The sequence below is a fragment of the Vombatus ursinus genome, unplaced genomic scaffold, assembly GCF_900497805.2.
Source record: "Vombatus ursinus unplaced genomic scaffold, bare-nosed wombat genome assembly UNPS02014807.1, whole genome shotgun sequence".
NCBI classification, from domain to species: Eukaryota; Metazoa; Chordata; class Mammalia; order Diprotodontia; family Vombatidae; genus Vombatus; species Vombatus ursinus.
In genome coordinates this window covers 13375445-13447533 of record NW_020954585.1, presented here as the reverse complement: position 1 = coordinate 13447533, position 72089 = coordinate 13375445, and positions in this window count along the sequence as shown.

Here is a 72089-nt window from a genome sequence, read left to right as displayed (position 1 = left end):
TTCTTCCCTTCTGCTGCCTCACACCTACTCCTGAAATACCTATTCTTGCCAACAGACTAGAGAAATCATTATTATATCATTGTTCACCCATGGACTGGATAGAAGCATATAACATTTTGTTCTGTACCATTTTATTATTTAAGGATATTTCATTTTAACTTTATAGGTCAATATTTTTTTCTTAAAAATAATATTTAAGTACTTAATTGATTTTACTTATTCTTTCCTTTATATTTTTATTTATTTATTTACTATTATTATTTAATTGTATTTTTTGTCTGCTGTTTTTTCAAGTCTAATATTTTACTAAACTCTTTTTCTTTCCCACCTCCCCACCACAAATCATAACTACCCTTAGGAATAACTAAAATGCCTGTGGTTTATTGAAAATCCACCTTTTTTGCTCAAGTTTTCAGGGTATGCCATTTTGGATTACAGCTTGGGGTAGAAAAACTATCTATTTGGTAGAAAAGTTTTTGTCTGTTTGCTTGTTTTCCTCTAAAAGTCAGGGAAGCTGTTCTTGAGACTTTATTGGTCCCATTGAGTTAAAACTCAAGTTATTGATAGAGCTTCCCATTAGAATGTCACCCTTTCACATAGGCTGGGTGAGTTTCTCTAAAAGACAGGGACACTCTCCCAGAGACTTTATTATGTACTTCCTACATTAAAAATTAGTGAATCCTATACAAATGACAGGTAATACAACTTTAAACTACTTTCAATTTGGTTTAAATTTTCTTTTTCATGTGTTTTAATAAAAAACTGAGCCTATAAAAATTTTGTCATCTCTTCAAATACCCATCACATCAATGAGTGATGCAAATAGCTTCTGAAAGATAGATTCTTGGTAAAAGAAAGGATGAAATATTTGGGTATTCTTGAAGGCATGACTTAGAAAGATTGATAATGATTTCCAGGAACAAGAGTTATTAGGTTCAAAGAGTCAGTGGCATGTTATCAAAAGGGATAAGCAACAATAAAAAAAAACAATAGAATTGCAACATCACACATCCTTCCCCCACCTCAGCCAATGGTTACAAAATACTTGTCAAATGCCTTAATACCACTGAGACCTCACAATCCTTGTAATAAATTATAAGAGTTCATACTTTTCAGAAAGTCTATAAAATTGGATGGGAATAAATAGCATCTTTGTTTTTACTTATCTCCAACCTCTAAAATTTAGCATTTCCTTAATTATGAAGATAAAAATGAATATCATTCTAAGAGATGCATAGACATCATCAAACAATCAACAGAGTGTCTATGGACACAATGAAAGTTAAAGAATCTGAAAAGAGGTAATGCATAGGAGATGGAGAGAAAAAAAAACAAACACTTCTTCACAAGAAGAAATTACACATTAACATAATTGCAACAGAAAGCAAGATGAGATGGAAGCAAAGGAACAGGGAGAATTAATTATTAGACTCCTGACTGGGCTACGGAAGGGAAGGGGAAAAATTAAGCAAACTAAAGAGAGGAGGAAGAATAATAAAAGTAAACTCAAAGAGTTTGAGATTGGACAAGGTTCAAATTAAAATCACTATATTATCAGACTCTACTGGATATCCAGTGAACATATGAAAATCAGCATGTCTAAAACCTAATTCATTTTATTTCCCCTAAATTCTCCTTCCTTCCCTATTACTATACTGGGCAACATCATCCTCCCAGTCTCCCAGGTTCACAAGCTTGACATGATCCTAGATTCTTCATTATCTTTAACTCACATATCCAATCTGTTGCCATGGCCTGTTGATTTCACTTTGGCAACATTCTTCCAATATACCCCTTTCTCTCCTCTGACACTGCCAACACTTTGATTCTGAAACTTATTTAAAATCTGGACTATTTGAATAACCTTCTGTTGGGTATGACTGATTCAAATCACCAACCACTCTAATACATCTTCCATTCAGTCATCAGAGTGATTTTCCTAAAGCATAGATCTGACCATGTCATTCCTCTAATCAGTGGTTGGTTGCTATTCTTTGTGCTTGAAGTGGTCCAAAATGACATCACTATATCAGGGTTAAAGTACAGTGTGTTTGACTGACTGATCAGACCAAATATAAGTTCAGAAGGCTCTACCACAGGTCAGCGACAAGTAGTTCATGCGGACATTTGGAGTCAATGTCTCTAAATTTACTCAATTCATGTTTCTTTGGAGTGATTGCAATTCTGCTTTGCTCATAGGTCAAAGTGCCTTCTTTGATGTGGGCCTGCCATGCTGGGCATTCCTCTGTCAGTGTCTCCCATGTCTCATAGTCAATTCCAAAGTTCTTCAGATCTTGAGACTGTCCTTCTATCACTTCTTATGACTTCATGTGAGCTTTTGCTTTTTGTGAGTTCTCTATTAAATAGACTTTTAGGCAAACACATTTGATTAACAGGGACAGCCCATTCGAGTTGTGCTTTCTACAATAGAGTTTGAATGTTGGACAGTCCAGCTTGAGGAAATATCTTCATGACCAGTATTTTATCTTGCCACTTGATCTTCAGAATCTTAAGACAATTCAATGGAAGCAATTGAGTTCCTTGGTATAGTTCTGGTATATTGTCTGGATTTCACAGGCATGCAACAATGCAGTCAGCACAATGGTTCTGCAGACCTTCAGTTTGGTAAGCAACCTAATAACTCGTCTCTCCCACACTTTTCTTTGGAGCCTCCCAAACACTGAGAAAGCTCTGGCAATGGATGCATCAACTTCATCATCTATGTGTTCATCCCTGGAACTTATCCATAGCATTAAAAATTTCTCTATTTGCTGTAACCAATGGCTCTATCTATGGATGGTGTGGTGCTGGCTGGTGAAAAACTTCTGTTATTTTTGGTGTTGTCAGGCCAAAATTTTCACAAGTGTCAGAGAAGTGATCCATACTCTGTTGCGTCTCAACCTCAGAAGTTGCATTGAGTGCACTATCATCTGTGAACAAAAAGCCATGTGCCAACACTCCTTGCATTTTAGTCTTGGCTTTTAGTCTTTCCAAGTTAAATAATTTACCATCAGTGTGACTGCTGACCTTGATGTGATATTCCTCCTCATTGAGTGTATCACCAAAGATTGCTAAAAACATCATGAAAAAGAAGCATGGGAGCAAGAACATGACCCTGCTTCACTCCATTGGTGACTAAGAAAGCACGAGTATTATCCATTACCCAGAACCCATGCAAGCATGCCATCAAGAAACTGGCATATAATACTGATGAACTTCTCTGGGCAGCCAAAATTCACCATGATTTTCCACAAACCCTCATGACTGACAGTATCAAAGGCCTTGGTCAGATCAATGAACATTATGTACAGACTTCTGTTCTGCCCATGGCATTTCTCCTGGAGTCGTTGGGCAGCAAATACCATATAGACTGTTCCTCAGTCCTTTCTAAAGTCACACTAGCTCTAGGATAGATAACCATCTTCCAGGTGAAGGATCAGTCTATTAAGAAAGACTCTGGAATGAATCTTGCTGGCAATGACTAAGAGAGAGACCCCACTGTGATTGTCACAGGGCAACCTATTTCCCTTTCCTTTATAGGGATGACAATGGAGGTTTTCTTGAACTCCTAAGGGACAACCTCCTCTTGTCATACAACCCAGAATATTTCTGTCAGCTTTTGTATGAGCAATGGATCTCTGCCATGTAAATCATCACCACGTACTTTGCCACATGAGAGGAGCCTAATGTTATTCAAAACCTCTTCTTATTTGGACATTTGGTTAGAGAGAGATTGACTTTAGTTGAGCTATGTAGTGAATGACTTCAGCATTGACTGATGATGGTCTGCTGAGAACTCTAGGGAAGTGTTCAGCCCATAAGATAATTTGGTTATCACTAATCAATGTAGCTCCATCAGTACTGAGTAGTTGAGATGCACTAAAGGTGTTTGTCTCATAAATCACCTTTGAGGCATCATAAAAGTGCTTTGGATTGTTACTCTCAGTGTAAAATTGAATTTCATCTAAGCTTAACTTGTATTTTACTTTTGATAGAGTTAAACTCTGCCTTCTTAGAGATGGACAGACTCTCTCGAAGGTAAACCCTGTGGAGTTCTCATTTTTCCTTTAGAAGCTCCTGAATTTCCCCACCATTTTTGTCAAACCAATATTGATTTGTGAGTGTGCTCTGGCACAGATGAGTAAATGTGTTGCTGTACACCAAATCTCCGAAAACTGCTTACTCCTTTTCTCCTCCACTGTTGCCAACCATGTGTTGGCTCAACTTTACCTCTGTTAGCAACAAACTGTTAATGTGTGGAGAAGCACTCCAATCTGTTGACATTAACTCTTCTGGAAGTTGTCTTCCCTTGGGGCCACTGCTTTTTTCACATTTATCTATTTTATTTTTAATTTAAGAATAAAAGAAGCATTTCCATAACTTAATATAATAAAAAAGATGATTACACATGAAACTGCAAATCTATTATGTACCACTTGCTATTTCTTTTAAATAAATAATAAGTTGAGTACAAATTTTAGCTTGGAGAGGATGTCTATTATCAATACACCACTCTGTACCATACATCCCCTTTGTCATTCTAACATCCTCTCTGTCTCTTCTCCTTGAAATGACATCATTTATTAAATGCCAATGTTTGCTGAGATGGTGCATCCATGAAGTTTTATTGTATTTAGGTAAATGGAAGACAGTGTTGGTAATGAGAAGGTCGTGAAAGTCAAAACTCTTCAGTAGTAAATGACTGTTACTATTGCTTTTTCCAACTCTGTTCCTCCCAGATTCCCTGCCATGTCTGGTAGTCTGTGCCTACTCCAGCATTAAAGTCACCCAGAATCACAAGTTTATCCTGTTTTGTCATATTGATGTTGAGGATCTCTAGGTTTTATAAAAAAATTTTTTTTACCTCATCAGGGTTTATCATGGTGGGAGCATATACACTTATGATGGTGGCATGGTGCTTTCCTGCAAGTGGCAATTGCATTGTCATGAGTCTACCATTCACTCCTATTGAGAGGAATGAAAACTTGCTGAGTAGATTAGTTTTGATTGAGAAACCTATGGCAGTTTCACAATGCTCTCCACCACAGTGGCCATTCCATAAAAATGAGTATCTAGCTCCAATTTCAACTTAGCCTTCATTTGTCAGCCTTGTTTTACTCAGGGCTTCTATTTGGATGAGATACTCTTTCATAAGAATAGCTGTTCATCTTTCAGGTCTACTGAATTTCATGTTGTCCATAAGGGTGTGCACATTGCATCTATTCATGGTGAGTGGAATCACCTTCACTTTTTGTACATTTGTCTTTTATTTATTTATTTACATATTTATTTATGTATTTGTTCATTCATTCATTCATTCATTCATTCATCATCCGTCATCCATCCATTCATCCATCCATCCACCCATCCATCCATCTGTCTGTCTCTTTATCTATCTATTTATCTGTCTATCTATCCATTTTTGTTTTGACTGCTGTGGCAAACAGGCTAGGGTGGGTTAAGCAGACAACTTTTTTTTTTAAATTAATATATTTATTTTTAGTTTTCAAAATTCACTTACACAAGATTTTGTGTTCCAAATTTTCACCCTATCTTGTCCCTCCTTCAGCCCCAAGATGGCATGCATTCTTAATACCAGTTTCCCTAATCTGCCCTCCCTTCCATCTCTCCTCCCCTTTTCTTATCCTCTACCCCTTCAATTTTCCTGTAGGGCAGGATAGATTTATATACCCCATTGTCTGTATATCTTATTTTCCAGTTGTATGTAAAAACAATTTTTTAACATTCGTTTCTAAAACTTTGGACTCCAAATTTTCTCCCTTCTTCCCTCCCCACCCACCCTCATTGAGAAGGTAAGCAACTTGATACAAGTTATACATGTGTAGTAATGCAAAACACTTCCACAGTAGTCATGTTGTGAAAAACTAAGTATATTTTCCTTCATCCTTTCCCACCCTCCATGTATTCTGTTCTCTTTTTTGACCCTGCCCCTTCTCAGAAATGTTTGCTTCTGATTACTCCCTCACCCAATCTGTCCTTCCCTCTATCATCCCTCTGCTCTCTGATCCCCTTTCTCCCCTATTTTCCTGTAGGGTAAGATAAATTTCCATACCCAATTGAGTATGTATGTCATTCCCTCCTTAAGCCAAATCTGATGACAATAAGATACACTCATTCCGTCTCACCTTACCCCACTTCCCTTCCACTGTAAAAGCCTTTTCTTGTCTGTATTATGTGAGATAATTTACCCCAGTCTACCTCTCCCTTTCTCCTTCTCCCAGTATAATCCTCTCTCACCCCTTAATTTTATTCTCCACATATCACCCATTCATCTTCAACTCACCCTGTGCCATCTATCTATCTATCTACCTACCTATCTATCTATCTATCTATCTATCTATCTATCTATCTATCTACATATAATTTCTTCCCTCCAACTACTCTACCACTGATAAACATCTCATGAGTTACAAACATCATCTTTCCATTCAGGAATATAAACATCTCAACCTTAATAAATCCCTTGTTACTTGTCTTTCCTGTTTACCTCTTCATGTTTCTCTTGAGCCTTGTTTTTGAAAGTCAAATTTTATATTCAACTCTGGTCTTTTCATCAAGAATGTTTGAAAGTCCTCTATTTCACTGAATGTCTATTTTTTCCCCTGAAGGCTTATACTCAGTTTTGCTGGGTAGGTGATTCTTCATTGTAATCCTATCTCCTTTGACCTCCAAAATATGATATTCCAAGCCTTGTAGTTCCTTAATGTAGAAGCTGCTAAATCTTGAGGTATCCTGATTGTGTTTCCACAATACTTGAATTTTTTTCTGTCTACTTGCAATATGTTTTCCTTGACCTGGAAACTCCAGAATTTGGCTACAATATTCTTAGGAATTTTCATTTGGAGATCTCTTTCAGGAGGTGATTGATGGATTCTTTCAATTTCTATTTTGCCCTCTGGTTCTAAAACATCAGGTCAGTTTTTCTTGATAATTTCTTGAAAGATGATGTATAGGCTCTTTTTTTGATCATGGCTTTCAGATAGTCCAATAATTTTTAAATTATCTCTCCTTGATCTATTTTCCACATCAGTTGTTTTTCCAAAGAGATATTTCACAATGTTTGCTATTTTTCATTCTTTTGGATTTGTTTTACAATGCCTTGATTTCTCATAAAGTTATTAGCTTCCAATTGCTCCATTCCAATTTTTAAGGATGTATTTTCTTCAGTGAGCTTTTGGACTTCCTTTTCCATTTGACCAGTTTTGCTTTTTAAGGCATTCTTCTCCTCACTGGCTTTTTGGACCTCTTTTGCCATTTGGGTTAGGCTATTGTTTAAGGTATTATTTCCTTCAGAATTTTTTTGTGTCTCCTTTAGCAAGCTGTTGACTTGTTTTTCATGATTTTCTTGCATCACTCTCATTTCTCTTCCCACTTTTTCCTTTACTCCTCTTACTTGCTTCTCAAACTCCTTTTTGAGCTCTTCCATGGCCTGTAACTGATTCATCTTTTTCTTAGAGGCTTTGGATGTAGGAGCTTTGACTTTGTTGTCTTCTGGTTTTACATTTTCATCTTCTTTGTTACCAAAGAAAGATTCTATAGTCTGATTTTTTTTGCACAGTTTGCTCACGATCCCAGTCAATTACTTGAGTTTTAAACTCTTTGTTAATATAGGGGTATGTTTCCAGTGTATAGAATGTACTGTTCCTAGTTTTGGGGATTTTTTGCAGCTGTTTTCAGACATACTTCTAGTGACCTGTAAGTTTTCAGTTCTTCCAAGGTGGTATGATAAGGGGTGAGATGTTTACTCCTATCCTGGCCTGTGCCCTGGTCTATGAGTGACCACAAGCACCCTTTTCTGCCTGGGAACTGTAAGGAGGATTTCCTCTCCCCCACCAGTACAAGCTCCACCATGCCAGCACTCCTTCTCGCCCCAGGACCATCAACCAGAACTGTGACCCAGATCCAAGCATGGGCAAAGGAAGAGAATCTTGCACAAGCAGAGAGATCCCTGCAATCCCTCTCTGATCAACCACTTGAGTCCCCCTCAGTGTATGGGCTGGAAGCTCAAGAGGCAGCCACAGCCCTGGGACCAAGTTCTGGGACTGGGGCTGGGACCATGCTTCTCTCTCACTGCAGTTACAGACTTTTCCTGCTGACCTTCTAAGTTTTCTTTGGCATTCATGGGCTGAGAAGTCTGGAAACCTCCACAGCTACCCATTATTCAGTCTCCTGAGGCCTGCTCCAGGTTTGTTGAGGTCTGTTTTTCCTGCGTGCCCACCCCAAACTGTGCTCTTTTCCTTGCCTGGCACGGTAGACCTTTCTGATCAACCATCCATGTTGTCTTGGGCTGGGAATTTGTTTCCCTCTGTCTTTTTGTGGGTTCTGCTGCTTTAGAATTTGTTTAGAGCCATTTTTTACAGGTATTTTGAGGCATTTGGGGGAGAGCTCAAATTAGTCACTGCTTTTCTCTGCCATCTTGGCTCTGCCCCCAAGCGGACAACTTTTAAGGCATTTTTTCTAGCCCATTTCTCATGCTAGATGGTGAGCAGTATGGTCTTTAAAAATGGCTACTGAGACACCCAAAGGGCTGCCAAATCCAACTGTTGCTTCAGTCCAATGAGGCCACCTGTGTGAATGGTTGTGACTACAGGTCCCAGTATATGTGCACCTGCTTCTTCATAACTTCCCTGTCACAATAGGACTTTGAGGTAGATAAAACTGGTAAAATGGTATAGGTGATATCTTTTGATTCCCACATAAATTGGATTTAAGTGAGGCAGAGTTGAGGAAAGTCATTGGCCTCCTTGGAGTCCAGTGGAAAGACAAAATTAAAGACAACTGTCAGTGGCTCAAGATGCAGTGGATGACCTTGGTATCTTTTATGTTTGACCAAGCTCTAAGTGTTCCACAGTGCCTGCCTCAGCACCTTCATGACCATTGGAACAAATTGTTGTCATCCACTCATTCTGCTGGGGGACTTTTTCACATGCTTGGGGCAGACACCCCCCCCCCTTACTCATCAACAGATTTTAGTCCCTTTGTTTACTCTCAACCTGGCTTAGCACTTCTACTGAAATGTTTTACTGGGCTATCATCACTGCACATGCTACAATTTCTTGGATCCACAGGTGAGAGTTGGGTGGCAGGTGGACACCAGAGGTTGAAAGTAGCCCTGAAAATGGCTTGCAGCCCTGACTCCAGAAAAACTACTCTTCCCTGAACACTTGTACACCCCTCTCTACTCAATATATTTGAATGAATCCCTATTGTATCCAGAATCAAATACAAAATCCTCTCTTTGACAATAAAAAACCCTTCATAACTAAGACCCCTCCTTATGTTTCCAATCTTCTTATGCCTTCCTCCTCCCCTCCCCCTCCCATATACTCACAATCCAGTTACATTGGTTTCTTTATTGTTCCATGAACAAAACACTCCGTCTCTCAACTCCAGGAATTTTCTTTGCATGTCCTAATACCTGGAATGTTCTCCCTCCTCAATTTAGTCTATTGGCTTCCACGGTATTTTTTAAACTGACAAGTAAAATCCCATCTTCTACATGAGACTCTTTCTAGCCCCTTTTAAGTCTAGTTTCCTTCTCTTATTTACTTTTTATTTGTCCCATATGTCAATTATTAACATGTACTTATTTGCTATTGTCTTCTTCATTAGATTGTAAAGTTTTTGATAATGGGAACTACCTTTTTACTCTTTTTGTATCCTGGGCTTTAGTACTACAGTCATATAGTAGGCACTCAATACATGTTTATTGATTAACTATAATCAACACAAAACATAATTACTAAGTATTGAATTAAATAAGAGGTACATATTAATATAAATAGACAGGAGGTGCCACACAAGGGCAAACAAACCACCACCACCATCTCGACCTCCCCTTAGACCCTGATTGGGATAAAATGGGACCCTGACCTCAAAAACTTTGAGAGTAGTAGTGACCCTCCCCACCCTGCTTCAAGAATGAGTTTGGAAGCCATCACTGAGGGAAGCAACCATTCTGGAGAACTTTCTTTGCCCACTTTCTTTTATACCAATAATTACTGATCAAACGTCACCATTACACTGGTAAGCCCAAGAGTCCTGACAGTAGCAGTAACTTTACCCCAGACCACTAGATTTGCCTCTAAACCAACCACTGTAGCTATTACCATGGGAAGCAATTACTATGGCAATCGTTCCTTCCAGTACTGGAGCCCCTGTCTTCTCAAATACCAAAGACTCAGATAATAAAGTCCTTTCTACTATCAAATGGTTCTACATCAGTGATGGATATGATCATCAATATAAATCACACTAAAATGTGTATTAATATCTGTTTTGCTACTATACCCTAAGAACAATTATCTTCCCCTTTTAAAAAAATAATATCTGAATTCTATTTTTGTTATCTTCCCCAACAGAATTTGAGCTCCTTTTGAGCAATGGAACAGCTATTATTTTTTCTATCTGTATCCCCAACACTTAGCACAGTGCTTTATACATAGTGAGGGCTTAATAAGGGCCTTTTAATTCATTCATTCATCTTGCATAGATACACATATTTATACACATGTATATATGTACATGTATTGTGTATATGTAGATGCCTAGGTAATATATTATGATTGCTTTCCATACCATTTTGTTTGGTATTTTGTGGATTTTGGCTAAGTCCTAGTACTATACTTCTATTGCTTTAATATTTAATATGTTGGCAGCAAAGCTTTCAGAACACCAAGTAAAACAAATTGTAAGTAAATTCACATCAGTAGTGAAAGTATTCTATACTTTGAGATATATTCTATAAAGGTTCTTAATGTAAATGAGTTCATCCTTCTCTATTCCCCTTAATTTTTAAATGCTGCTATCAAGGCAGTGACATAAGTACTGTAGTCTGAATGGTTTTAAGAATAATATAGCAGCTTTATCCAAGTCATTGCCTAATTATTATATTAAATAATATGTATGTCTGTATATATACACACATATGTCTTTCTGTGTGTGCATGCACACACATACATGCCCCTCTCTTAGTAGCATTCTTTAAAAATTAAGGGGAAAAGAGGAATAGGTATAGATGAGCTCAGCTATAGTAAATAACTTTGTAGACATTTAATGTATATATACACACATCACATATATGTGCATAAATATGCAGCATCTGTGTATATTATATAATCATGGTTGAGTCCTTTTATACCTAGCAAATAATTATACTGTTTCTTTCTTTTGCTGATTTCATGTTGGATAAAGATGTGCTTTTCTTAGAGATATTGTCATAAAAACTTGGTGGTCTAGAAGTATCTGATTGAAAGAAGAGAAATATTACTCACAGCTCTGCAGGTTCCTGTACATGTTTGAATTTAAAGGACTTATTTAAAGAAGTTCTGGCCATAAGAAACTAACTGGATCAGGACACAGTACACTCTGGAACAGTATTGGGCCAGTTGATAGTAAAGGAAAGTAATGGCATGCAACATTACTTATCTGATGACTATGAGCTGAGGACCATGTGATTTAAGGATAAAAACAACTCTTTATTCATTCCTTAGCTGCCAGACAAAACCATTTGAATTTTGGAAACTTCATATTTTTTATAGAAAACTGAGGCAAATATAGAAAAATAAGAGCCATTCACCAATTGAAAAATGGTCAAAGACTATGAAAAATCAATTTTCAGAAGAAGAAACCAAGGTATCAATAAATGCTCTAAATTACTATTGACTATAGAAATATGAATTAAAATAACTCTGAGGTACTGCCTTACACTTATCAGATTGGCTGATGTGACAGAAAAGGATGGCAAGGATGTGGAAAAATAAGGACACTAATGCATTGTTGGTAGAGTTTGGAACTGGTCAAACTATTATAAAGAAAAAATTTGAATTATGCTCAGAGAGCTATCAAACTCTGCATACTTGTTGACCTAGCAATACTCCTACTAGGGCTATATCCCAAAGAGATCAAAGAAAATAGAATAGGACCTCTATGTATAAAAAATATTTATAGCAGTTCTTTTTGTGGTGGTAAAGAATTGTCTTTGCATTGACCAGTCAGGGAATATTGTGTAAGTCTCCCACTGACAAAAAGAGGGAAATTTAGAAAACCAAATGATCCTGATTCCATTTGTTAATTGATTCTATTCTGTATCACCCCCAATATTTTGTAAAATTGCCCAGGCTATGTTTCTTTGTCTCTGAACTTGGTTTAGAAATTCAGCTGGCCTGCAATGAGCTAAGTTCAGAAATCCAGTTCCCCCACTAATCACCAAATGCTCTTGACTCTTTTTCACTTCCCTTGGGGTATGGTGGAAGAACATTGTAACAATTGTGGTAATTTTTTTATTGATTATATAATTTCCTTACTTGTGCTTGTATTGCTGTTGTGGATTATGCTCTCAATGTAATTCATTGGTCAGCTCTTCTGTTTCCTCTATGTTAACGAAACCACCAGGGCACCACTCAGAGAACTTTGCAGAAGAGGGAGCCAGAATCTGAGAATGTTACTTATGACTCTACAGTTAATGTAAACTACCTTGTGTAAATGTAAATAGCAAAAGAAACTCCAACTATCCCAAGGGAAAAAAAAAACTTGCACGTGACCCCGGGCCATCCCTGGCACTATTCCTTCTTCATTCTGTTTTTATATAATATCTGACCTGACCTAAGGGTGGGGTGGGGATCCAATGCTCTGTCCTGCTGCCACCCAAGATGGTTGGTCTTATGAGTTAGTCTTATGTTAAACTCCCCTAATAAGCTCTAATAAATCTCCACCTATATCCCCATGCTGCAGTGAACTACCCTTCTTTCCCTAGTATCTCTGTATTATTTCAGAGGATTTCCCACCCTATAACTGACATAATCAAGGCAGAGAAGATCTTGTATCCTTACAATTGGTGTAGTTGGCAGGATCTGCATCTTTACAGGGTTTGACCTGCTTTGGTAGAGTCAGTTCCTCATTGGGAATTCCCTATATCAATGAAATCATAGGTCCATTCACTAGCCCTATATTATAATATATGTGGTCTTATTATCTATGTTTATATATAAATATCAACTTAAATTTAGATAGATGAATAGATGATAGATAGATGCACATATATAGCCACATATGTTTAAAATATTTATTACCGTTTGGTCATATTCATCTCTTCATTACAGCCTCTTGACAAAGATGCTGAAGGAGTTTTTCATTTCCTTCTCCAGTGGATTAAAGTAAACAAAAATTAATCAACTTGATTCCAGGGTCTCACAGGTAGTAACTATCTGAGGCCAGATTTGAACTCAAGAAGAAAAATCATCTTAACTCTAGGACCAGCACTCCACCCACAGTATACCAATGCTAAAACAGAAACAAAATATCTACATATTTAAAAGACACAATGCTAAAGATATTAAATGTATCTGATTTCTTAGTCCCTAGGCAACCTATCAGTCACTTAATAAGCATCTATTAAGCACTTAGTATGTTCCAGGCACTGCACTAATCTCTGGTTATACAAAAAAGTTGGCAAAAGATAGTTCCTGCCATAAAGGAGCTTACAATCAACAATGAACAAAATATTCACTCTGCTAAAATGTAATCCAAAAGTTATAATTCTTCATAAAAGAGACCCTTAATTAAATAGCTAAAATATCAGAATCGCTTTCTGTTCCTGTTACATAGGTTAGGAATCTGAATGCAAGAACAATATGGTAAAATTCAAGAGAAATTATGGTATATGAAATAATTTTGTGCCATAAGATACAATGAAGGGAATGGTGTCAGAAAAATTTGGGAAGACTTGTAGGAACTTACCTAATGAAGTGAGCAGAACTAGAAGAAAAAATTTTTTATGATAAAAACTGTGAAACAAAACAAAACAAAAAGTCAAGGTGTAAGAACTCTGATCAACACAAAGACAATTGCAAAGGGCAGATGATGAAGCATGTTATCCACCTCCTGACAGAGAAATGATGGACTCAGAATATAAGAATACCTATTTTTGGACACTCTGAATGCTGTAATTAGTTTTGCTTGACCATGCATATTTGTTAAAACAAATTTTTTTGGTTTCTTTTTTTTTTTTAGTAGAAGAGGAGTAAGAGTAATCTTTTGAAAAAATAATTTTAAAAAATAAATTTTAAGAGAAAGTATATTCTCTGTAGTTATTTAATCCATTTTTAAAATAACTACATTGGGTTTAGATTATTTATATACACTTTGGATAGACAATTCAACTCTGAATATCCAAATCAGAATTAGTTCTCAACTCTATTATTTGATAATTGTGGTACACTACAGCTTTTGCTCAGTCTTAGTCACTGTCTGGGTAGAGGGAACAAGTTGAACCTCTCTTTTTATAACATAGAGGATTCTCCAAGCTTTGTCAATGCTGCATTTCTTGCAATTTGATCAATATTTCTGTGACATCTGCCTTTTCTAATTGTGACACCATGCAGTACAGCTCTGAACTTCAGAAAACATATTCATTTATCATCTTCTGACAGCAGATAGTTCAATACAAATCAATGCGGATACAATCATAATATTCCAGGATGTCAGCACTAGAAAGGTCTTTGAGAGCATCTAAGACAACCCAGTCATTTTACAGAGAAGGATACTGTAGCCACAGAGTTTAAGTGACTTTTCCAAATTCAAACAGAGGCCAAGATGACAATAGAACACTGATCTAGTCCAAGGTTTGGATCTTCTGCTGCTTATTCTAGGGGTTCTTCCCTCACCCTGTATTTCACATAGCACAAAAATTTGTCCAGTAAGCTCATCAACAGCAGACTTTTACCCCAAGAAATATCTATATTGTTTTGTTACTGAGAAAAGGAACAGATAAAATAATTTTTAACATTCACAACCGACTTATTACTCTTTACCAAATGACTGTATTTAGTACCAAGTAATATATTCTCTCAGACTGATGATCTGATATCTGGTAACATTTTCTCAGACCGATGGTTTTAGTGATCTTCTTTCAAAACCTTCTTATTCTTATATTTTTCAACTGATATGAATTAAATAACATACATATGGTATATTTTTATTATTATAGAATAACAGAATTTGAAAGTTGGGACATCAGAAGCCACTTAGCCCAATCAATATACAAATGAAATTCACATGTGAAAATTAATTTTCTATCTTCTTATTGAACACCTTCAAGGAAGTAGAACTTACCTCCTATCAAAGCAGCTCATATCACTTTTAGAGACCCATAATTATTAAGACTTTTTTTCCTGAAATTATACCAAATTTGCCTTTTTGCATCCACTCCCTGTTATGACTTTTCAAGTAAAAACAGATAAATTGAATCCCTCTACCAAATATCAATGCTTTAAATACTTGAAAGAGAAATGTGTTTCCCCTGAGATGTCTCTTCTCCAGGGTAAACATATAGTTATTCCAAATGATTCTTATGATGTGAGTTCAAGGTCCTTATTAGAATAATCAGTTTCCTTCTTAAACTTTGATACGGGGATTTGATCATAGTGCTGTAGATGCGGTCTGACCACAGCAGAATATAATGGGACTAATATCTTTCTATTCCTGAAGATTATGGTCATATAAAATAAATATAACACTTCCAAAAATAGTTACAATAACAAATTTGAGAATAAACATATGATGTATATATACATACATCTCTCTCTTTCTGTGTGTATATATGTGTATATCTATATTGCCCACATTTACAATTTCAAAAGGAAACACTAACAGAACAGCTGTAGATTATAAAAGAATTTTTGCTGAAGGTGATATTTTAGCTGAGTTTGAAGAAGCCAGGAAATAAGGAAGAAGGACATTCCAGACATGGAGGACAGCCAGTGAAAAGCACAGAGCTAGGAAACGAAGTGTCATGTTTCGGAAATAGCAAGAAAAACTTTCGTTGGATCATAGAACACATGTAAAGGACTAAAACATAAGAATACTGGAGAGTTAAGAATGGTTCAGGTTGTGAAGGCCTTTAAAAGTCAGAGATATTAACTTTTAATTTGGAAGTATTAGGGAGACACTGGAATTAATTGAGTAGGAAGGTGACATGTGTTACTTTGTGAGAATTTTGGTAGATGAGTAGAGGATGGACTTCAGTGAGAAGAAACTTGGAATAGGAAAAACAAACGCCTGGCTATTGCAGTAGTCTAGGCTTAGGCAATAGATGACTTCACCAAGATGAGTGTATGAGTGAAAATAAAATGTATATGAGAAATGTGAAGATAGAGACAATAAGACTTGGCAACAGACTGGATATGCAGGATATATGAGAGGAAGGAGTACAGGATGACACTGAGGTTGTAAGCCTGAGTAACTGATAGTACTATGTTGTCCTTGACAGTGATAAGGAAGTTCAGAAGAAGAGAGAAGTTAATAAATAGATAAATGACAAATAGACAGATAAAGATGGACAAGGTCTATAAGCTCTCTACCTAACTACATACCATAATCTCAATAGTAGATGTTCTGCTTGGTTTTTCACCAGTGAATGATTCTACTAAACTTTTGAATATCTACAGATACTCAGGAGGTTTTTCAGTTTTGCAGAGCTTCATCATATAACCAAGACAATGACACCTGCCAACAGGAGCAACTATAGTACTTCACCATGTATAGGAAATTCTACTTGGACTAAGCACTGAATGTCTTCCATAACAGAGGTGAAAACTTTCTATGGGCACATGGCTCCATGTTTTCTGATTTATCTGATATTGATGATCACAATGGGCAGCTAGATGGTGCAGTGAGTAGAGTGCTGGCCTAGAGTCAGGAAGACCTGAGTTCAAATTTGGCCTCAGACACTCACTAGTACTACTGACCCTGGGCAAGTCACTTAACCTTGTTTGCTTCAATTTCCCCATCTGTAAAATGACTTGGCAAAGAAAAGGACAAATCACTCCAGTAGCTTTGCTAAGAAAATCTCAAATGGGGTCACAAAGAGTTGGATGTGACAGAAACAACTGAATAACAACAATGATGATGATCCAAATGTGGTTATCAAAAAAAGTTATTTTTATTTTTACATAACAATGAATATTCTTCCTGTGTCATTGTGTGGTTATAATAGTATTTGTTGAACATTATCCTCTCTTCTCCTTCACTAACCTCTCCTCTCCACTACTCTCATCTCCTTTTCTCTCTTCCCTCTTTTCTCTTTGCCACTGACTTCCCTGGAGCACTACTTCTGAAAAACAAAACACAAAAATCTGGGCAAAAAAAATCCATACACGAGTGTCAGTCAAACCTGCAGCATGCATTCAATTCAATTCAACAAACTGTATCAAAACACCTAGTATCAGCAATATATTGCACTATATTCTGGAGATTAAAAAAACATGAAGAGCAATAGTGATAAAATATATGAACAATAAATATGATAACAAGTGATGTGATGAGCAAAAATATTTTAAAAAGTACAATAAGTGAGATAGACAGATGGTGACAGAGAGAGAAAGAGAGAAAGAAAGAGAGCATGTTTCAGATGATAGTCAAAGAATCAAGAAGATTTTAGCAGCAGTCATGTAAAATTGTTCATTTTAGTCATGGAAGATAGTTGGTATGAACACATGAAGGTAAGAAAGAGCAGAATGTAAATTTACCTCAAGCTAAATACATAAAATTCATATGATTTTTTAGGAACCACCATTTTATCAAATTCTCAGTTTTAGAGAGTAATATTTTCAGGTCATTCCCTTTTTTTCCCCCTAATGCTGAACATCAGCATTGATATCTTGAAAAACATGAGTCATTTCAGAAAAAAGCAAGAACATATCTTGTCAAATCTTTCTAAATCTAAAACTTTTGATTTGTATTACATTCAGCATTTGTCTTTTAAATTCAATTTTCCCAATTATTCCAAGCCAATGATAACATAGCATATAGTTACTCAAAGATTTTAATAAGGTGGTGGCAATAGGAAGCAGTTGATTCAGAATCTGCCATTGATTACAATGGAATGATAAATTTTTTGTGTCTTCTAAAATGGAGGAAAATAGATGAAGAATATATTGCTTAAGACAGATTCATGAGGGGTGTGTGTGTTGTGTGTGTGTGTGTGTGTGTGTGTGTGTGTGTGAAATGTCAGTACAAATAATCTTTTTTAGGTAAGAGGAAGATTGGATAACTCCCAAAATTTCAACAGACCAACAAATGTGTCAAAATGTCCCCCAAAAAACTATATGGAGGCTGTGAGCATGAACAGTGAAATTCAACTCTTAAATTCAATTGAATTAATTATAGTTTGAAATTAAGAGAAGAAAATAGTGTTCACTCATCATTGTTTAATTATCTTTGTGTAAATATTATTTTTCCCAGTTTCACTGAATAGTATATTTGTTAAGTGATGGGTGTCATTCACTCATAAAACAGAGATTTCTTTTCAGTTGTATTTCCTTTTCTGTGAATAGAGGGAAAAAAAAACTCTGTGACCAGAATAATATTAGTTGCTGTGAAAAAAGAAAAACGAGGAACAAGTTAATCTCTTCACATTGTTTCTGGTTTTACTAGATCTTGCTTTAATTTAAAATCAATTCACAGTCTGTTGGAATAAGTAGTGTTCAATTAAATGGGAACAATTAGACAAATGGTGTTTGAAAGTACAGATGTGCCAAACTATCTACTGGTTATAAAGATGCATTAGAATAAAAAGATAAGATTTCTGGATAGCTTTTGATGTTGGGCAGTCTAACAAAAAGAACATTTTAAAAGTTTTTGCCTGATGTTATGTACATTAGTTTAAGAGATTGTGTAATGAAATATGATTCATATTATTAATTGGTATGTCTCAATAACATATTACAGTTTTTGTAAGGTAGTGTCATTATTCCAGTTGTTGAAAAAATAAGATGCATAATTCCTTTATTTGAGGACCTTCAGTCTATAAACATCAAATCATGATTACAAAAAGGGCATATGCATTCACCACATTTTCCACTCTCAAGAATGTCCAACGAAAATTCCAATTTAAGAGAGCTAGCAAGATTACACCCAGATGCTAGTGTTTGCAGATGACAATGTTCTGAATGTATCATACCTAGGTACATTGCAGAACTTCCTAAATAAGGCTCATAATAAGTCAAATGAATACAGTCTAAAGTGTGTGCAGGGGTGGGGGTGGGGTGTGTGGGGGGGATCAAGGGAAATAGCTATTCTCTGGACTCATATATGATGTGGATTGGACAAACCAAAAACAAATATAGACTACATATGTATCTATATATGTCTGTTTGTATATTATTTATGTCTATGTCTAAGTCTATGCTGTAATATATACTATATGTATGTACTGGGCTCCAGAACAGAATAGGAAAACATACAAGATTTGTCTTTGGGAATGGAAATGGGAAGGAGGTAAGTGTCTCTGTAGCATCTAATGTGTGGCAGGCACTGGGCTGAACACATTAAAATTATTATCTCATTTGATCCTCAAAACAACCTGGAGGTGCTATCATCTTCATTTTGCAATTAAGGAAACTGAAGCAAAAAAGATTAAGTGATTTGTCTAGTCATATAGCTAGTAAGTGTCTGAGGTCAAATTTGAACACAGGTCTTCCTGATTCTGATCTTGGAAAATGAGGTAGTGGTACTTAAAAAGGTAGAATCAATAATATGTAAAAGGTCATTGGCAAGACAAGGTATGGTTTAAAAAAATAGTGAAGTAGAATTGATTATAAACTAAAACAAATTGATAGAGTGGATGGTGAAGAACAAGTTGGTGAAATAGACAGGGTCTTGATGGAGATACCTATGGAGTTGTTGTAACTAAGGAGATCAAGTTGAATGAAGTCACCATTTTATTAAGAGGTGGAGATTGATTGTAAAAAGTTTAAGTCCTTTACATTCATATACCAGAACTTGTTCAACCATTCCCCAATTGATGGGCATCCTCTCAATTTCCAGTTCTTTGCCACCACAAAAAGAGCTGCTATAAATATTTTTGTACATGTGGGTCCTTTTCCCATTTGTATGATCTCTTTGGGATACAGCCCTGGAAGTGCTATTGCTGGGTAAAAGGGTATGCACATTTTTATAGCCCTTTGGGCATAGTTCCAAATTGTTCTCCAAAATAGTTGGATCATTTCACAAGTCTACCAACAATGCAGAAGTATTCCAATTTAAATACATGTTCTCCAACATTTATCATTTTCCTGTTTTGTCATGTTGGTCATTCTGATAGGGGTGAGGTGGTACTTCAGAGTTGTTTTGATTTGCATTTTTCTAATCAATAGTGATTTAGAGCATTTTTTCATATTCATGGCTTTAATTTCATCTAAGAACTGCCTATTCATATCCTGTGACCATTTATCAATTGGGGAATGACTTGTATTCTTATAAATTTGAGTTAATTCTCTATATATTTTAGAAATGAGGTCCTTATCAGAGGCACTGATTGTAAAAATTCCCAATTTTCTACTTTCCTTCTAATCTTTTTTAAAAATTAATTTATTTTGAATTATCAACAATCACTTCCATAAGCTTTTGAGCTTTAAATTTTTCTCCCCCTCCCTCTCTACCTCCCTCTCCGAGATGGCACACAATCTGATATAGGCTATACATATACATTCCTATTTAACATAGTTTCATATTAGTGATGTTGTGATTAAAAATTAGAACCAATAGGAGGAACCACCAGAAAGAGGTAACAAGACACAACAGAAGAAAAAAATAGCAAATAGTATGTTTCAATCTGCATTCAAACTCCATAGTTCTTTCTTCTTTGTGGATAGCAGTTTCCATCATGAGGCCTTTGGAGATGTCTTAGATCCTTATATTGCTGAGAAGGGTTAAGTTTATCAATAGTAGTTATTGCACAACATGGCTGTTACTGTATACAATATTCTCCTGGTTCTACTCACTTCACTCAGCATCAGGACATACAAGTCTTTGCAGGTTTTTCTGAAGTCAGCCTGTTCATCAGTACTTATAGCACAATAGTATTCCATTATATCCATATACCACAACTTGTTTATCCATTCTCCAACTGATGGGCCATTTGTCAATTGGGAATGACTTGTATTCTTATAAATTTGACTTAATTCTCTATATATTTTAGAAATGAGACCCTTATCAGAGAGACTGGTTATAAAAATTCTTTCCCAATTTTCTACTTTCCTTCTAATTTTGGTTTCATTGACTTTATTTGTGCAAAAACTTTTCAATTTAATGTAATCAAAGTTATCCATTTTGCATTTCCTAATGTTCTCTATCTCCTGTTTGGTCATGAGTTCTTTTTCTCTCTATAAATCTGATAGGTAAACTATTGCTTGCTGTCCCAGTTTGGTTACAGAATCAGCCATTATATCTAAATCATGAACCCATTTTGATTTTATTTTGGTATATGGTATGAGATTTTGGTCTAGTTTCTGCCATACTCTTTTCCAGTTTTCCCAGAAGTTTTGTCAAAGAGTGAGTTCTTATCCCAGAAACTAGGACCTTTGGGTTTATAAAATAACAGATTACTAGAGTCATTGACTACTGTGTCTCGCATACTTCACCTATTCCACTGATCCACCACTCTATCTCTTAGCCAGTACCAAGTAGTTTTGATGATTACTGCTTTATAATACAATTTAAAATCTGGAATGGTAGGCCACCTTCCCCTGCATTCCTTTTCATTAGTTTTATTGATATTCTGGGCCTTTTGTTATTCCAAATGAATCTTGCTATTATTTTTTCTATCTCTATAAAGTAATTATTGGTAGTTTGATCAGTATGGCACTGAATAAGTAAATTAGCTTAGGTAGAATTATCATTTTCAATTATATTAGCTCAGCCTACCCATGAGCAACTGATGTTTTTCCAAATATTTAGATCTGACTTAATTTGTTTGAAAAGTGTTTTGCAATTGTGTACATATTGTTCTTGGGTTTATTTTGGTAGGTAGACTCCTAAATATTTTATAATGTCTACAGTAAGATTAAATGGAATTTCTCTTTCTATCTCTTGCTGATGGGCTTTGTTGGTAATATATAGAAATGCTGATGATTTATGTGGGTTTATTTTATAGCCTGAAACTTTGCTAAAGTTGTTTATTATTTCAAATAGTTTTTTATTTAATTCTCTAAGTATATCATCATATCATCTGCACAGAGTAATAACTTTGTTTCTTTTTTGCCTATTCTAATACCTTCAATTTCTTTTTCTTCTCTCATTACTAAAGCTAACATTTCCAGTATAATATTGAACAACAGTGATGATAATGGACATCCTTATTTCAACCCTGATCTTATTGGAAATGCTTCTAGCTTGTCCCCATATGATGCTTGCTGAAGGCTTTAGGTAGATGCTATGTATTATTTTAAAGAAGACTCTATTTATTCCTATGCTCTCTAGTGTTTTTAATAGGAATGGGTGTTGTATTTTGTCAAAATTTCTGCATCTATTGAGATGATCTTGTGGTTTCTCTTAGTTTTGGTGTTGAGATGATCAATTATGCTGATAGTTTTCCTAATATTGAACCAGCCCTGGATTCTTGGTATAAATCCTACCTGGGCATAGTACATTATTTTTGTGATAAGTTGCTGTAATCTAATTGCTAATATTTTATTTAAAATTTTCGCATCTATATTCATCAGGGAAATTGGTCTATAATTTTCTTTCTCTGTTTTGACTCTTCCTGTTTTAGATGTCAGTACCATATTTATGTCATAAAAGGAATTTGGTAAGATTCCTTCTTCACCTGTTTTCCTAAATAGTCTATATAGTATTGACATTAATTGTTCTTTAAATGTTTGATAGAATTCACTTGTAAATCCATCTGGCCCTGGAGATTTTTTCCTAGGGAGTTCATTAATGTCTTATTCAATTTCCTTTTCTGAGATAGAGTTATTTAAGTATTTTACTTCCTCTTCTGTTCATCTGGCAATTTATATTTTTGTAAATATTTATCCATTTCACTAAAATTATCAAATTTATTGGCATACAGTTGGGCAAAATAGTTCCTAATTATTGTTTTACTTTCCTCTTTCTTGGTGGTGAATTCACCCTTTTCATTTTTGATACTGGTAATTTGGTTTTCTTCTTTCTTTTTTTTCAAATTAAATTAACCAAAGGTTTATCTATTTTATTGTTTTTTTTTCATAAAACCAGCTCTTACTATTATTTATTAGTTCAATAATTTTCTTAATTTCAATTTTCTTAATTTTTTCTTTGGTTTTCAATATTTCTAATTTGGTGTTTAATTGAGGAGTTTTAATTTGTTCTTTTTCTAGTTTTTTTTTTAGTTGTATGCCCAATTCATTGATATTTTTTTCTATTTTATTTATATAAGCATTTAGAGATATAAAACTTCCCCTAAAAACTTCTTTCACTGCATCCCATGGATTTTGATATATTGTCTCATTATTGTCATTCTATTGAAAGAAGTTATTGATTGTTTCTATGATTTGTTGTTTGACCCAATCATTTTTTAGGATAGATTATTTAGTTTCCAATTATTTTTTAGTCTATCTTTCCATGGCCCTTTATTACATATAATTTTTATTGCATCATGATCTGAAAAGGATGCATTTGCTATTTCTGCCTTTCTGCTTTGGATTGTGAGGTTTTTATGCCCTAATATATGGTCATTTTTTGTGTATGTGCCATGTACAGCTGAGAAAAATGTATATTCCTTTCTATCCCTATTCAGTTTTCTCCAGAGGTCTATCATATCTCACTTTTCCAATGTTCTATTCACCTCCTTAACTTCTTTCTTCTTTATTTTGTGGTTAGATTTCTCTAGTTCAGAGAAGGGGAGGTTGAGGTCCCCCACTAGTATTGTTTTGTTGTCTTTTTCTTCCTGTAACTCTCTGAATTTCTCCTCTAAGCATTATTTTAAGGAAGACTCCATTTATTCCTATGCTCTCTAGTGTTTTAATAGAAATGGGTATTGCATTTTGTCAAAAGCTTTTTCTGCATCTATTGAGATGATCATGTGGTTTCTTTTAGTTTTGTTACTGATATGATCAATTATGCTGATAGTTTTCTTAATATCAAATCAGCCTTGCTTTTCTGGTATAAAACCTACCTGGGATACTATTGTGCTATAAGAAATGATGAGTAGGCTGACTTCAGAAAAACTTGGAAAGACTTGTATGGTCTGATGCGGAATGATGTAAGCAGAACCAGGAGAACATTGTACACAGTAACAACCATGTTGTGTGATGACTAATATTGATAGACTTAATCCTTTTCAGCAATGCAAGGATCTAAGACATCTTCAAAGGCCTCATGATGGAAAATGTTAACCACATTAAAAGAAAGAACTATGGAGTTTGAATGCAGAGTGAAGCATACTATTTGCTATTTTTTTTTCTTCTGTTGTGTTTTGTTTCCTCTTTCTGGTGGTTCCTCCTATTGCTTCTAATTCTTACTTACAACATCACTAATGGGAAAACATGTTTAAATGGAATGTATATGTATAGCCTATATCAGATTGCATGCTGTCTTGGGGAGGGAGATAGAGAGGGAGGGTGAGAAAAGTGTGAAACTCAAAAGCTTATGGAAGTGATTTTTGATAAATCAAAATAAATTAATAAAGTTAAAAAAGTTTAAGTTCTTAAATTTCATGTGTAAATAACTATAACTCAATTTTTAAACTGGTGAAAATGGCAGCTATTCTAGAGAGTGGGAAAAATTGTATATTCCAATTGAATATTTAGTGTTTCTATTTTTATCACAGCTGAGAGATTGTAATTTGTCCTCCAGGTATAAGATGATCTTACTCTTATGGCAGAAGGGGACACAAACACAGCCTATTCACACTCCACATTATTAGGGAGAATGTATTGGTCCTAGAGGAAACAGAATCAAGTCTTCAACAAGAACTTTTTTTGAAGGTGTAATTTGAGGTAAAGGGAGGACTTGTCCCTTGTTTGGAACAGAATTTATGGAGTAGATGTTTGATGTTTACGAATAGTTGACTGGGATGATGAAAACTTGGTGTGATGAATCATTGAGCTATTTGTTTAGATATAAATGGCAACAGCAGGAATAACATCAACTGGATGTATACTTTCATCATGTCCCAGTGAAGACAGATTCAAATGAATGAGTGAATGAATGAATTATATAATTAGCATTATGCGTGGCATCCCGTAAGTTTTAGATCAGTTTAAAATGTTTAAATTCCAATAGCTTAAAACTGAACAAAGACTTTGGGGACACTTTATAATTACATATATATAATTCTTAGGTGTATAGTCTATCATTTTCTATATTACCATGAAAAATAATCACTGATTAAAATAGAATTTCAGGTGTTTGTAGATTTTTTTTTATTTAGAAAAGCAAAATAATATTCTCAAGTTTTTATCTGGATAGGAAACACAAATAAGTCTCTCCAGAAGAGGAAAGGAAAAATGAATAAGTTAATTGATAAAAGGAGACATAAGAGAAGACTAAGAGAGAAGGGTCTTATGTTTTAATTCATGAGATCATTCTATTATAATGGAAAAAGTGCTTGATTAAAAAAAAAAAACAAAGCTAGGGGCTTTATTTTCAGGTCTTTCCTTTTCTAGTTGTGCTATTTCCAAGACCTCAGTTGACTCCTTCCTAAAATAAGGAGATGGAATTAGATGACCCCATGGTCCCTTCTAGCTCATTTTTGGTGTGGGTATGAAATGTTTGTTTAATAATATTCCCTGAAGTCTCTCAGTTTTTTATAAACATTTGTACTTTAGCTATGACTTTCTCAGGAAAAGTTCTCAGAGGTGTGATTTTATGAAAATATTCATATTAAATTGATCCCTGCATCCTAAAGAGAAGACTTTTCTGTGCCACTGCTAATAAATAAACCCTAAATTTTTTTATAGTCCTTATGAGGTAAATATTTTAGTTCAGTTATTTTTCACTAATGTCTTTCTCTTCATGACTTTTTTTTAAAGCAAAGACACTCGAGTGGTTTGACATTTCCTTCTCCAGATCATTTTACAAATGTGGAAACTTAGACAAAGAGGGTTAAATGACTTATCCAAGATCACACAGCTAGTAAGTGTCTGAGGCCAGATTTGAACTCAGGAAGATGAGTCTTCTTGACTCTAGGCTCAGTCCTCTATCTTCTGTAACACCTAGCTGCCCAAAGCTCTTCCTGAAATTAATGTAAGTGTAGGAAAATCCATATTTGAAAGGAAAGCATTGTGTTTATTTCATTAAGTTATCATTTACATTGATGAATATGGCTAAATTTGAAGGTCTATCAGTGAAAATTTCATTTCTTTTAATATTTCAAAATGAGAAATTTCTCTTTCCTCCCCCTTTTTCCTGTACTCTCTCTCCACATTCTGGATCTCTTTTTATTACTATCTGGACAAAATATGTAGGATGATAGCATTTTGTAATCTCTAAAATGCTACTTAAATGTGGAGCTTTTATTCTTGCTGTTATTGTTATTAACGATGAAGAGTTAAAAAAAAGAATTCTTCACAATGTTATTTCCAAAAATTATCTCCCAGAAAAGAACAGAAAGTGGTAATCTGTTCTTCCTCTATTATGTGATTTCTTTCAGCTTTAATAGGACATATATGAATTTGCTGATAGGAGAATGGCACTATTACTCCTTAATGTATTTTCAGCTTGAACTACCATTTTCTTCAATTTTGTATCCTTAAAACAACATGGAAATGTTGAGTTTTGGTAGATTGTGTTGGATGAAAAAGGGTTATTATGAATTCTGCTGAAAGTCATCAACCCAGGAGATACACACATTCACACTATAAGGCTTACACTTTAACCACCAAGAACTCCTTCTAAGCAGTGATTCAAACAGCAATGCTACATAATCTCAGTTGGACCCTTGTTGCAACAAGATGATCCTCTTATTCCTCCCTAGTGATTCTTTATCACATTATCAACAGTCTGTCCATAACCTTCTCTTCTCTCCTCAAGCATACCACAATATTATCTCCCAAGCCATCCCCCTCAGAGGAGGACCAAACTCATACTTTACTGAAAAAATAGAGACCATTTACTATAATGCTTCCTTTTCTTCCCTACCTCTCAAAACCCATTGAGAATAGCACTCATTCTCTCCTCCTTTCCTTCAAACTGTGATAAAGTGGTTATCTCCTCATTTTCTCAAGACTGTGAAATAGTCAACCTTTTTGCATGTAACTTCCAATCACCTCTGCATCTCCCTCCCTCCCTTTCTCTATCTCTCCCTTTCCTCTCTCTCTCTCTCTCTCTCTCTCTCTCTCTCTCTCTCTCTCTCTCATTTTCAATTGTATTTGTTGCTTCCCTATTACCTGTAAGAGGCTTAAGTCTCTATCATCCTGACAAAAACTAAACAAAAACAAAACATAAGCTTACTAATCCATACTGTCCTCTCAAACAATAATTTTATGTCTCTTTTTCATAACATATTTGTGTATATATGTATATTTGAGTGTGCATTTATTTATCTATTTATTTGTTTGTGGGGGGAAAAAAAACAAAACAGAAGTCCATTTACTCCAGGAGATATTGTCATATCCTTTCTCAAACTTTTGACTTCCGACTTCTTCCCTCAAGTGAAACCACTCTCCAATGTTACCAGTTACTTTCTAATCATGAAGAATGTTGGTGCTTTCTCAATTCTCATTTTTTTTTCTTGACTTCACTGATGTTTTTGGCAGCATTGATTACTATCTTCTAGATATTCTTTCTTCTGTTTTTTTATACTGCTTTCCTTACTCTTTTCTGAAATGTGTGACCATTCCTTCTGAATTTTTTTGATTCATGATCCATACCCTGTTCACTCACGGGTATATCTCAAGACTTTGTACATTCATTTCCACATTCTCTCACTTATAACCTCATCAACTCCATGGGTGTAATTAACAATTTCTATGCAAATGACTTTCAAATCTTTATATCAAGCTCTTTGATGAGTTTCTTTCCTGAGTTTTAATCACACATTTTCAGCTATTTATTGTATATTTGAAACTGTGTGTCCAAAAGGCATATCAAATTCAACATGTTCAAAACAAAACTCAATATCCTTCTCCCACAAACCTTCAGACCTACCTCTTTTCTAAAATTTAATATTATTAATGAAGGCATCACCATCCATCTTGTCTCTGAGTTTTTAAACTCAGGATTATTCTTGACTCTTTATTTTATCTCGCCCACATATCCAAACTGATGCCAAATATTATTCTTTCTGCCAATCAATACTTCTTACATTTATCCCTTTTTCTCTACCCTAGCACAGTCTCTAATCAACATTGCATGTATATTGTAATGGCCTCCAAATTGGTCTCCCTGAATCAAGAACTTTTTCTTTCTAAACCATCTTCCATATAGCTGACAACATGATTTGCCTATAGCACAGCTCAAACCATGTCCTCTACTATATAAATTCTAATAGTTCCCTATTACCCCTAGGATAAAATCTAAACTTGTCTGACTCTTAAAGTATTTTATAATCAGGTCCTAATCTACTTTTACAATTTTATTATATGCTGCTCCCCTTCTTGCACTCCATCATCTAGTCAAACTGGCCTCCTTGCTGTTCCTAGATATGATATTTCATCTCTAACCAGTGCATTATATTTCATCTCTCCTGAGTGAAATGCACTCCAATCTCACTTCTACCTCTTAGAATCCCTTGATTCCATGTAAAATCTGCTTAAGTTATCACTTTTCACATAAACATTTCCTGATCCCCCTCCTAATAAATTTAGGTTATACTTATTTTTTCACAAGTTTTATATATATTAATTCACACATGAGTGTATAATGCAAGTTCCTTTAGTATAGAGATTATCTCATTTTATGTCTTTGTAATCATGGTGTGTCACAGTGATTGGTAAATGTTTTTTTAAAATCCTTGCTGATTCATGGAATTAAAAATATATATTTGTCACATTAAAGTTAATTTTTTTGTTAGTTAATCACAAATTTTATAGAGATACTCCAGGGGAATGGACCAAAACTTTTAAAAATAATTAAGCATTTGACAATTGTTTAATAAGCAGATTTTTTTTCATTACATGCCTCCTGGATAATTTAGATTCTATTCAGAGTCTGTTGTAATAAGTAGCAGTTAATTAAGTAGGAACAATTATACAAATGGTATTCTAATTTAAATAAGTGCCAAAATACCAGATGGTAATGTGTCTGCATTTCTTCTTATGTGAAAGCTCTTGAATGCTACAAGTCTACAGACTATTGCAATTTCAGGTGAGTTTTCTACATAGGGGGTAGGGGTAGGGGAAAAAAGACTAGATTATTTAACAATAAAAGTTTATTCATTACTTGATACACAAAGGTTAGCATATCATGTACAGTCATTACTATAATAGCAAGGTAATAACATTTCTCATTTTAAGTATCTTTGTAGTAGTGGATCATGACTGCTTTAACATTTGGCTTTATGCTAATGATGCAGAGATGCTTAAACATTGGCTCATCACATTTCAAATCATCAACCTTCTATCCCTGTCCCCCAGCAAACTTGTCTAATAATGCTTGCAGCAGAAAGAAGGAAGCAAGCAGAATAAATTAGCAAGTCTAAACTATTTAGGGAATGCTACATCAAGCTAGTTAAAACCTTTGTGTGACTTTGCCTCTAATCCTACCTAACACATGATGCTGCCAAATGAATGTGGAACAGAATAACAATTTGCAAGAAGTGGTTATAGTAAAATTATAGTATGAATTTTACATTCATGTCGCTGTATTAATAGATATTATTATGGCATTTCTATTTTTTCTAATTACACTCATTCCTCTTAGCTCAGAAATAGCTATTCTTGGATCTTAGCCCAAAATACAATATTTCAATAAATCAATGGGAGGTAAATACAACCAAAACAATATATTCTATATATATTAATATGTTGGCCATCATTTTCAACTTTTTTGGTTCAAGAAAGTTCAAGTCACAGAAGTATTTGATATTAAAGGTAATACTACTTGCAAACACTTGAAATTTGTGTTATTTGTTTTCAAAGGAAAGACTGGGTTTTCGTTTTTTATCAAAATAATCAGGACAAACTCTTCATTAGGGAGAAAATAAAAGACATCAACATAACCTGGATACACAGGAATTTTTATGTAAATGGGATGAGAACTTCAGAGGACAATTAGTGCCATTCTTTCATATATATGAAGTGGAATACAATAGTACCAACAGTGCCCTTTTATTTGCTTTCCCTTCTAAACTTCATTCTGTTTCTTTTTGGACCTTTCAAAATAAGTTTTAAAAAGCACCTTTATTTTTTTTAAATCACTACTAAAATTTACTTACATTCCCATTCAACTCTGTCAAAATAACAGTGAAAAGATAATTATGGAAAAGAAATTCACACATTCAAAAATATTTATCTCATTATGTATCTCTAGTCCATCACCCCTATCTGAAGAAATAGGAGATATGCTTAATCAGCAGTCTTCAGGAGTTGTGATTTATTATTTCATTGGTCAGATGTTGCATCTTTTAGTTTTTTTCCTTTACATTATTGTAGCCATTATATAAATCAATTTGATTTGCTTACTTCACTCTAAAACAGAACACAAAGATTTCCCTGGTTTCTCTGCATATAGTTCATTAACTTTGTGTATTTCCAAATTCTTTTCCAAAATAACTGGACCACTTTATAGTTCCATCAATAGTGTGATAGTGTGTCCATTATCTGATATCCCCTAAAATAGTTGTCATTCTTTTTTTTTAGCATCTTGGTGAATTGACCTTAGTGTGAGGTCGATCCTCTGGGTTGCTTTAGTTCATTTTTCTCTTATTATTAGTGATATGGAGCATTTTTATTTGGTTGTTGATAACTTACATTTATTTTAGAAAATGTCTGTTATTGTCCTTTAATGTCCTTAAATATTGGGTTATCAATATTTTTCTTATGCATTTTTATCAATTCCTTGTATGTCTTGAACACCAGACCTTGATCAAAGATATTTATTACAAAGATTCCTCCTCTGACCTGCCCAACAACTGTGGATGTGGGGGATACATGAGGAGAGAGATCACAAACAACCAAATGATAGAGCAGATCAATGAAGACAAAATGAACACTTTTGATAAAATAAAATTGAAAATACCTAGCAGAAATAAAAAAAAACAGTAAAAATTAGAAAGAAAAGTTAATTTGGAAAAAGAAATTTTGTTGGAACTTTCCCTCATAAAAGCCTCATATCTAAGATGTATGAATTACTGAATCAAATGTATAAGAATGATAATCATTCTTCCAAAAGATATCCAAAGGAAGACACTTTTCAAAGGAAGACCTCCATGAAATTAATAGTCTTCTGAAAAATGTCCCAAGTCAATAATAAACAGAGAAATAGACATTAAAACAACTAGGGTTCTAATTCTCACTTGCAAGAAATGCAAAGATGACAAAAGAAAGAAAGAAAGTGATCATTGTCAAGGGAAAGCAAGAAGACAGCCACATTTGTGTACTGTTGGTAGAGTTGTGAGATGGTTCAACCATTCTGGATAGAAGTTTGGAACAATGACTCACAATTTACAAAATTATGTTCACCCTTTGACTCGGGGTCACCACTACTAAATTGATACTCCAAATGAAAAAAAAATGAAGAGTATCACTCATATGCACACAAATATTAAAAATAACTTTTTGTTGTTCTAAACAACTTGGAAACAAAGGAGTTGCCCTTCAACTGGAGAATGGCTGAACAAATTATGGTGTATGTGATGGAACATTATTACCGTATAGGAAATCACAAAGAAAATGGATTCAGAGAAGGGGGAAAGAATAAGCATTTATATAGCACCTACTACATACTAAGCCCTATATTATTATCTCATTCTATTCTCATGACAACTCTATAAGGTAGAAGCTATTATTATCTCCATTTGACAGTTGAGGAAATAGGAAAATAGAGGATAATTGATTTGCCCAGAGTCACATAACTAGTAAATGTCAGAGGCAAGATCTGAACTCAGGTCTTCCTGATTCCAGGCACAGAGCTCTATTTGCTGTGACACCTACTTGCCTAGGGAAGTTTTGGAAGACTTGTGTGAACTGAAGCAGAATAAAGTGAACAAAACCAGAACAACTAATAAAGTACAACACTGAAAAGAAAATTAAGACTTCTGACAGATGCAATTTTCAATAAAATCATGACTACAGAAAACTGACGAGAAAGATTCCTACCTGACAGAGGGATTATGGACTCAAAGTATGGAATGATAAATACATTTTTGGACATAGGAAATATAAGGATTTGTCTTGCTAATTCTGCTTATTTATTGCCAGGATTTTTTTAATCTTATTTTATTTATGGTGGGAAGGGTGTTTGAAGAGGAGAGAGAGGTACAAGTGATAGTGTTACAAAAAAGGGAAAGAAAAAGTGTCATTTAAGTGTCTTTAAATGAATTAAAGTGAAAAGAAGGCAATTCAGAGGGAAGTACAGTCAATATAACTTTTAAAGGAACATGGTGAATGTATTATATACTATTAAAAAAGCAAGTATGTGGTAGAAGATTAACAGTTTCACATATAATCTGCTTTTTCTATTCTAATTTGTATATAGAAAAAATATTTTTTCTTTTTCTGATGTTCATTAAATTCAGAATAAAAATATAATGAAACAACTTAAACTGTTTGCTCAGATAAGTGTTTCTCTTGTAATACTAAATACATTGGTTTTGTTTTTGTAAGACCATTTCAATTTCATGGAATAAATATTTTTTAAAAAATTTTGTTTTATGATAAATTGTTGTCTTTATTTCATTAAGAATTCTTCCTCTAATGACAGCAATGGAAGACATCTCCTTCCTTTCTTCTCTAAATCATTTGGGTTATGACCTTTATATTTAGGTTATGCATCCATTTAGAGTTTATGGTGGTATGTTGTATGAAACAGTCTAAGCCTAATTTCTGCCACACTACTTTGTAGTTTTTTCCCCCCAGAATTTTTTACACTTGTCAGTCACTTTCAGTTTCTTCTTCCTTTGATGGTGACTATACTATAAGGTCTAGATTGCAAGGGTACCATATTGTAGAATCTACTTTTCAGTAGCCTCAGGCCATGCCACAAATAGCTTTTGAGGGTTATGACTGATCCCATCTGTATTTTGGACCTTTTATTTTTTCAGGCCTTGTATAGCTACCAATGCTGGTCATATACCTTACTATTCTCTAATTTTATCTGACTGGGATGGATTAATATCTATTGCTTTTTGCAAGGGTAGGGGAGGTTAGAGTCACCATCCTGGGAAGATTCTCTGCAGCTTTATATTATCTAGTCTAAAGGCCAACCCTGGCAGAAGGAAATCTTGTTCTCTCTTTTATTTGCCACCTACAATGTCTGCTACTTGTTGCATTGAAATGTGGGATAGTTGCAACAGGGTTGGGTTTAATGGAAGTTCTTACAGCACCCTCCTCCTAACCTCATGATTGGCCACTCTTTCAACTCAGGTTTCACCAAAAAATTGAGGTCATTTACTGAGAGATCTTCTTCCTCCTCATCTCACAAATTTAGAAATCTTACCCTACCATATCCTTCATTTCAGTCTCAAACAAAGAGACAAACTCTTTAACAAAGTTAACAATTCTACATGTACCATTCATATCTCTTCACAACTATCTTTTCCAACAAACTGCCCCCAAATTTTAATCCTTCATTCCCTTCAATCTTTCCCTATTTACTATCTTACCCAATGCCTACAATCTCCTCTTTCTTAATAGTTTGACTTTTGGTATATCATATTTAATGTTCTCCTCTCCTTTAAAATAGTCTCTGTCAAGTGTTGTATAACACTGTCTATGGCTCCTTGGTACTTGAACTCTTTCTTTTGGCTCATTAAAATATTTTTTTCCTTTGACTTGAATTCTAGATATTAAATGTGAAGTTCATGGGATTTTTTATTTGGTAGCTACTTTGTGGAAAGGACTGACAGATTCTTTCTTCTTTGATATTGTTTTCTATTGATTTTAAGAGATCTAAGATTTTGGAGGCTTTTGGCAAGATATTCAGATAGAGAATTCTTAGATTATTTGTCTTTCTTCTGTTTTCCAGTCATTGTTTTGGATAAGCTATACCTGAGATTATCATGTGTGTTTTGTGTGTGTGTGTGTGTGTGTGTTTGTTTATATTTATTTATTTTTACTTTAAGCTAAATTCTTGGGCAAGATTTACCATTGTCTTAAATCTATGATAACAATTCTCTTCGTCATTTTTTCTTCCATAGATATTCTCTTTTGTATCTCCTGTTTCATTTCTTTGAGGTACTCTTCTAGTACTTGTGACCTGGGCATCATTTTCTCTGAGACTGAACTTGAATTTGGTTTGTCCTTACTGTCTTCTAGGTTCACCTCAAATGTTCTCTTAGTTCAAGGTGATTTCTTCATTTTCTTTTGTTTAATTATATTTTCAGTTACAGTTTCTGTATTTGGGTCTTATGCATACTTCAAATTCCACTCCCACATTATTGGATGATATGAGTAGGCACTGCTTGATTCCAAGTTTTGTGTCTGCTACTAGGGCCAACCTTTTCAGGAATTGTTTAGACTCATGTTCTGCTGTGGTTCAGACCCTCTGTTTCTGGATATTAGGTTGAGCTGGGACTGCATGGTTGTTAGTTGGGTGCAGATTTCTGGATGCACAGTTGGTCATTGACCACTGGATGCTGGTCTATCCCTGTCTACTGCTAAGAATTGGGCCCCCTAGATCACCCTATGATTCTTCTTGCTCTTGCTGGCAGATGAGACCACTTTGCATTTCACCTTCCACCTTATCTGCTTGCACAGGATTCTGATAGTATTTTTTTTTTTTTGGTCTAGGACTAGATAGAGGATTTCATAGCTCTCTCTATTTCTCTTTTTCTGTCTGTCTGTCTGTCTCTGTCTTTTTCTCAATGTCTCTGTCTTTCTCTGCCTATGTTTTTTTTCCTCTCTTTGTCTCTATCTCTGTCTTTCTGCCTCTGTCTCTCATTGTTCCTCAGGTACATTTTACATTTGTAGGAGATTGGGGCTTTCTAGGTCTTAATGACTCCATCTTACAAAAATTCATTTAATTCAAGGTCTATGATTTTTTTAAAATTATTATTTCCCTACCATTTTACTGGGTCAGTTGTTTTTGTTAATAGATTCTTTTCATGCTCTTCTCATTTTTAAGTCTTTTGATACTTTCTAATATTTCTCATTCTTTCATGAAACCACTGAGTTTTATTTGATTTTTTAATTCCATGTTGATTATTTGGATGATGTTTTAACCTTCACATATAGCTATTTATTCCTTTCTTTGCACCTCAAGAGTCCTAATTTAATTTTTAAAAAATCTCTCAGGGTCAAGAAATTTTTTCTCTCTTTAGTTTTACTTATAATTACTATTGAGTTACTCTTTTTTTCTGGGTTTTCTTCTTGGTTATTTCATGTAATTTCTTTCCTGTGTTTAGAATTTTCTTCAGTTAATTCACATTGCCTACTGCAGTTACTTAACTGGGATTTGTTTCAGGCCCTGATTCTGCCCTTTCTTTTATGAATGGAATGAACAAGCCCTGTTTTATACTGTCTCCTCTATATTGGGATCTGTTGGGCTACTGATAAAGTTGGTGATTGGATACTTAGGACCATTTTCTGTGCTTCTATGCAATTTTTGACTTTTATCTCTGTCTCCTGGGGATCTAACATAAGAGTTTGACTCTGTCCCAACTCTGTCTCCTTCTCCTAGTATAATTCTTAACCAGTAACAGTCTCCATCACTTGCTGTAGACCTGCCAGGAATCAGCTGGATGTTGGAAATAACTATGATCTCAAATCATCTAAATGTCTCCTCATCATGCTGACTGGCTGACATAAATGCACTGGCTGGCCCTATCTCCCTTAATGGTATGAAGTCAAATTGGTTCCCAGGACCTAATTGAGTCTGGTTTCCCTGACATATCACGCTGGTCATAAAAATGTCTTATCTAGGTGTGTCAAGGCCTCTTAGATTTGGTAGGTGCTGGAAACAGTAACTATACCCAGCCCTGATATCATGCAGAGTAGACACATTTCCAAAAGGAGGTGATGGAGGCATCTTTCCACCAAAGCTGAAGATGAGTGCCACTTTCATATTGTTATATCTTTTCTATGTTAGGTAAAGTTGATCTTTTTACTAACTGTTCATGACTTACAAGAGCCTCATTTTGCCCCAAAATTGAACCTAAGTGCTCATGCAACCACTTCTCCCACATAAGACTTGTAAAGTTTGAAGAGGTTCATAAGTATAAGGTTAACCAATAAATAATCAATCCTTTGGGAGGCCTCTGAGGACAAATAATAGGAAAAAATACAAAGTGCATATTGATTTAAAAAAAGAAAACTTTAGCACCTCCATGGTGATGGCAAAGTGATGGAAGAGAAAAAAGGTAGTGACAATAATCACATCTATTTTTGACAATTTATAAACATTAATTTGTTTGTATACTTAATTTATGATTCTTGCCCATTGATAACCACGCTAGCTTTCTTCAAAAAGAAAGAAAACACATCATATGAACATAAATGAAACCTTAAGATATAAAGAGGTTGAAACCTAATGAAAGGATAGTTCATAGATTTAATTTTTTTTTTAAAAAAGGAGTTTATAAAGTTGATTTTCTCATGTTCCCCAATGTAAGGATAATCTTCATGTGATGTTTTACTTTATAGGGCAGGGAGTGGGACAACATCTTTAAATATAACTAGCCAAAACCTGTTAAACTTCAAAATTACAGTAAGATAACAATTCCAAATGTAGGCAGGGAGAAAGACTGTATTTCTAATTCAACAATAGGCTTCAGTAAAGAAGCAAACATAAGCAACAGAAATATAAGGTAATTATTTTATTTATTATCTTTTATTTTTTAGTTCTGAATTCTCTCTCTCCCATCAGTCCTTCCCTCACCCATTAAGAAGGCAAGAAATATAATACTCATTATACATATGAAGTTATGCAAAATATATTTCTACATTAGCCATGTTGTAGAAAAAAAGCAAGAAAAATAAAATGTAAGAAAATACATTTCAATCTGCAATAAGAGTTCTTCTGTTCTCTCTGTGGAGGTAGATAGAATTTTTCACCATGAATCCTTCAGAATTATCTTGTATCATTGTATCAACCAGAATAACTGTCTTTCACCAATAACTATTTTAGAAAGCAAAATATAGACTTTAAAAATTAAGATGGTCTTGAGTTATTATTGACAAATGGATACAATTTTAGAAGTGTTTAGAAAATCAATTGGCAAAGGTTCTTCCTTGGAGTTGCTCAAAATTATTATTTTTTTAAATTTTTGATAAAAATCCCAATGCATTTGTCTTCCTTTGCAATCTCCATATTTTATTTTATGCAATTAAAAACATTATTCAGAAAAGGATTACATAAATTTTATCATACACACATACACACACACACACACACACACATATACACAATACACATTATGTGTCCCCTAACTAGAAACTCCAAGATTCTTATTTAACCTCCCAACTGGAAAAAAATTAAAAAGTACACAAATAGAACTGAGCAATCAACTTGAGGTTTAATCAATATAGACTTTAAAACTGTGATTAACTAGTCATTATCTTAATGTATTTACAATAGGCAGACAAATAGAAAGTAGTATTGTTTTAATTAAATACAGAATGTTACAGTTAAAAATAATTAGAAAATAAGAAAGAGAGGTTATTGAATAGAAAAATAACTACTGCATTCAATTAGAAACTATTGATAAAAACAAGGAAATGCTTTGATGCTTAAAGGTGTCATTGATAAAGATATATCAATATTAAATACATATTCACATTGTGTCATAGTAAATAAATTTATGGAGAAGGTGTTAACTAATTTTACAAAAAATTTATGTAAAGTTAATAGGAGGGATTTCAACAGAGCATTAATATAGTATTATAAATCAAACAAGATGTTAAATAAGACAAAAATTATAAGTTAATTAGAAAGCTGAAGAAACTTGGTTTGAAAGACAGAGAAAACTGAAGGGAGAAATACAGTTTTCATCTTTTTTTTTTCAAATACACATGAAGCATCAACAAAATTATGTTATATCCTTTGTGGGTTGACAAAGTATGGTCCAAAGGCCAAATCCAGTCAACCACCTGCTTTTGTACGTATGTACAAAACAAAATGTAAAAAACACTCTTAGCTCTCACAGGCCTATATAAAAGCATATGGAGAGCTGGATTCAACTTTTACAGGCTATAGGTTGTCAGCTCTTGTTCTAAGTCAAAAAATTATAGATAATTTCAGATAAATAAAAATTCTAACCCTTATTTACATGGATTACCATGCAATAAAATAAATCAATAAGGAAAATGTAATAAACTGAGTCCTATAGCATGACTAATTCTTCTTTGTCTACAATGCTTGTGTTTAATTTTTTTATATAAATAATAATATTCAATTAAGAATAATAAATTCCCAAATAAACCGTATCAATATTTATGGTATGCAACCAAAGATGTACTCAGGAGAAAAATGAATAAATATTTCTATTTCTTGAGTATTTCTATTAACAAGAGAGAAAAACAGAAAATAAATGAGTTTTATTCATAGTTTCAAATATTTTAATTTACAAATGAATACACTAAAGGTAAACCAAAAAGAAGACAATTGTTGAAATGAGAGAATTTTTTTTAAAAAATGAACTAATAACTAAGAAAAAGTTTTTAAATACAAAAATCAATTTATAATCAGCAAATTTATTTCTTAAAAATAAAGAATAATCTAATTAAAATCCAGACATTAAATTAAACTAAATTAAATTAAACTTAATTAAATTAAATCCAGAAATTAAAATGCAAACAAAACAATAACTTGAACTTTTAGAGAATATTATCAATAGATGTATTATAATACTAAGAAACTGAATGAACTTTGTCACCTTGGAGGCATACAAAAGTATAAATTATCCAAATTGACACACCAAAAAAAAAAAAAGGAAGTAGACAATTTTGGTATACTAAATTCAGCAAGAGGAATAAAGAGGTCATGTATGATAATATTTAAAAATTCACCAAGAACAAACAGATTCAATGCAAATTCTATCAGATAAAGAATAAAATACATCTGTAATTTAGAAAGTTTCTCTAAAAGTATGGAAATAATCATTTTTCCCCTTAGATGCCAATATGATAAGCATTTCAATACTTGGTCAAAATCAAGAGAAAAAATTATAAGCTAATGTTATTAGTGAATATTGATATAAAATGTTAAAATAGTAAAAGACAGGAAACATCAATATCTAAAACTATTCATTGTGGACAATTAATCTAAACTGCAAAGATATTTCAGTGTTATAAAATAGATTCTATAAAAGAAACAGTGATAGTAAGAAACATGAAAATCATACTATCGCATAAATAGTTACAGGTAGACCTTTTGATAAAAGTACACCACCCATTTATATTTGTAATACTAAATCATATAGCATTGTAAAAAATAATTCCCTAAATTTTAGTATTCATAGTGTAACTCTTGCCCACCTTGTCCCCATTGCATTAAGGCCAGGCATATTACATTAAATTACATCCTTCCCAGGATTTTCTAGTATTGTTTAGGGAGTTTGGGGTATCCAGGCCATCTGCAAACGGCTGTAGTCCATGATGATATTGTTCCTTCCTTTGATGGTCCCTTATACCTTGGTTCTATTTAGCCACTAATAATCATCTTAGCTTTTACAAAAAAAATTTACATCAAAGTTATAATTATAAACATCAAAACTTGTTCCCCTAATATATGAGGCTTAATCCTTCCCTACCCTTGCTCATACCACCTCTGTCTCTGGGGAGAGGAAGGGGATTATGTTCATAGTTGATCTAAATTCTTATATAACACAGTCCAAATCTCCAGGTCTCCAATCTCCCTTGGGCTATTGTCCCAGGCTCTCTGGCTTCTCAGATCTTGCCTGGCTAGCTGCAACATCATTCCTGGAATCTTGGTGCCAAGGTTATTTTGGCTTGAATTCCCAGATTTAGTTGGATTACTGCCAGTATTTGAAACTGAGAAAGAAATGAAACAGAGAAATCAGTTCAATTTCTTTGAGCTACAGAGTAAAAAGAGTTAGTGGGGGGAAAGTAAAGTAACCCCTCCTGCTTCAGTTTCTGGCTCCTTCACTATGGATGAACTGTGTTATCTTTACAATCTGGACACAGCAGAAATGTTCAGGAAAGAAAGAGACTGTAGTTGCCTGGCAGTTTTAAAGATACAGTCTGTTGTGGCTGTGCAATGAAGCGAAGGAATCTACACCCACCCATGTGGCAACAGAATGCAGAGACATAAGGTGCCTCCATGTTAGGTTATCTGAGCATGTTCCAAGACACCATTGCAAGAGCAATCCAATAGCTTACATTGTATGTAAAGAGGAAGCATTATAGATATCCTTACTATAAACAGTGTTTGATACTGAAGTTCTGTCATTTTACCTTACTACTTACATTTTTTTTTGGAAATTCTAAAATATTCTAACAAGGAAAGGAAAATAAATTTAAACAATAATCACCAGTAAATTAAACCTTAAAATATTTCTATTTTTAGATTGTAATATACAATTTTTAGAAAAGATAAAAACTCAATAAAAATAATCAGAATAAGATATGATTGTTGTAGTATGGCAGGAAATTAGGCAACCCACAAAAAATCATTAACATTTTTCTATATGACTGAAGGATAAAAATCACTCATAATAGAAAAGGTATCAGAAATTTGGGGATTAATATATCAAGATGAATAAAAGCCTATACAAAGTTGATAATGATGATATGATAGAATTTATGTAATACTCTAAGGTTGGTAAAAATTTTTTACAAATATAATGTTATTGTATCCTCACAATAGTTCTGGGAGGTAAGTGCTATTGTTATCCCCTTTTATAGAGAAGGAAATTGAGGAAGGCAGAGGTAAAGTGAATTGTCTAGGGTTGCACAGCTAAAATATACCCAAGGATGGATTTCAACTTAGATCATCCTGACTTCAACTCCACAAAAAACAGGAGGAATACACATACAAATGCAAAACAAACAAACAAACAGAAAACCTTAAATATTTGGAAATAATTATAGTGACATGAATACAGTTAAAATAATGTAACCGGTGATAAAAAAAAACAAACAAATAAAAAAAAAACTAAGCAGCACAGATTCAAGCTCAGATATTGGAAATCCATATAAGAAACCTTTTGCAAAGTTAAAATTGACCTTATCAAAGACTAAGTCTTTGAGTCTGATCATTCAACCCATTATGAATCATTCTATTTATGTAACTGTCTAGACCATATCTCTCCATGTTGTCCATAAGCATAATTTAAGATACTTTGTCAAATTCTTTGTTAAAATAAAAGTAAACTAAATGTATAGCACTGCTGATCTAATGGTATAGTAACTCTGTCAATAAAGGAAATCAGGCAAGTCTATGAAGTCTTCCTGCTAGATTTTTCCTATAAGTCAATGTCAAGCTCACTAACTTATTATTCATGTACTCTATTTTCTATCTTCACTGCTTTTAAAAAAATGGGACAATTGCCCTTTCTCTAGTTTGTCAATACTACTCCACAAGTTTTCAGATATCATTGACATTGGGTCCAGCAACTTTGTGTTCTCATAACAAGTTTTACTTATCAATTCCCATTTAGTCCTCTCTGTTTTGTAATTTCCAGTGTGAAGGTCTTTTTCCTAGGTAGAGAAAGAAAGAAACAAGATAAGAATTGAGTAGTTCTTTCTTTCTATAGTCAACTATTAATGTATTCACCTGAACAATGGTCCTATCCATTTCTGGATATTCCTTTCTCCCAAGAAAACATTCAAACACACAACAGACCAAATAATTTTCTTGTCTTTTATCTTTCCTTGACAGAAAAATAGTATCAAAGAATGTCTCCAGTTTGTTTAGTGAATCTTCTATGAAAATTTTATGAAGTGGCAGAATGAGAATGCCAGAATCACAGAATTTGGGAGTTGAAAGCAATCATCTAGTTCAACTGATACACTAAAGGAATATTCACTATAATAACCCATAAGAATAACCCAAATGTTATTATCTAGCTCCTGAAGGATAACCATATGTATTACTGAGAGAACCCACACTAATGAAATCATTGGTTTATCAAATTATTATGGCTAGTTATTGACTTCAGGAAGAAGGATTATAGAAAAGAGGTGAGGGGGAAAAGGAAAACAGGAGTTCTACTGAGAGGAAGAGAGAGAAACACACTATTAGAAAGTGAGAGAGATTATGGAGAACACAGAGGGATAAAAGCTGTACATGTAATCATTAGTAAAAGGATATGTCCTTCTTTTTATTCAATTTCTTCCCCAACCTGAGCTTAACCATAGGCACATTTGACTATGATTTCTCTAGCAATTTTCAATCCCCTCTCCCTTTAACATTTGACTCTAGCTATATTTTCAATTTCTAGCAGCATGTAGATACCATGGTCAATTCTCCATCTCCCTGGCTACTAAATATTTTGGTGGAACTTGTTATCATTTCAAGTTCATGTTGAAATAACTTTGATTTATCCCTAAATAATTCATGAAAATATTTTAAATACCTCTAATTAGTTCCATAGTTGCATCCCTTAAATAATGGCTGTTATGACTCTACTTTCCTTTCCTCAAACCTCCAATTAAGTCCTAGGTTGTTTCCGTCATATTCTACAGATGACCTTGTTCGATGCTTTTACTGAAAGGAAAATGGATAGCTAAAATTTACTCACAAACTTTTTGTCATCTCAACATGTTTCCTTACCATTCCCTAGTTTTTCCTCTTTACCAATTTTGTCAGGAGGAAGAGGATCTCTTTCGTCTAAGGTTGACTCAGAAACCTTGACAGACACCCCCTTACTCTGAAGTTAGTGTCCTTTCCCCATTTAAATAACTTGGTATAACTTTGCATATACTTTTCATTCTATGAAAATGTGTTCTCCCCTTGCCCAACTCCAGTGGAATGCAAGTACCTCAAGGGAAAGAACTGCTTTGTCTTTGTTTTCACTTTATTCCCAGTTGCAAGCTCTATACTTTGCATATAGTAGGGACTTTATAAATATTTATCTTATTAAATTTTTAGTCACTCCTTCTGTTTGACCTGCAAATGTTATAGCTCCCTCAACCTAATTCAACCTTAATTATACCATACTAGTGTAGTTTTATACCTCTTTGGGAGTAGTTCTAAATTGTTTTGCAGAATGGCTGGACTTGTTCACAAATCCAGCAAGAGTGCATTAGTGTACCAATTTTTCTACACCCCTCCAAATTTGTCAATTTCCTTCTCTGTCATGTAAGCCAATCTGGTAGGTGTGAGATAAGATCTAGAGTAGTTTTAATTTGTATTTCTCTAATCTGTAGGGATTTAGAACATGTTTAATTTAAATATTGATAGCTTTGATTTAATCTTCTGAAAACATTTTCATATCCTTTGACTATTTTTTGTCTCTGTTCCATGTATATTTGAAAAATGAGGCCCTTATCAGAGAAACTTGTCATTTCCCCCAGTTTCCTATTTTCCTTCTAATTTTGGCTTTATTAGTTTTATTTGTGAAAAAAGTTTTTTTTTAAATTTTGTATAATTAAAATTATCTATTTTATTTCCTGTGACCCTCTCTATCTCTTGTTTGGTCAAAATTCTTCCCTTATCCATAGGTATGACAGGTACATTTTTCCATGCTCTTCTAATTTACTTATGATATCATCTTTAATGTCTAAATAATTTATCTATTTTGACCTTATGTTGGTATACAGTGTGTGATATTGGTCTATGCCAAGTTTCTGCCACACTGCTTTCAGTTTTTCCAGCAATTTTTTTGTCAAATGGTGTGTTCTTACCACAAGAGATGGGATCTTTGGGTTTATCAAACACTAGATTACTATGATAATTTATTTTTTTAATTAACTAATTAATTTTTAGTCTTCAATATTCACTTTTTTATAAGATTTTGATTTCTAAAATTTTCCCCTCCCTCCCTGCCTCCTTCCCAAGATGGCATGCAATCTGATATAGGCTACACATGTACAATTTTATTAAACATATTTCCACATTGGTCATGTGAAAGAAGAATCAGAATAAAGGGAAAAACGATGAGAAAGAAAAAAGAAGAGAAGATAATATGCTTCAATCTGCATTCAGACTCCATAGTTCTTTCTCTCGATATGGATAGCATTTTCTGTCATGAGTCTTGGAATTCACTTAGATCATTGAATTGCTAAGAACTAAGTCTATCAAAGTCAGTCATTGCACAGTGTTGCTCTTACTCAATGTTCTCCTGGTTCTTCTCAGTTCAGTCAGCATAAATTCATGCAAATTTTTCCAGGTTTTTCTGAAATCTGCCTGCTCATCTTTTCTTATGGAACAATAATATCTGTTACATTCATAGCCCACAAGTTGTTCAGCCAATCTCCAATTAATGTTAATCCCTTCAGTTTCTAATTCTTTGCCAACACAAAAAGAACTGCTATACATACTTTTTTGTACATGTGGGCTGTTTTCCCAATTTTTAGATCTCTTTAGGATACAGACCTACTAGTGTTATCACTGGATTAAAGGGTATGCACATTTTTATAGCCTTTCAGACATAGTTCCAAATTGCTTTCCAGAATGGTTGGATCGGTTCACAACTGCATTAGTGTACCAATTTTCCAACATCTTCTCCAACATATATCATTTTCCTGTTTTGTCATGTTAGCCAATCTGATAAGTGTGAGGTGGTACCTCAGAGTTGTTTTGATTTGCATTTCTCTTATCAATAGTGATTTAGAGTATTTTCCATGACTATACAGAGCTTTAATTTCTTCCTCTGAAAACTGACTGTTCATATCCTTTGACCATGTATCAGTTGGGGAATGACTTGTATTCTTATAAATTTGATTCACTCTATATATTTTGGAGATGCAGCCTTTATCAGAGACACTGGCTGTACAAAATGTATCCCAGATTTCTGCTTCCCTTCTAATCTTGGTTGCATTGGTGCTGTTTGTGCAAAACGTTTTTAATGTAATCAAAATTATCCATTTTGTTTTCATAATATTCTCTATCTCGTTTGGTCATAAATTCTTCCCTTCTCCATATATCTGACAGGCAAATTATTCCTTGCTCTCCTGATTTGCTTACAGTATCACCCTTTATGTCTAAATCTTGTACCCATTTTGACTTTATCTTTTATATAGTGTAAGATGTTGGTCTATGCCTAATTTTTGCCATACTATTTTCCAGTTTTCCTAGCAGTTTTTGTGAAATAATGAGTTCTTACCACAAAAAATTGGATCTTTGGGCTCATTGAACACTAGATTATTGGGACAGAGTCAAGGTGGCAGAATGAAAGCTGTGGCTTGTTTGAGCTCTCCCCCAAAGCCCTCCCAATAACTGTAAAAAATGACTCTAAACAAATTCTACAGCAGCAGAACCCATAAAAAGACAGAACAAAACAAATTTCCAGCCTAAGACAACCTAGATGGTTGATTGAAAAGGTCTATCATGTCTGACTGGGAGAGGAACACAGTTCAGTATGGGCACATGAGGAAACACCAGGCCTTAGCAAAATCTGGAGCAGGCCTCAGAAGACTGAATCATGGGCAGTTGTGGTGGTTTCCAGACTTCTCAATCCAAAAATGCAAAAGACAACTTAGAAGGTCACTAGGAAAGGTCTGTGACTGTGGTGAGAGAGAAGCTTAGTCCCAGACCAATACTCAGTGCAGCCCTGGGACTGTGGCTGCTTCTGGAGCTCTTGGCCCGCAGACTGAGGGAGGATTGAGTGGTTTATCAGAGCAGGATTGCATGGATTTCTGCCAGTGCTGAAGCAGAATTCTCTTGCTTTGCCTGTGCTTGGATCTGAGTTGTAGTTCTGGGTGGTGATCTTGGGGAAAAGAGGAGCACTGGTATGGTGGAGTTTGTAGTGGTGGTGTGGAGGGAATGTTTCTTACAGTTCCAAGAAAGAAAATAGCATTTGTGGTCATTCATAAACCAGAGTGCAGGCCAGGAAAGGAGTAAATACCTTGCCCTGATCATACCACCTTGGAAGAACTGAAAATTTACAGGTGCCTAGAAGTATCTCTGAAAACAACTGCACAAAACATCTGAATCTTGGGACAACACATTCTCCACACTGGAAGCAGACCCCTACCTAAACAAAGAGTTCAAAACTCAAGTAATTGGCTGGGAACATAAGCAAACTATGTAAAAAAAAAGACAGGACATAGAATTTTTATTTGGTGACAAAGAAGATGAAAACATAAAACCAGAAGAAGACAACAAAGTCAAAAGTCTTACATCCAATGCCTCCAAGAAAAATATGAATCAGTCCCAGGCCATGGAAAACTCAAAAAGGATTTTGAGAAGGAAGTAAGAGAAGTAGAGGAAAAACTGAGAAGAGAAATGAGAGTGATGCAAGAAAATCATGAAAAACTAGTCAACAGCTTGCTAAAGGAGACCCCCAAAATTCTGAAGAAAATAACACCTTAAAAATAAACTAATCCAAATGGCAAAAGAGGTCCAAAAAGCCAATGAGGAGAAGAACGTCTTAAAAATCAGAACTAGCCAATTGGAAAAGAATGTCCAAAGGCTCACTGAAGAAAATATTTTAAAGAAGTATTAAAATTACAATGGAGCAAATGGAAGCTAGTGACTTTATGAGAAATCAAGACATTTAAAAAAAAAAGAAAGAAAATATAGAAAACAATGTGAAATATTTCATTGGAAAAAATAATTGACCTAGAAAATAGATCCAGGAGAGATAGTTTAAAAATTATTAGACTATCTGAAAGCCAGGAACAAAAAAAAAAAAGAGCTTAGACATCACCTTTCAAGAAATTATCATGGCAAACTGCCCTGGTATTCAAGAACCAGAGGGCAAAATGGAAATTGAAAGAATCCACTGATCAACTCCTGAAAGTGATCCCCAAAGGAAAACTCCTAGAAATATTGTAGCCAAATTCCAGAGTTCCCAGATGAAGGAGAAAATATTGCAAGCAGTCAGAAAGAAACAATTCAAGTATTGTGGAAGAACAACCAGGATAACACAAGATTTAGCAGCTTCTACTTTAAGGGACCAGAGGGCTCAGACTATAATATTCCAGAGGGCAAAGGAGATAGAATTACAGCCAAGAATAACCTTCCCAGCAAAACTGAGTATAATCCTTCAGGTGAAAAGTGGACATTCAGTGAAAAAGAGGACTTTCAAACATCTCGATGAAAAGATCAGAGCTGAATAGAAGATTTAACTTTCAAGTGCAAGACTCAAGAGAAGCATGAAGAAATAAACAGAAAAGAGAAATCATAAGGGACTTATTAAAGTTGAACTGCTTACATTCCTTCATGGAAAGATTACATTTGTAACTCATGAAACCTTTGTCAGTATTAGGGTAGTTGGAGGGGAAAAAATATATATGTGTGTGTGTTTGTGTGTGTATGTCTGTGTCTGTGCATGTGTCTGTGTATGTATATATGTATACATATATAGATAATAGATAGATAGATAGATAGAGGGCACAGGGTGAGTTGAAGATGAAGAGGTGATATCTGGAGAATAAAATTAAGGGATGAGAGAGGATTATACTGGGAGAATGAGAAAAGGAGAAGTAGAAGGGGGTAAAGTATCTCATATACTACAGACAAGAAGGCTTTTATAATGGAGGGGAAATGGAGGAATGGGAGAGAGAATGAGTGAATCTTATTCTCATCAGATTTGGCTTAAGGAGGGAATATCATACACACTCAATTGGATATGGAAAGCTATCTTACCCTACAGGAAAATAGGGGGGAAGGGGAAAAGAGAAAGGGGGATGATAGAGGGGAGGACAGATTGGGGTAGGGGATAATCAGAAGCAAACACTTCTGAGAAGGGGCAGGGTCAAAAGAGAGAACAGAATAAATGGAGGGCAGGAAAGGATGAAGTGAAATATACTTAGTTTTTCACAACATGACTACTATGAAAGTGTTTTGCATGACTATACATGTATAACCTGTATCGAGTTGCTTGTCTTTTCAATGAGGGTGGGTAGGAAGGGAGACAAGCAGAAAATTTGGAACTCAAAGTTTTAAAAACAAATGTTACAAACATTGTTTTCCCATGCAACTGGGAAATAAGATAAACAGACAATTGGGGTACAGAAATGTATCCTGCCCTACAGGATAATAGAAAGACTACATTTATTCCTATGCTTTGTAGTGTTTTTAATATGAATAGCTATTGTATTTTGTCAAAGGATTTTCTGTATCTATTAAGATAATAATAATAATAATAATAGATTTGTTCTTATTTTTGATATGGTCAATTATGTTGATAATTTTCTTAATATTGAACCAGGTCATCATTCTTGTCATAAATCCCACCTGGTCATAGTGATCATGACCTTTGTGATATATTGCTATAATCTCCTTGGCAGCATTTAACATTTTTTTTCATCAACTAATTATTAATTAAGGAAATTGGTCTATAGTTTTTTCTAATTTTGCTTTCCCTGGTTTAGGTATTTAAAACATATTTGTGTCCTAGAGGGAATTTGGTAGGATTCCATCTTTATTTTTTCAAATATTTATGTAATATTAGGATTAATTATTCCTTAACTGTCTGGTAGAATTCACCCATAAATACATCAGATCTTAGAGATTTTTTTCTTAGGGAGCTCATTGATGGCTTGTTCAATTTCTTTTTTTTTCTATAGGGATATTTAAGTGTTCTATTTCTTCTACTAATCTAAGCAATTTATATTTTGATAAATATTATTTCTTTCCATTTAGATTGTCTGTTTTACTGGATTGTTATTGGACAAAATAACTCTTAATAATTGCTTTATGCTCATCTTTATTGGTGGTGCATTCACCCCTTTTCATTTTTGATACAATTAATTTATTTTTCATCATTCTTTTTTAAAAATCAAATTAACCTATGGCTTATCTCCTTTATCGGTTATTTTTGCAAAACTTGCTCCTAGTTTTATTTATTAGTTCAATGGTTTTCTTAGTTTTAATTTTATTATTCTCTCCTTTGATTTTTGGGTTTTCTATTTTCATGTTAAATTAAGGATTTTCAACTTTTTCTACTTTTTTAAGTTGTATGTCCAATTCATTAATCAACTCTTTCTCTCTTTTATTGATGGATTTATTTAGAGATATAAAATTTTTTCTATGTACTTCATTTGCTGCATCCACAAATTTTGGAGCGTTATCTAATTGATGTCACTCTCTTTTAATGAAATTATTAATTTTCCATGATTTGATCTTTGACCCACTCTTTCTTTAAGATTAAATTTAGTTTCCAATTAATTTTAATGTATCCTTCCACAGCCCATTATTGAATGTAATTTTTTATTGAATTATGATCTGAAAAAAATGCATTTAATATTTTTGCTTTTCTGCATTTGACTGTAATGTTCTTGTGCCCTAATACAAGACCAGTTTTTGTGAAGGTGCCTTGTACAGCTAAGGAAAAAATAAACTATACTTCTTTCTTTTCCCATTCACTTTTTTTCAGAATTTTCAAAAAACTTACATTTATAATGAAAGACACATGCAAATACCAGATTAAATACAAGATACATAGAAAGTAAATTAAAAGTATTTGAGAAAGGAAGGCACCAGCATCTTGAGGGGAGTCTGTATATACACATATATGTATTGAAGGTTTGATAAAAAATTTAATGGAAAATAGTGTATACCAATCACTTAGTAAATGTTTGCTTTGAATGAATGAATGAAGAGGAAAGGAATGGGAGGGAAATAAAGTCAAGGAATAAATCTAAGTATGAGTTTATACAGAAGAGGACACAAGTCTCATGTTTTAAATGGAGATAAGAGCTTGTATTATTACAACAATGTTATGAGGGTGAAATGATATAATTTATGTAATATATTTTGTAATCTCTAAAGCGCTATACAAATATGAACTGTTATTGACATCACAATTGTTTTATTGCTATTATTTTACTTGACTCCCAAGGAAAGAAAGAGAGCTAAGTGGTGGATGATGCTAGGAAATAGTTTCAATTCAATAAGTAATCAATTCTAAGACCTAGTTCTGAATCCTGGTTCTGCTGCTGATTGCCTTTGTGACCTTGGGCAAATCATTTAATCTCACAGGGCTTTACTTTTCTCACATATAAAATGAGGGGATTGCACTAGATGAGTTCTGTGGTCTCCTCACTTCCTAAATTGTATGATTCTATTAGAGTTTCTCAAAAGCAAAATGTTCTGCTTAAGGAGTGAATGGACTCCCCATCACTGGTAAAAGGAGAGAGGAGGCATATTTTGACTTTTCATCTATATTGTAAGGAAGATTCCTCATTAGGCAGAGGTTATACTTGAATGCATCTGAGAACCTGAAAGGAAATTGTGCAATTTTCTTGATTATAATACATTAAGAGGCGGCATGGAGTAGTAGCTAGAGTTGACTGAAGATTCAGGAAGACCTGGGATCAAATTCTGTCTCACTTGGTTCTGTGATCCTGGAAAAATTAACTCCTCAGTGCCCCTGCCCCCATAATCTCTAAAAGTCAGACTTGTAGAGTTGCTGTGAATCTGCATTGGTAGTGAAAATTTCCTCACCAGATATTCTCTATAGTAGTAAAATCATAGGGCCAGACCCAAGTATGTGTGTGTGTGTGTGTGTGTGTGTGTGTGTGTGTGTGTGTGTATGTGTGTGTGTGCAGATAGATATAGATATATAAAGATAGAGAGGGATAGATATAGATATATACATATATACATATAGATGTAGATACATAGTTATATAGTTATATATATAGTCATATAGTTATAAATATTGTTTTTGTATCCAAATTAATATTTAAAATATTTACTTGACCCTAACCCACCTGAAATCCCATTCGCATTAATAAGGATCACATTACTTTCTGTGTAATTATTATCTTGTGATCTGGTGATGAGATACATTTTATTTTATGGTTATTAGTGCTATTCAATGTTCCCTTCTCTCCAGTCATATTAAATTTGATACTGTTTAGAACATTGCATTTGCTGTATCCATTGCAGTTTAATCATAGCAATAGTACCTTGATATAATTATTCTTATTACCTGATATGGAAAGAACTACATGTAAAACCTTAGATCAGATAATAACTTAACAATTTCTATTTTTCTATATTTCTATATATAATTTCTATATTTCTCTCCTTTTCTTCAGAAATAGGAACAAAATTCTTATAATTTGAAGTGTTACAGGGGAAAAGATTAAAATTTACAGACAGCTGATTCTTGAGAAGCATTGGTTTTATTGGGTTTTATAAAGTGAACCCTGCATAATCAATACATAATATTTCTTACTGCTGTCCTTTTAGAAGTTACTAAGTTTTCATGACACATTGAATATTTATCAATACACAGGACATATTGAGCTTTAAGTATTTAGGAATATTGCCTCAGGAGGTAGGTGGAGGTCCATGGAGAGCAAACCAAGGACCTTCTATCCTTCTCTGGCTCTGCCCTTTTGTTTTTAAGTTGTGTCTGACTCTTTCAGATCCTATTTGGGGTTTTCTTGGCAAAAATTCTGGAGTAGTTTACTATTTCCTTCTCCAGTTCATTTTTACAGATGAGGAAGTTGAGACCAACAGACATAAGTGACTTGCCCATGGTTACACAGCTAGTAAGTGTCTGATGCCAGATTTGAACATAGGAAGATGAGTCTTTCTGACTCCAGATCCAGAACTCTACTTATTGTGCCACCTAGCTGCCCAATATGTAACTGAGATGACAGTTGTTTAGTCATTTCAGTTGTGTCTGACTATTTGTGTCCACATTTTCTTGGCAAAGACACTGGAGTTTCTGAGTCCCAGAACTCTACCAACTGTGTCACCTAGCTACTCTATTTACTTGACTCCCTAGCTATTTTATTACAATTAATCCTAGAATCCATTGTCCTAAGCAATCAGTCCTTCTTGGAGCCCATTAAATTCTAAAAGGAAGAATAATGAGCTCCCCCACCCCAAATCATAGTCCCTGAATGCTACTAAGAGTACAACCCAGCTCTTGGAGAGGCTTGAGGAAGCACTACTCTTTGGAGCAGGGTAATCTCTCTTCACACCATGAAAGGACTTAGTATATCTGACTAGATAATTTTGTAATATCAATGTATTGATGTCTATATCTACCAAGAGTATTACTAGACATAGAATTCTATTGAGGATATTTGATAGAAATAAATTTTATAATTTATACTTTTTCTTCTTATTTATGTTTGTTGATTTCATTTTTACAAAAATGTAAATTTTATTTAATTGAAAATGTCTTTTATGTTCTTCTTCCCTTCTTGTTTACTTTATATTTTTACCAGCTATAATTATGAATATATCTCATTCTCTTCTATTTTCAATTGGTGTAAAATTTTCAGTCAAGTAATTTTCAAGTCAAGTAATTATTCTTATCTTGTTGTAGCATTTGTTGTACTAACATTATCTATACTAAATTTCTGTCAAATTGGTTTCCAGTTTCCTCAAAATATTTTAAATCTTTTGTTAATTTATGTTCTTACATTTGTTTAAAAACTGGTTAAGTGATTTTCATTTTTTTGCTTATAAAGTCTCTTCTACTCATATACTTTTCTACATTTTAATCAGTATCAAATAGGGTTAAATGACTATAAGTTAATAAACCAACAGTTTTGTTAAGCACCTGTTATATGACAGGCACTCTCTTAGATACTGAAGACATAAAAATTAATCTATATTTGACAATTTATAAGAGAAGGCTTGTACATTTACAAGAACATACACACATATAAATACAGAAATAATACAAGTTAGCTAAATTTAATTTATGTGGAGAAAAAGACAGGGGTAGCTAGGTGGCACAGTGGATAGAGTACTGGCCCTTGATTCAGGAGGATCTGAGTTTGAACTCAGACACATAACACTTACTAACTGTGTGACCCTAGGCCCGTCATTTAACCCCATTGCCTAGCCAAAAAAAAAGAGATAGAGAAAAAAGACAGTAGAATTAGGGTAGATCAGGGATAGCATGTAGAAGGTAATGATTCAGGTAAGTCTTGAAAGAAGTTTGTGCTTCTATGAGGGAAATATATATAAACAACATATTCCTGTAAGAAATGGTAATTGCAAATATATGAAAGATCATCAGGAGGGGCAGAGCCAGATTGGTAGAGTAGGAATCCAGTTGAACTCTCCCAACATTCTTCTTCAAACAACTTTAAAATAACACCTCAAATCAACAGAGCCAACAAAAGATCAGAGGGACACATTTGTTTTTCCAATCCAAGACAACTTGGGATGTCTACAAGAGAGGCCTGTAAAACTGGGGTGGGCACAGGCCCAGAGCATGGCAAGAGCACCAGAGGTGGGCCTTGGAGGAGGATGAAACTGAAGCATTAGCAATAACAGCAGCTTTGGGAGCTTTCAGCCCAGAGATGATAAGGGGATTGGACAACTGGTCAGAAAGAGATTATAGGGGACCCTTTCTTAGCAATCAGTGTAGATAATGCTCATTGGCAACCCTATTTCCCATATGCAATTCTTGGTTGCAGTTCCATGGTGAGGAAGATTGCTTGTGATCAGGCAAAGGGGAGGAGAGACCTTGGTCCTAGTTCCATGGTCAACACAAGCACTAGCACTTGTTGTTTGCCCTTCTTTCCTGAAGAGGACCAATAGCATCAAAAATGTGATGTCATGACTTGGATATAAATTGCACTTGAGTGAGGCAATGCTGCATGAAGTCATGAGCCTCACTATCTCCTCCAGAGTCATTGAAGTCCAATGGCAAGACAAAAGTCAAGACGACTGGCAATAACCCAGGATGCAGTAGGTGACCTTGGCCTTTCTAAATTAAGGTCTTTCTCAGGTCTCAGCTTGTCTGAGGCAATGCCAATTCAATGACTAAGGGCTAGGTTAAGAATTGAGACAAAAAATGGCACAAATTACCATCTCAAAGACATCAGTATAGGAGAGGAAGAACCTCAGAGTTTTTGAATGACACAGAAAACAATTGCTATTTACACTCATTTTAAGCCATTAAAACTTAAACTATGATCCCCAGAGGCTTGGGCTTGGCCTGTTACAGGCCATTCAATGAAAGCCAGAATGATTTGAATTTAAAGGATAGTGAAGTAGTTCCATTTAAAACAAAGTGGGTTTTTAAAAAACCTGCTTTCCAGAGCTATATTTCAAGAGATCAAAAAATAAAGACTGCATGGCAAAAATAAATTGTCTCAACTTTTTAAAAAAATGAAGAAGAAGGAGGAGGAGGAGAAGTAGGAGGAGAGGGAGGAGAAGGAGGAGGAGGGAGACAGGGAGGAGGAGGAGGAGGAGTTCTTTTGGTAAAGAATTGAAAATTTAGGGGATACCCATCAATTGGAGAGTAGCTGAATAAGCAGTGGCATATGATTGTGGTAGAGTACTACTGTGGTCTAAGAAATGATGAAGTAGATGATTTTCTGGACAGACCTATATAAAGAGATGCAAAGTAAAGTGAATAGAACCTGTTTACCCTAACAGCAAGGTCTTAATGATAATTAGCTGAAAAACTCTTAGCCACCCTGGTCAATATAATGATCCAAGATAATTACAAAGGACTCATGATGAACAAATGGTATCCAAAGAGTCAAATGATAAACTCTAAATGCAAATAGAAGTATAATTTTCTCACTTTCTTTCTTTTTCCTTTTCCCCCTTTTTTATAGTAGGGCTAATATAGAAATACCTTTTGCATGAATTCACATGTATTAATCAATATTATATTGTTTGTGTTCTCAGGGAGTAGAAAAGAGGTGGGAGGGAAGGGGGGAATCTAGAATTCAAAATTTAAAAAGAAAATATGTTTACAGTAAATAAATAATTGAAAACAAAAACAAATATTAACACACAAAATAAGATGTGTGGAGTGCTTTTTTGGGGGTGGGGGTGACTTATTCTGTCAAATGACATGCCAATGAGATAAGAAACATAATGTTGTGAGGGAAGAGGCCTAAAAGGTTACCTATTAAATACTGATATGTGACACAAGAATGTGGGATATAGTTCTTTATCTCCACAATAGTTCATTTGTTTAAGGTCAAGGAAATTAGAGATGGGGGTCCAGAAGTGGAGCCCAGACTGAGTTTTGTGGCCAGAGAGAAAGTATCAAAGCCCTGCTGATCCACTAATGATTTTAGGGATGCATCCCAGCAGGTGGTGAAATGAGGACTTATCCACCAGTGATTTGGTCATGAATTCTGTGAAACTAATACTTTGTAGAAACTGAATTAAAAGTATGAGTCTATTTTACTTGGAGTTCAAGTTGATATACTAAGTTGTTATATGGGAGAGTGTGCCTCTGTCTTACTGGGGGAGGGAATGGTTGTACTTATATTTTTGCTTACTGTCCAGAATAAATATCCCTTTGAAAAAGAAAAGGAATGAAGTGTCACGTGAACAGAAAATAAAATCCAGTTAACTGTATTGTGAAGACCCTGGAAGGGTAGGTTGAGACCAGTTTCTGATTGGTTTGGAAACCAAACATAATATCCTAGAGACTGAACAAGTTTGTTCAGTAAAGGAGTCACATGGTCAGACCTATGCCTAAGGAAAATCTCTTTGGCAGTCGTAAAGAGAATGAATTAGATTTGGGTGAGACTAGGCAATGGGAATAATTAGGCCATTGGAAAAGTCTAGGTGAGAGGTGATGGAGGCTTGACCTATAGTAGTGGCTGTGAACATAAGGAGATAGAATCATATTCTGAGAGATTATTCAGGAATTAACGACAAGATTTGGCAAATGATTGAATATGTGGGATGAAGGAAAGTGAAGGATAATGCTGAAGTTATTAACATGGAAGACTGGAAGAGATAATAAGTTCTATTTTTTTTAATGTGAAGTTTGAAGTACCTAAGCCATATCCAGTTGAAATGTCCACTGAGCAGCTGGTAATGTGGTCCTGAAGAACAGCAGTGACTCTAGGGCTGGGCATATAAATCTGTGAGTTATCTCCATAGACATAATCTAGAAACTCATGAAATCTGATGAGGTTATCAAATAGAGTATAGAATAAAAAGAAAACAAGAGATAGAGTCTTTAAATATCTATATTTAGGTGACATTATAGAGATGATGAGCAATCAAAGGGAACTGAGAAAGAGTGATAAGAGGAGAAAAAGAAGAAAGTACTGTGATGAAAATGCAGAGAAGAAATAGTATCCATCAGTAACCTGGTCAACATTATCAGATGTATGAGGGAGACCATCAAAGATCAGGACTGAAAAGTGATCATAAAACAACAACAACAACAACAACAACAACAACAATTTAAATGCCACACATACCTTTAAAGAGGAACAGTTTCAGCTTAAAGATGAGAACAGATGCCAGCTGTAATATCTTGAGAAGTAAGAGGGAGAAAAATGGAGCCAATGAGAGTTTGAAATATTTTTCTAGGAATTTGGCTGAGAAATGGACAAAAATATCTGACCATATCTTGAAAGGATACAAGCATTTAGTGAGTTTTTATTCCTCCAAATGAATTTTTTACTGGTAAGTCTAGTTCTATAATGTACTTTGACAATTTGTTTTACCAATACATTTTAAAATTAATTTAATTTGTATAATAATTTGTTTTGGCATGTCCCCAACATGAACAGTGAATGTCACTTCAATTATTTTTCTCTCTTCGTTTCTTTAAATAATGGCTTACAGCTATACTTATGCAAATCTTGCATATTTTTACTTCATATATTTTAAGCATTTTGTAGGTGTTTGAAATCAAATCACTCATTATTGTTTCTTTCTTTTTTAAAATTAGGATAACATGTTTGAAAATAAATAAGTAAAGAAGAGGGTAAAAATTAATCATGTAATTTATCCAAGATTGTAATAAGTCTGGGCCATAGAAGAATAATGAATCTACTTTCAGGGGGTGAAGCCAAGATGGTGGAGTGAAAGCAGTGACTTGCTTGAGCTCTGCCCCAAACCCTTCCAAATACCTATAAAAAATGACTCTAAACAAATTCTAAAGCAGCAGAACCCACAAAAAGACAGAGTGAAACAAATTTCCAGCCCAAGAAACCTGGATGGTTAATTGAAAAGGTATATTGTGCCAGACAGGGAGAAGAGAGTGTTTCCACGTGGGTGCGCAGGCTGCAGCGAACCTGGAGCAGGCCTGAGAGGACTGAATTGCAGGCCACTGTGGCAGTTTCCAGACTTCTCAACCCATGAATGCTAAAGACAACTCAGAAGGTCAGTGGGAAAAGTCTGTGACTGCGGTGAAAGAGAAAAGCTAGGTCTCAGCCGCAAGTCCCAAATGGGGCTGCGGTTGCCTCCTGATCTTCCTGCTCACAGACTGAGGGGGAATTGAGTGGCTGATCAGAGGGGGATTGCAGGGATCTCTTTTCCAGTGCTGAGGCAGGAATCTCTTGCTTAGCCCATGCTTGGATTTGGGTTACAGTTCTGAGGGGTGGTCCTGGGGTGAGGCATGGTGCAGCTTGTAGTGGTAGTGGAGGGGAAATATGTCACTCCTTATCATACCACCTTGGAAGAACTTAAAATTTACAGGTCCCAGAAGTATCTCTGAAAACAGCTGTACAAACCCACGAAGCTTGGGACAGTACATTCTACACATTAGAAACAGACTCTTACCTTAACAAAGAGTTTAAAACTCAAGTAATTGGCTGGAATCATGAGTAAGCAGTGCAAAGAGTCAGACTATATTATCTTACTTTGGTGACAAAGAAGATCAAAACATACAACCAGAAGAAGACAACAAAGCCAAAACTCCTACATCCAACGCCTCCAAGAAAAATATGAATCAATCCCAGGCCATGGAAGAGCTCAGAAGGGATTTTGAGAAGCAAGTAAGAGAAGTAGAGAAAAAACTGGGAAGAAAAATGAGAGTGATGCAAGAAAATCATGAAAAACAAGCCAACAGCTTGCTAAAGGAGACCCCAAAAAATACTGAAGAAAATAACACCTTAAAAAATAGAGTAATTCAAATGGCAAAAGAGGTCCAAAAAGCCAATGAGGAGAAAAATGCCCTAAAAAGCAAAATTGGCCAAATGAAAAAGGAAGTTCAAAAGCTTACTGAAGAAAATACTTCCTTAAAAATTAGGATGGAGAAATTAGAAGGTAGGGATAATTTGAGAAATCAAGGCACTGTAACATTATTCCAAAGGAATGAAAAAATAGAAGAGAATGTGAAATATCTCATTGGAAAAACAACTGACCTGGAAAATAGATCAAGGAGAGAGAACTTAAAAATTATTGGAATATCTGAAAGCCATGATAAAAAAAAGAGCCTAGACATCATCTTTTAAGAAAAGGTCAAGGAAAACTGCCCTGATATTTTAGAACCAGAGGGCAAAATAGAAATTAAAAGAATCCACCAATCTCCTCCTGAAAGAGATCCCCAAAGGAAAACTCCTAGAAATATTGTAGTCAAATTCCAGAGTTCACAGGTCAAGGAAAAAATATTGCAAGCACCCAGAAAGAAATAATTCAAGTATTGTGGAAACACAATAAAGATAACACAAGATTTAACAGCTTCAACATTAAAGGACTGCAAAGAAAGGAATATAATATTCTGGAGGGCAAAGGAGAAAGGATTACAACCACGAATCACCTACCCAGCAAAACTGAGTCTAATTCTTCAGGGGAAAAAGTGGTCATTCAGTGAAATAGAGGACTTTCAAGCATTCTTGATGAAAAGATCAGAGCAGAATAGAAAATTTGACTTTCAAATACAAGACTCAAGTGGAACATGAAGAGGTAAACAGGAAAGAGAAATCATAGGAGACTTATTAAATTTGAACAGTTTACATTCCTGCATGGAAAGATGATATTTGTAATTCATGAAAATTTTGTCAGTATTAGGGTAGTTGGAGGGAAAAAATTATATATATATGTATAGATAGATAGATAGATAGATAGATAGATAGATAGATACAGGGCATAGTGTGAGCTGAAGATGAAGGGGTGACATCTGGAGAATAAAATTAAAGGGTGAGAGAGGATTGTACTAGGAGAAGAAGAAAGGGAGTGGTAGAATGAGATAAATTATCTCACAAAAAAACAGAAAAGGCTCTTACAGTGGAGGGGAAATGGGGGAAGGTCAGAGGGAATGAGTGGATCTTACTCTCATAGGATTTGACTTAAGGAGGGAATAACATACATACTCAATTGGGTATGGAAATCTGTCTTACCCTACAGGAAAATAGGGGGAGAAGGGGACAAGAGAGTAGGAGGATTATAGAGAGGAGGGCAGATTGGAAAAGGGGGCAATCATAAGCAAATACTTCTGAGGAGGGATATGGTCAAAAGAAAAAATAGAATAAATGGGGGGGCAGGATAGGATTAAAGGAAATAGAGTTAGTATTTCACAGCATGTCTATTATGGAAGTGTTTTGCACAGCTGCACATGTATAACCTATATTGAGTTGCTTGCCTTTTCAATGAGGGTGGGTGGGGAGGGAGAAAGGGAGAAAATTTGGAACTCAAAGTTTTAAAAATACATGTTTAAAAAAATGTTTTCACATGCAACTAGGAAATAATAAATACAGCAAATGGGGTACAGAAATCTATCCTGCCCTACAGGAAAATAGAAGGGGAAGTGGATAAGAGAAGGAGTGGGGAGAGATAGAAGGGAAGGCAGACAAGGGGAAGGGGTGTTCAGAATGCATGTCATCTTGGGGTGGGGGGAGGAGTGAGATGGAGTGAAAATTTGGAACTCAATATCTTGTGGAAGTAAATGTTGAAAACTAAAAATAAATAAATTTATTAAAAAAAGAATCTACTTTCAGGAGAAAAATTCTGTTTTCAAAATGTATGGGTCTCATTTTATAGAAATAACAAATAACTTTTCAATATATACAATTCTGTGTTGAATATCCTCAAAAATTGCTGTTACCCTTCAAATTCAGCCAAACATTTTAACAGAAAAAAAGTTTGTGAGATAAAACTTAGTATTACACAATCTATAGATTTTCTAGATCCCTGGTAAATGGAAATGTTCTAGATTTGCAGCCATTTAATCTTCTTTGCTCACAGTACAAATTCTTATTATTTAACACAAACACAAATCCTCCTTTCATCTTTCCCATGTTGTGCCAGCCCAATGTTTGAGTAGTGAAGGATGACATATTTCTTTACTACATTAGAAACACTTCCACAGACTGTATTATGACTTTTTCTATATTTCAGTGTGAACATGTTTTCACTTATCACTTAGTAAAATCTTGACATACATGAAGACTTTTCAGTTTATCTACCAAACTAATGCTTTCCCAATTTGGTTTCAATGAAATCTAAACTCACCTAAATGACTTTCAAATGCAGGTTACAGGGAAATAGCATATTTCCTTAAGATAACTTTTGCTGTTTATATTCTGATGTTTTCTTCAATATAAATAATGATTCTCAAATCATAGACAAAGTCTTCCATACTTTCTCCAACATTCTATGGAAAGAAAAAAGCCCTTCTTGATACACTTTAATGCTAATGTCTTCCCTCTAATGCTAATGTTGATTGTCTCCAATTTATCCTGTCTACCCTTGCTCACATGTAGTTGTTTGTATGTTTTATCTCCAATGAGACTGTGAGCTCCTTGAAAGAGGGGACTGTGTGGAACAGAGCCAAGATGGTAGAGAAAATTCAGTGACTTGCCTGACCACTCCCCAAAACCCCTCCTTTAACTAATGCCATAAAACAATTCCTGGAGCAGCAAAACTCACAGAAGGATGGTGTGAAATAATTTTCCAAAGACAACTTTGAAGGTCAGCAGGAAAGAACTATGGCACCTGGGTGAGAGTGGAGCACAATTCAGCATAGGCTGCTCCAGCATCAACCTAGCCCTAGAAAACCAGGAGAAAGCTTTGGAAGCCACTGAAACAGCAGCTGCAGCAGCTGTTTCCAGAGTTTTTATCCTACAGATGGTAAGGTGGTCATCCAACTGGTCAGAAAGAGATTACAGGGATCTCTTTGCTAGCATGGATGCAAGACTCTGTTGCTTTGCCCATACTCAGATCCTGGGAGGCAGTCTTGGGTGGCAGTCCCAGGGCAAGGAGGAGCACTCCAAGCCAGAACTTGTAGCCAGAATGGAGCTGGGACCCCTATCACCATTCCAGGGCAGAAAAGAATGCTTGCGGTAGCACAAAAACCAGATCCTGGGCCAGGAAATAGTAAAGACATTTTTGCTTAGATCACACCACCTTAGAAGAACTGAAAATTTACTGGTCACCAGAAGTATCTCTGAAAACAGTTGTACAAAACCCCTGAACTTGGGACAATGCATCCTCCACACTGGAAGCAGAGTTTTACTTTAACAAAGAGATAAAAGTCAAAAAATAGGCAGGCAAAATGAGAAAAAAAAGAAAAAAATTTTAACTATAGAAAGTTACTATAGTGACAAGGAAGATTAAAACATATACTCAGAAGAAGACGACAAAGTCAAAACTCCTACATCCAAATCCTCAAAGAAAAATATGAATTGGTCTCAGACCATGGAAGAGTTCAAAAAGGATTTTGAAAATCAAGTAAGAGATGTAGAAGAAAAATTGGTAAGATAAATGAGAGTGATGCAAGAAAATCATGAAAAACAACTTAATAGCTTGGTAAAGGACACACAAATAGTACTGAAGAAAATAACACCTTAAAAAATCCATGAGGTCAAATGGCAAAAAGAGGTCCAAAAAGCCAATGAGAAGAATACTTTAAAAAGTAGAATTGGCCAATGGAAAAAAGAGGCACAAAAATTCACTAAAAAACAAACAAACAAAACAACTCCTTAAAAATTAGAATTGGCTAAATGGAAAACAAAATGTGATAGCTCAGTGAAGAAATGAAGGGAGATAATTTGAACTCAAAGTTTTAAAACATAAATGTTAAAAATTGTTATTACTTATAACTGGGGAAAAATAAAATACTAAATGAAAAAAAGAAAAAGAGAGAACTGTCTTTGCTAGTGTTTGCACAGAGCTTGATAAGTAGTAGGTACTTAGGAAAGTTTTATTGACTTTTCATTCAAAATTCAGAATTTACCTAATCTCAAATGTTTTAGAGCAGGGTACTAAAGAGGCAAACTTCAAGTGTTCTGGTTCTTGGGGAGGGGCAGAATTTTTATTTTCCTATTTCATAGTCACACACTGTATATTTGATCCTGGATTGCTGTCATATCAATGATCACAAGAGATGTTAGCAAGAATCATACATAGCAGGAAATAAACAAACAAATAAAAATCTTCAAAGTAAATATTGATGAGTTGGCAGGATTATCTTTATATAGGAAGGACTTCATTAAAAAGTTATTACATGATAATATTTGACAATGAACATATCTATTTACCTCTTTTATGACAATTTCTTTTATTTAATATTATGTCAAAAAGAGCAATGACAAATCATTCAATCATATAAACTACAATTGCAGTTTTTCTTCAGGTAGACAAATGAGAGAGCGATAGCATGCTTTGAGTTTAACCTTTAAAATTGCTGAAAAAAAAAATCATGTCCAAAAATACATGTCTTGATATTTGATGACCAAAACACCAATTGAGGTTTTAGTTCAATGAGTAACCTTCCTTTGTAGAGGAAAAAATGTTCAGAATTTTTATTCTCTATTTTTTCCTTTTACTTTGTTCTGTGAATAGTTTCCCTGGTTAATGGTAGGTATTCATAATGGTGAATTTTACTTTTTATGAGTAAAGTGCTTTGAAATTTGTCTTTCAGGTATGAATTTTAGGTCTCTATCTCCTTATTGAGGGAATGTTAGAGAAGCTTCTTTGACTTTAAATTGATTAATGATCCTGGTTTGATATATATAGATATAGATAAACAGATGAAGTTGTCACTGTTGCAGAATTAACATTAAGTGAACCTTATTCTGAAGTAGTCAAATTGAGTGAATTCTGTAACTCAGTGATATGTTTTTTCTCTTTAAATTAATTTGTTCAAAATTTGATATTAAATGCTACAATGGAATTATATTTCCTCTAAATTATTTTTTCCTACAAAATTCACTTTTCTATTTAGATCATGACCATTTTTCATGTCATGCATGTTTGACCACCAGTGTCACTATCAAATCTGCTGTCTTCATTACCCCTCACAACCTAATCAATTATTGTCAAAAGTTACTGTTCTATTACCATAATATCTCTTACATGTCTTGCCTTCTCTCCAATAAATTAGCCCTTCCCTCCTCACCTCTTGCCTGGGTTATTACAATGATCTTCAAGGGTTCATCTTCCTAAAATATATGTCTGTTTTGTTCCTGTCTTTTTACATATATTTTATATTATTTCTTTTTTTGCATTTTTCAAAGCCTATACACCTATGTTTTCTCTCAGTTTTTATCACAGGGTATCATATTTACCATAATTTTTCCCAGTTGTTATTTTTATCTTGATATATTCTGTAGTTGTTTTATAATTTTTTAAGTAAGTACATATGTCTTATTCCTATTAATCCTCTTTGTTTATTTAATGGGGAAAAATCTCTGTTCTTTATTAAAAACCAATACCTTGATAGAACCAGTTTTTTAATAGTTTATTTATCTTTGAGTTCATTACCAATTGGAATTCACTTAGATAAGTAGTATGAGGTATGCATTTCAGTTCATTTTCTATTAAAATATTATTTTCCAAGATAATTTAATTGACATTTTGTTTTTATATGATTTGCATTTTTCATTACATTCTTTCACCAATTGCCCTCACTATATATGTATATAGTATGTATATTACATATATATATACATATTTGTGTGTATATATGCATGTGTTTATATATACACATATATATGCATACACACCACACACACATATATAATTATTTTAAAGCTTATTCAGATTCTGACATGTCAAATGTATTCAGTGCTTTTCATCTTTAGGGGTGATGTGACTAGTTAGTCCTTTAAAAATACATTATCTGACTTTATTTTTTAATGTACATTTTTACAATTTTGATTTCCAAATTATCTCTCTCTCTCTTCAGTCCCTTCCCTACTCATTAAGTGGTCAAGTAATATAATACATATTATACATGTGAAATCATGCAAAATATATTTCTAAATTACCTATGTTGCCAAAAAAGTAAGGAAAATGGACAAAATGAAAAACAATATGCTTCAGTATATACTCAGAGTCCATCATTTCTCTCTCTGAAAGTCAATAACATTTTTCATCAAGAGTCCTTTGAAATTGTTTTGGATCATTTTACTGATGAGAATAGCTTGTTTTCCAGTTTCTACTCACTTCATTTTACATCAATTCATATAAGTCTTCCTAAGTTTTTCTGAAATTATCCCTTCCATCATTTCTTATATCACAATAGTATTTCATCACATTTATATACCATGACTGCATTCCCATATGTGTCTTCCTTAAAAACTTAATGTATTCCCATGTGTTTGGAATTAGTACCCCAGGAGAGTCTGAATCCATACATCTTTTTCTCTCAAAACAAGAATAAAGGATATTTTTCCTCTCCAAAGGCCTTGCACCAAATTGATTCATCATAGTCACAATACTTTATGTTAGTATTGTTTATACCAAATTAGAAGTCCTGTCTAAATAGCAGGATGCAAAATGCCCTAGGCTTGAAATCCATATTACACAAATATTATATTATGAAGGAAAAGAAATCAAAATGTCTGATAAAAAATCTGTAAATTATTAAGCATTATGGAGAAATAACAAGATATTATAGGATGATAAATAACTAAAATTAATTAATAATAGTCTTAGATTAGAAATAATAGCTTTCAAGGAAGCATTAAAATCATAAGTAGAAGAATAAGAATGATTGAATACATGCTGAAAAGTTTCCAAAAATATGACTAAATTGGAAGAAAATTTGACAGAAGAGAATAAATAAATAGGGGTGAAGCTTGAAGACAGGAAGTAAAGAAATAATACCATTTATCACAAGTTGAAAATAAACAAGAATTTATTAATCACCTGCTATGTGTTAGACACTCTGTTAAGCAATGAAAATACAAAGGCAAATGCTGAACAGTGTGTGTGTGTGTGTAATATATATATATATATATATATATGTATATATGCATATATGCATGTGTATATGTAAACATGTATGTATGTATATGTATATATATCACATGAAACGTAAACTTGAAAGGGGAGTTGCAGAAGCTGGAGTCACCAAGAAACACCATTTGAAGAAGGTGCCATGTAAGCAGAGTAGTGAAAGAAACCAAAGTTTCCAGGTAGAGGTGAGGACAAAGAAAATCCAAAGCTTAAGATACAAACATTACAAAGACAGTGAGATGGGAGTTGAAGTGTTGTTTGTAAAGAATAGCAAGAAGGCCACTAAGGAAATATGTAATAATGTTAGGAAGATAGAATAGAACCAGGTTATGAAGATCCGAAAATGAAAGAAAAGTTTAGATATGTTTATAAAGGTAATATGGAACAACTGGAGTTTATTGAAGATGAATCAAGGAGCAGGGGAATAGCATGATCATTGTTGTGCAGAGGATAAAGTGGAATGAAGAAAAGCTAAAGTGAGGGAGGCAAATTAGGAAACTATGACAATATTACAAATAACAGGTAATTAGAGTCTAAACTAGTAGGGTAATGGTAGTTACATGAATAGAGAAAAAGGAACCTATTGAAACCACCCCCCCTTTTTAAGTTTTGACAAATAATTGTGTATGTGGAGTGAGAGTGAGGATGTGACAAAGACATCATGCTTGCAAACCTGGTTGATTGTGAAGATGATAATTCCCTTGCCATCAACCTTAAATCTAAGAAGGGTGAGTTTCATGTGGAAAGACATAGAGTTAATATTAGAGTGCATAGGAATAAATTGAGTCTTCTTTAAAATGATAAGTAACATCTATCTAAAACCTTTAGTAAGCATTATATGCAATGGGATAAGCTAGAGACATTTCCAGCAAGATCAGAGGTGAAACAGGGATGCCCATTATCACCACTCTGGTTCAATATGGTACTAGAAACATGAGCTTTAGTAATAAGAGAAGAAAAATAAATTGAAGGTATTAGAATAGGCAAAGAAGAAACAAAGCTCTTTGCAGATGATGTGATGATATACTTAGAAAACCCTAGAAAATAAAGTAAAAAACTATGTGAAATAATAACAACTTTAGCAAAGTTGCAGGCTATAAAAAAAACTCACATTAACCATTGGCATTTCTTTATATTTTCAACAAAACCCAACAGCAAAATAAAGAGAAATTCCATTTAAAGCTACTGTAGACATTATATAATATTTAGGAATCTGCATGCCAAAAATAAACCAGAAACTATATGAACACAATTATAAAACACTTTTCACACAAATAAAATCAGATCTAAATAATTGGAAAAACATCAGTTGCTCATGAGTAGGCTGAACTAATATAATAAAAATGACAATTCTACCTAAGCTAATTTACTTATTCAGTGCCATACCAATCAAACTACTAAAAATTATTTTGTAGAGCAAGAAAAAATAATGAGATTCATCTGGAAAAACAAAAGGCCCAGAATATCGAGAGAGCTAGTGAAAAGAAATGCTAGGGAAGGTGGCCTAGCCATTCCAGATCTTAAATTTTCTTATAAAGCAGCAATCATCAAAACTACTTGGCCCTGGCTAAGAAAAAGAGTGGTGGTTCAGTGGAATAGATTGGGTACACAAGACACAGTAGTCAATGACTATAGTAACCTACTGTTTGAGAAACTCAAAGACCTTAGCTTCTGGCATAAGAATTCACTATTTGACAAAAACTGCTGGGAAAACTGGAAAAGAGCATGGCAGAAACTAGGCATAGATCAAAATATTACACCTTATACCAAAATAAAGTCAAAATTGGTTCATGATTTAGATATAAAGGCTGATACTATAAGTAAACTAGGAGAGCAAGGAATAATTTACATGTCAGATTTATGGAGAACAGAAGAATTTTTGACCAAGCAAGAGACAGAGAACATTAGAAAATGCAAAATGGATAATTTTGATTACATTAAATTGAAAAGATTTTCACAAACAAAACCAATGCAACCAAGATTAGAAGAGAAGTAGGAAACTGGGAAAGAATTTTTACAACCAGTGTCTCTAATAAGGGCCTCATTTCTAAAATATACAGAGATCTGAGTTTAATTTATAAGAATACAAGTCATTCCCCAAATGATAAATGGTCAAAGGATATGAACAGGCAGTTTTCAGAGGAAGAAATTAAAGCTATCTATAGTCATATAAAAAATGTTCTAAATCACTATTGATTAGAGAAATGCAAATCAAAACAACTCTGAGGTACCATATCACATTTATCAGGTTGGCTAATGTGACAAAACAGGAAAATGATAAATGTTGGAGAAGATATGGGAAAATTGGAACATTAATGCATTGTTGGTGGAGTTGTGAACTGATACAACAATTTTGGAGAACAATTTGAAACTATTCCCTAAGGGCTATAATAAGGGTATATATCTTTTGACCCAGCAATACCACTTCTAGGGCTATATCCCAAAGAGATCGTAAAAATGAGAAAAAGATCCAAATGTACAAAATATTTATAGGAGCTCTTTATGTGGTGGCAAAGAATTGGAAATTGAGGGAATGCCCATCAATTGGGGAATGGCTATACAAGTTGTGGTATATGAATGTAATGGAATACAATTTTTCCATAAGAAATGATGAACAAATAGACTTCAGAAAAACCTGGAAAGACTTTTATGGACTGATGCCAAGTGAAGTGAGCAGAACCAGGAGAACACTGAACACAGTAACAGCTACATTGTGTGATGGCTTACTTTGATTGACTTAGCTCTTCTCAGCAATGCAAGGATCTAAGATGTCTCCACAATTCTCATGATGGAAAATGCTATCCAAATCCAGAGAAAGAACTATGGAGTTTGAATGTAGATTGAAGTATACTATTTGCCCTTTTTTCCCTTCTGTTTTGTTTTGTTTCTTCTTTCTTGTGGTTCTTCCTATTGGTTCTAATTCTTCTTTACAACATGACTAATGTGAAAATATGTTTAATAAGAATCTATATATAGAGCCTATATCAGATTGTACACCATCTTGGGGAGAGAAGGGAAGAAAATTTAAAAGTCAAAAGCTTATGGAAGTGAATGTTGAAAACTAAAAAATAGATTAGTATAGAAAAAAAGGAAATGAAAGAAGCAAAAATAAAAGACATAGAGTTCATATTGGGCATATTTCAGATGCCACCAGAATATCCAGAAATGAACAAGATTCCAGTTATCTATTAATGCCTTGCCTCAAGCTGCCTGTCTATATTTAGACATTATTAGAGGATATGCATAACCTAAATAGGGTAGAACATACTTTATACTTGTCCATGCTATTTTGTATTCTCTTTGATGATTTTCTCATTGTTCTTTTATTTTTTGTGATATCAACATTTTTAAATGTCTTATCTTGAAATTTAGTTCGTCAATTTGTCATTCCCAGTCATTTGCCCTTGGTTTTCCAGCTCACTATTTGTTACCCCTTCTTCCCACTGTTGTACTAATCTCTCAGGCAGGATATTTGGGTATCCTTAGACTATTTGGTTTGAGGGATAAAGGAGTTAGCCAGTCAGGGATTGCTATTCAGAGTAAACTTCAGGAATATGGGAGTTACCTTAGCTGTGTTTCTCTTTACCTTTTCAGAAACTGTCACTCATTTCTAATTGACTAGATCTTGAGCTTTGTGCTGCTTGTTTCTTCTACTTTCCCTTCTTCCATTCCTTTCCCCCCTTTTCTCTGCATGGCTAGACATAATCAGTGTTTACTGCCTCCTTTGGTTTGATGTGGATGGGAGCAGAGAGAAAGAAGGGAGAAAATTGTTCAAGCTGAGTCACTTCCCTGGGGTGAAAAGATCCTTATAGACAGACACTCTGGCCTGGGAGTTTGTGTCTAAGTAGGTTTGGGATTGAGACAACTGAGAGGAGTCTTTAAATATTTAATTTTCCAATTTTATGGAATCCTTTACCTTGTGTGATCTCTTTCTCCTTACCTTGTGGATTCAATTTTATTTATTTTATATATGGTGTGTGTATTTCTTCTTTTAATGTATTGCTGAAAACAATTACTGATATTTTGCTATTCACATGATCTTATTATTCAATGACTATCTTTTAAAAATATTCTTTTTTATTTTAAAAAATATTTACTGATACATTTTATATCACATTTACTTCTCTTTCCTTTTCCCTTGCACAGTGAGATTGTAAGAGATTTAAGAAGAGAAAATGCAACAATAAAACTAAGCAATGGATACACTACCTGACAGTATATGCAATGTGTCACACTCTTAATATCTATCCCTGCAATGTAAGAAGGAAAGCACATTTTCTCAACTTTTCTCCATGAAGCACTTGGTCATTCTCTTTCTACATCATTCAGGCATTTTTCTTCGCTTCTTTGTTTTGCTTTCTTTCTATTTACATTGTTAAAGTCATTATGCATAACTAGTTATATAGTTCTTATGACACTGTACTTCAGTTCATATAAATTTTCTTAAGCTTCACTGAACAATAGTCTTTTAAAGTAAAAAAAAACACATATGAAAGTAATGGAAGAGGGAAATTGGTTGACCTCGTAGATACTTGATATAAATTTTTATTTTATTAATTACTTGATGGGCATATTTCCGCATATTTCTTATTCCTTTTCTTTCTTTGGAATATAAGATCCTTGATGATGGATAATATCTTGTTTTTTTTTTAAATATGCCCAGCATTTAAGACACTATCTGCATTGTAGATGCTTAATTAATGTTTATTGATGGATTGGGATATACTAGCATAAACTGTTTATTCATCATTATCATGAACCCTAATGAGATTATTCAGAAAATTAGTATTTATGATAAAAAAGAGTCAAGAATAAAACTTCTATGGTACATTAAGCTTTCCTTATCACCTTACATGCATTATCTTTTTTAACCCTCATGATAGACTTATAAACTAAGTACTGCAGTTAGTATTATCCCTATTTAAGAGAAAATAATGATACTGAGGTTGAGAGAGGTTACCCAGGGTCAGACTACTCAAAAAATGTCTGAGGTGATATTTGAACCCAGATCATTTTGTCTGTAATTTCAACAGTGTGTGTCAAATATCATAAAACAGACAAGAGAGAAGCAGATCTTCACATAAAAACCTATTTGTTATTTCACAACTACTTTTGAAATAATCCCATCTGAGAAATCTCTGCAAGGAATTGCAGACAAATGCTTTGTGGGGTTATTCTGAGCAACAGTTGTTTCAAAATGACATCATTAATAAAGTGTCACCAAACTACATCATACCATCGTGAAGCTCCACTATAATATTGTTGGGCTCATCACTCATTAGAACATTGTTCCTATGACACATGCCATTTTGCCTAACAAGTGATTTTATCTAATCCAGCTAATGAAAGGTTCAGTTTCATATAATAAGAAATCAAGAGGGACCAAATATTGGATTCATTAAGCATCAGATGGGAATGTAGGGAGGATGAGTTATGTAGGTGAGAAGCAGAGACACTTAAACAGAGCCAGAGGGTACCTCCTGGAGCAGGCAGAATAATGGGAAAGATCTATATCTCATGATTCTCAGAGGTAAAGAATCTGTAAGTACTTTTCTCACTCCAATCTATTGGAGTCTAATTATTGGCAAGGTTATAAATGAGCTGACCCAGCAGGTACTGTGGTGTAAGTATGCCTCTCCTACTGGTATGCCAGGGGAGTTTTTGGCAATGTGATAACTATATGTTTAGTAGACACTATCTGTTAGAGACAACTACCTGAGAGATCCCTGTGAGCTGTTAACAGATTGGACCTGCATTGTTTCTGTCCTGCATCAAGTGTACCTCTGGGGTCTGGGCCAATAGTGTGGGCTTCAGGAAAGATCCACTTCTGGATGTATGTCCCCTCAGGCAGAGAGGAAGCCCTTTGAGGAAAGACAGAGGTACATTTGTCTGTGGGAAGATAGAGACCCTAAGTACTTGCCTGAGCTAGCCATGATCCCCTTTGGCAGAAACGATGATTAAAAAAAATTACAGCTGCCATTAAGTTCAACAGATGGCTAATTACATATCTTTTTTCACTTTACATTTTTCCATGTTAGACACTTGTACCTTGGAAGGGGGAAATGTCTTCACAAGTAAAACCAAATAAATACTGATTCCCCATGACATCTATACCTAACTATTTTTTTTTTTTTGCCTTGAAAATAGAGAAATCATAGAACAAAAGATTTCATGGTACAGAGAGATAGGAGTATAAATTCTAGCAAAGTGTGAAAGGGTACATAGATCAGATTTCTCTTTCTCAGCTGCCGAACTCCTCAAGAGTAAGAAACAGGCTTTCAATTTCAGCAGTACCTCATACCTGTTTTCTTAATAAAATGGCATGTACATAGTTGTAACTCAATAAATGCCCTTTAAAATAGTGAAAAACATGTAGTTGCTTATGAAATATTCATATACAAAATTACCTAACAACATCTCTAATATCTATATCTTTTCATATATTCCTGTCCATTCTATTCTTGACTGACTAAACTTTTTTGGGGGGGAGATAGGGAGAGAATTTCTCTTTACAAAAACTGGACAACAGATTAATTTATATAATTAGAATTTTTTTAGAGTTGGAAGGAATGCTAATAGACATCAAGTCCAACATAATCCATTCTCTTGGAGTACTTCAAGTGAACAATAAATTGTCCTAGAAACCTAGATACTCTTTCTTTCCTCAGGACTACAGAGAAACTGTCCCACTCTTTATTTTGCCATCACCCACAAATATTGCATATTCATAATTAAGACTTTTGAAATTCCTTTACCTGATAACAATTTTCTGTATTTTCATCTCACCATATTCCATACTATTTTTTAACACTATCTTTCATTTTTTTTAAATGATCTCTAGTCTCTTCATCTCTCAGTACTTTCTCAGGCAATCATCCTTGCTCTGACCTTAATTTCCTACTTTTATAATTTGGAATTCAATGGGTAATCAGTTGAAAATTACTATACCACTTTTAAATTCTTCATTCCCTTGCCCCCTCTGTACTATCATGGCTTATGCTTTGCCAAACCCCCTACCTGGATTACCGAATAGATATAGAGAAATTACTACTACAAATATATGTTATGTAATATCAAATTGGTCCCTCTTTTGAAGCAAGGCCATCCTCTTACTTCTCTCTAATTTATTCTCTACCTCACTCCCCTCAAATTTTGTCCCAAAGTTTCTTTTCTCTCCTCAATCCTCCCATACCACTCCCTCAGCTGAGGACCTTCCTTATTGCTTTACTTTAAAAACAGTCAATTCATTATGAATTCTCTCTTCTCTT